Source organism: Camellia sinensis, chromosome 4, assembly GCF_055761805.1.
Source record: "Camellia sinensis isolate YWXY chromosome 4, ASM5576180v1, whole genome shotgun sequence".
Taxonomy (NCBI): Eukaryota; Viridiplantae; Streptophyta; class Magnoliopsida; order Ericales; family Theaceae; genus Camellia; species Camellia sinensis.
Genome location: NC_138964.1, coordinates 12589914 through 12662002, shown reverse-complemented (window position 1 = coordinate 12662002; position 72089 = coordinate 12589914). Strand labels below are relative to the sequence as shown.

The 72089-nt window shown below is 37.3% G+C and overlaps 2 protein-coding genes and 1 long non-coding RNA gene across 6 annotated transcripts; 2 read left to right on the top strand and 1 right to left on the bottom strand.

Annotated features, from left to right (window-relative positions):
* The first annotated feature begins 1584 nt into the window (after positions 1-1584).
* Positions 1585-12181, top strand: PRHA (pathogenesis related homeodomain protein A). Of its 2 annotated transcripts, XM_028195823.2 has the most exons (11): positions 1585-1936; positions 3260-3813; positions 5046-5211; positions 5492-5615; positions 5711-5823; positions 5933-6298; positions 9152-9385; positions 9500-9589; positions 10035-10085; positions 10463-10696; positions 11692-12181. In XM_028195823.2, the coding sequence occupies exons 2-11, from the start codon at positions 3275-3277 to the stop codon at positions 11962-11964; spliced, it is 2190 nt and encodes a 729-aa protein (XP_028051624.2). In that variant the 5' UTR covers positions 1585-1936; positions 3260-3274; the 3' UTR covers positions 11965-12181. The 2 variants fall into 2 exon arrangements, with proteins under 2 accessions (XP_028051624.2, XP_028051626.2); XM_028195825.2 differs by lacking the exon at positions 9500-9589.
* Positions 12182-14895: 2714 nt separating this feature from the next.
* LOC114281478 (uncharacterized) lies at positions 14896-35835 on the bottom strand. Of its 3 annotated transcripts, none has more exons than XR_014366024.1 (7): positions 35586-35835; positions 30209-31548; positions 29855-29915; positions 29640-29758; positions 27166-27316; positions 19751-19798; positions 14896-15423 (listed from the first exon to the last, which is right to left on the bottom strand). XR_014366024.1 is itself a non-coding variant. In XM_082924240.1 (7 exons), the coding sequence occupies exons 2-7, from the start codon at positions 31384-31386 to the stop codon at positions 15319-15321; spliced, it is 1602 nt and encodes a 533-aa protein (XP_082780366.1). In that variant the 5' UTR covers positions 31387-31548; positions 35586-35835; the 3' UTR covers positions 14896-15318. The 3 variants fall into 3 exon arrangements, 2 of the variants coding, with proteins under 2 accessions (XP_082780366.1, XP_082780367.1); XM_082924240.1 differs by having other exon boundaries at positions 27166-27256; XM_082924241.1 differs by lacking the exon at positions 27166-27316.
* Positions 35836-41857: 6022 nt separating this feature from the next.
* LOC114281476 (uncharacterized) lies at positions 41858-43149 on the top strand. The gene is made up of 2 exons (XR_003635915.2): positions 41858-42456; positions 42852-43149. It is a non-coding gene; the product is annotated as an uncharacterized LOC114281476 (long non-coding RNA).
* The last annotated feature ends 28940 nt before the right edge of the window (positions 43150-72089 follow it).

Below are 72089 nucleotides of genomic sequence, written 5' to 3'. Positions count from 1 at the left end.
AGGGGAATCCGGGCAACGAAGGGGGTAAAGTCTAGTATGTGTTGGTTTTTTGCAATCAGGTATGAAAATCGCACCATCCCAAATGCCCAAGGTTTGTTTGTCTTCCAAGGGTCGTTAGTGTGGAGGGAATTAGGAAACCTAACAGGTAAATACCCTAACCCTTTCAAATTCCCCACTTTCCAAACCCTTCGTCTCCACCAAACGTTTCAAAATCCCTATCAACGGCTCACATCACCCCACATAGACAATCGCGGTTATCTCCGCACATTTAATCACTCATTTCCTTTCCCCACGCCAGTTTCACGTCACATCATCATGTACGTTCTCGTACCTCGAGCCCCATGCCCCATCAATGCAATCTACCCGTCCCCCTTCCAAGTCAGCCATCCCTACTCGGTTATTCTTGGTTGGCTATTTCGCCAGGTTGTCCCTTTCAAGTTGTCCATCCTTGCTTGGCCACTCTTGGTCGGCTGTTTCGCCAAGGTATCCTCCCTTTTAGGTTGGCCATCCTTGCTCAGCCACTCTTGATCAGTCATTTTGCCAGGTCGTCTCCCTTTCAAGCCGGCCATCCTTGCTTGACGACTCTTGGTCGGCCGTTTTGCCAGGTTATCCCTTTTTCAGATCGGCCATTCCTGCTTGACGACTCTTGGTCGGTCGTTTCCCCAGGTCATCCCCTTTTTCAGGTCGGCCATCCTTACTCGGCCACTCTTGGTCGGCCGTTTCACCAGGTCGTCCCCTTTTCAAGTCGGCCTTTCTTGGTCGGCCGCCTTCCCTAATCATCCACCTTTAAGTCGACTTAGGGGACGACTTTCTCTTGTTTTATTCCTTTCGCTGAACAAAAGTTGTGTTCAGGAATGAGGGACTACTGATGGGCACAGCCCAAAGGGGACGTTTTGGATTACCCAAACAGTCACTTACCTGAAGCCCGTCAAGATCAGGCCCAATACTAAGCCCATTAAAGAACTCACAATGATTAGGCCCAGGTACCAGCAAGCCATGTGTCAAATAGGGAGTTGGCCATATGGCAGACAAAGATTTAAGGGAGTTATCAAGCCCACGTGCCAAGTATTAAATGAGACTGCCAAAGCATTAAATGTAACAAGACCTTTCACTCTGAGGCGTGGGAAAACTACCATGGCCGACGGCAAGCAAACGACAAGCTTTCGGCTAATGGGACAGCATGAATGGACAGGGAAATGATTAGTGAACGATATAAGGAAGCCTTCAATGGACGTGGTTGGTAAGAAGAAATCTTTCTCTCTCTCTCTCTCTCTCTCTAGACTGTTTTTCGATACCATTCCAATACCATTCAACTTAATCATCGGAGGGTCCATGGGAGGAAACCACCCTATATCGGAACCTTCCCATTGGACTCGTTGTAGGTGTGTCTGGAAGGACGGAGCAGAGACGACCCGTGGAGCTCCTAGATCAGTCCGACCCAATCTTATTCTGACAAAATTGCATTATCAAAAGATAATATAATGAATCCTTCAAACCTAACAAATAAAAAAAAAATAAAAATTAGTCCCATAGTTTTTGACAACAAAGATAATATAATGAATTCTTTTTTTCTTTTTTTTTCCTACTCAATTTCTCACAGTTTTTGACAACCATATGGTTTCTCTAAAGGGTAAATTAGGTAGAAGAATTTTGTTAGAGAGAGACCTGACCGTTGGCTGGCCGGGAAGGGGAAGAGACCCAAAAGGCAGCCAAAGAGTACAACGCCGAAGCTACAAAAACTCAATTCAATTTGAACACTACTCCCATAGAAGAACCCAATACCAACCCAATTTTCAAATTTGAAATCTGGGTTCTTTATCTCATTTCAATCAATCAATCAATTAGTCTTCAATGTGTGTATATATTTATACATATACATGGCATTAGTCCAAGCCTACCTCAAGACTTAGATCTTTCATTCTCTCTCTTTCATCAGGTGACTTAGCCTAGCTGTTTCTCTTATGTTTTTCATTTTGTTTCTTGTTTATTTATGCCTCTTGTGATTGTAACATACAAAAATTTCAAGTCCTAATTGGGGTTTCCAAAGAAATTTTCCTTGAATCTCGTCTGGGTATTTGCTGAATTTTGCTTCTGTTGATCATAGATGGCATGTTCTTCAGGTCATTGTCAATGTGTCGTTGCTCTCTCAGCTGTGTCTTTAAAGTCCTAATTGGATTTTTTTCAGACAAATCTTTTTTGAATCTCTTCTGGGTATTTGCTGAATTTCGATTCTTTTGATCGCAGATTGCATGTGTTTCAGATCATTGTCAATGTGTTGTTGTTTTCTCAGCTGCGTGTTTGATTTCTTGAAACTTACGATAAGCAAACTTTTTGGGCTTCCCATGAGTTGTCTTGCTGTTTACCCTTTTTTTTTTCTTTATTTGGTTTTGCATTCTACTATATGTGAGCTGATAAATAAATTCTAGAAAATTTTGCAAATTAGTATTGTAGGGTGCTGTGAACTTTACTCCTGTGGGTTTACCTAGATTATAGGGTTCTGATCAATAAGTTCTGACGATGAGAATTTACCCTCATTTTCAGGTTTTGTGTGTACATAGATGTTGGTTTTTGACCTTATAGTATGCTGCTCTTTTTGATTCTTCTCCTTAGTATGCACAAGCGATTCTTCTTCTTATGGTTAGGTTTTTGTTTGCATTCTGTTTATCGTAATGTTAAGATACTTGGGTTTATTTCATGGTTGGTTAGAGCATCTCCAATCCCTTTATCAAATTTTTCATCAAATTCAAATTTTCTGAAAAAATGGCTAAAAATATGCTCCAACCATTTCATCAAGCTTTCAACCAAATTTTCCATATCAGATCAAGGATTAGAGTTTTTCATATCAAATCAAGTTTTTTTTACCAAATTTTCACTCAAATTTGATGGGAAAAAAAGAAGAAGAGAAATATTAGGGACACACCATATTCTATCTACAGCATATACTACCACTTATTCACAATGGGTGTGTCGGTACACACCATAATGATGTGTGGGCCCCACTCCTATTGTGAGTGGTAGTAAATTTTGTGTCCGTAGCTGGACTAAAAAAGAGAGTAAGGATTGGAGAGGCTTTTACGAGCACAGAGATAACAAATGTTAGTGTTAGTTACTGGGATTCTTATTCATAATGATAGCCTGCATCTTTCTTTGTAATATAAGTGAACCCATGTTTATGCACTTCAATTTTATCCCGATAATATTGTCCTTTGAAAGTCATTAATGGTTGATCTTTTTTTTTTCTTTTGGCCTGATTTTTCAGTTCTAAGCAATCGACATGCGTGGAGGTGGAAAGAAGCTAACACACAATGATTTTGGGAAGCATTATTCAAACAAGGCAGGAAGTGTGTCTAAGCAGAGTGCACCATTGAAGATAGAAAATGGTACCGAGAGATTGCACATGAAGAGACACAAACCAAAACTGAAGTCGCATGGAAATTCCAATGGTTCAACTGTTTTGAAGAAAAAAGTTGTCAAGTCTGTAAGCAATGGGATGAGAAACAATTCCTCAGGTAAAAATGTGAATAGTACAACAGATCTGCACAAAACAAAGTCCAACAAGAAACAGCATTCCTCAAGCCTTGAAGGTGAAGACATTTTACTTGACAATTCTAAGGAAATTGGAAAACAAGCCAATGGAGACGATGTTAAATCTAAAAAGTTGAAGAAGAGGAGGAAGCGTAGGAGACAAAGGGATAATACAGAGTTAGATGAAGCTTCGCGCTTGAAAAGGAGGGCAAGATACCTATTAATAAAAGTGAAGTTGGAGCTAAACCTTATTGAAGCTTATTCAGGGGAAGGTTGGAAAGGCCAGAGGTATGGAATATTTGTCTAGTTTGTACATCCTATTGTTCTTCAATACAACAGTGCTAGGTTCACAGAAGTAAAACACAAAAAATGCACAGAGAGCACATTGCGTGGTTGAGATTTATTTCAATTGTGGCCCACACTATACCCAAAATGAATTTTAACCACAAAGTACATTTTGTGTTCTATTTCTGAGCTCGTAGCATTATTGTTCTTCAATGTTTTGTTAAGATTTCTCAAGGTTGAACTAGTTTTTCTAAAGACAAATTATAGACACCTACCTGACCAATACCTAATCCATACTCTAATCCATCACTTGATGAAGCTAAATGGCCTTTTGGCTCCTTGTGAAGTATATGACTCACTCCAAAACCATCTTACTAGGCAAGAAAACTCAATAGTACCTTATTTCTTTAAATTAATCATAAAAGGTACCTTGTTTCTTTAAAGCACTTGTTGGATACACCCTGCAAATTACAATTATGAAGTCAGACTAATTGGTATTATTATTTGGTTAATAATTAGTTCTAGAATACCTAATTTCTTATAAAATGAGCAAAAAAATTAATTTTGGGATAATCTAAATCCTACCTTCATGATTTTTCATATATGAGTGCATGGTCTTTGGATTTTTTTTTTTTTTTGGGGGGGGGGGGGGGGGGGGGGGTCTAAGGGTGTGTTTCTCTGACGTCTTAAATGGGCTAGTAAAACAAGGACATGAAAATGAATTTTTGAATCAGGAAAGAGTTGATGTGATGATGACAATGATGACATTATAATGATCTGCAACATTAACTCGGAAGTCTCACATGCAGACTTGTGCTTGACTTTCTTGTAAGGGTCAACTAGAAAGCAGAGACTAATGCTGTGTTTTGATCATGAATTTTGGTAGGGATTTAGAAATGGAAAGGAAAAAGGTGGCTTTCCAAATCTCTATCCAAATCCATGAACCAAGCAGCCTAATAGTAAAATCAGTAAATTGTTATACTCTGTGATATGTATAGCTTTGTTTAATAGACAAATTAGCCAAAGAAGAGATTTGCTCATAGATGAATCTGTATTGGGGCTGTGACATTTGCATGATGCTAAAGCGAACAGTAAAACTTTGAATTTTATCATTATGTCTGCAATTAAGCAATTTGAGGGAGAATTGATGTTGATGGGTAGTTTTTCCTTTGTCGAAAACATTTTACACGTATCTAAGCCTTTTTTTTCATTACTATTGTTATTTTTTCTCCCAGTCGAGAAAAGATCAAGCCGGAAAATGAACTTCAAAGAGCCAAGAAGCAGATTTTAAAGTGTAAACTTGGAATCCGTGATGCCATTCACCAACTGGATTTGCTTAGCTCTGTAGGGTGTATTGAAGGCTCTGCAATTGCACCAGATGGATCCGTATACCATGAACATGTAAACTTTTCTCCCCCCCTCAAATAACCAATCTTACCAACTGAAGGGGCTGTTTATTTCCCAAATCCATCTATTTTCGCAAACAGATTTGCTTTTTAGCCTCACTTCCGAGGCAAATGGCCCTGCTGAGGCTTGAAAGAAACTCAACATTTAAACTATTCTGTATTTACGTTGTTTTTTAACTTCTCATAGAGGTTTCTTCGAGGATGCTAGCTACTGCGATTGTGTTATTTCTCATTTTAGACAAAATTATTCTTGATTTGATGTCTGTTATTCCTAGATAATCTGTGCAAAGTGCAAGTTGCGGGAAGCTTTCCCTGATAATGATATTATACTTTGTGATGGGACATGCAATTGTGCTTTTCACCAAAAATGTCTTGATCCTCCTCTGTTGACTGAAAATAGTGAGTTCTACTCAAATTGCTATTATTATTTTCTGAATTTTATACTATAGTATGAGATTTCTTCATTAAACGTAGTGTAATCAATAATTTTTCAGTTCCTCCAGAAGATCAAGGATGGTTTTGCAAATTTTGCGAGTGTAAGATGGAAATATTGGATGCAATGAATGCTCATCTTGGGACTCACTTTTCTGCCGACAGTCATTGGCAGGTTGTTTACATCAGAAACATTTCATGCTCTCTTATGGTTTTATTTTTCTCTCCCATTTTTTTTTTCAAAAAAATAAAAATAAAAACTTATTTCTATGGGATCAAAATAGGAAATCTTCAAGGAAGAAGCTGCTTTACCTGATGGTGGAGGTGCTTTCCTAGATCCGGAACAAGAATGGCCTTCTGATGATTCAGAAGATGATGACTATGATCCAGAAAAAATTGAAAATAGCTGCAGTTACAGCAGGGCTGGCTCTGAAGCTGATGATTTAGATGATGCAAGCAGTTCCAGCAGTTTATGGTCACTTGAAGAGGAAGTGTTTTCTGAGTCAGGGAGGCCATCCAAGAAGCACAAGGACGGTCAGAATGCCTCTTTCGAATCATCTATTGGTGTAGATTCGGATGAGACAACTGATTGTGAGGTTTTAAGTGGCCCCAGGCTGCGGAAAGCTGTTGATTATAAGAAGTTATATGATGTGAGTATTTAAAGACTGAACTTAGAGCAACTCCAATGGCGAAAGCCATAATTGTTACATGGTCTGGGATAGAACTCAACCCCAAAAGCTAGCTATTGAGGTGAGGGTGTCCTCACACTTTTATACTTAACATTGCTTTAGTACCTAGGCGATGTGAGACTTCGTTTCACACCCTCCCTCACACCTAGCATGCTCACTTGGCAGCACTTGCGGCTTGCATGCGAGGGACACGCACACTACCCATTGCTGGTACTCCGGCTGTGATACCATCTATGAAGCATGGACACTCCAAAAATGGTGCCGTGGCAGTGTCCGACACGCGGACACGCCGGGGACACGGGGACACGCCGGGGACACGTACGGGACACGCCAGATGGCGTGTCCCTTTAATTTAATAATTTTTTTGGAAGGGGACACAGAAGGGACACGGCGGGGACACGCGTGTCCATATCTGGACACGCCAAGGGACACGGCGGGGTTCTTTTTTAAATTTTCTATATTTATTTGGGGTCAAAGTATAATATTTAACAAGTTAAAAAAAAAAAAAAAAAAAAAAAAAAAAAAAAAGAAAAACACTAACGGGCAAAGCCCTAATCGAACAACTGAGGTAAGAAATACTAAAATCAGACCTCTCAGTCGAAGTCGAAGCTCTCCTCTCTCTCAGTCGAAGTCGAAGCTCTCCGAAGCTCTCAGTCGAAGCCCTCCGAAGTCGAACGAAGCTATCTCTCTCAGTCGCAGCCCTCCGACGTCTATCGAAGCCCTCCGAAGTCGATCGTAGACCTTCGATCCACTCGTCTGTGTCTCAGTTTCAGTCGATCCAGCGTCTTCGACCTTCGATCTGTTCGTCTTCGAAGGTAAGCCCCTCTCTTGCCTGTCTCTTTCTCTTTCGCTCTCTCTCTCTCTCTCTCTGCTCTGCTTCGGTTACTGAACTGTCTTCATTTTTTTTTTTTTTTCTTTTTTTTTTTTTATACGTTCGACCAGACTTGTTTTTTTTTTTTGTTTTTTTTATTTTTATTTGTTTATACATTTACATATATAAGACCTTTTTTTTGTTTAATTATATGAAAAAAAAATTGTATTTAAAACTGTAAGATTTTTATGAGTATATATTAAAAACTGTAAAAAAAATTTTTATACAATATGTAAACTCTTTTTTTTATTTTTTATATATAAAATTGTATTTAAAAAATAATAATTATAGGTTTATATATATACATATATACAGTATGTGAACTCTTTTTTTTTATTTTTTATATATAAAATTGTATTTAAAAAATAATAATTATAGGTTTATATATATACATATATACAGTATGTAAACTCTTTTGCCTCTCTTATATTTATTGAATTAATGGTTACTATGTTAGTGTTTGTTAATTTACATAACACATACAAATATATATATTAAAAAAAAAAAAAAATTCGCCGTGTCCCCCGCCGTGTCCGTGTCCCCCTTTTTTGAAAATTGCCGTGTCCCGTGTCCGTATCCGTGTCCGTGTCCGTGTCCGTGTCCGTGTCCGTGCTTCATAGGATACCATGTTTCACGGTCTTGGGTAGAACTCAACCACAAAAGCTAGCTATTGAGGTGAGGGTGTCCTCAAGCTTTTATACCTAAAATTACTTTAGTACCCAAGCGATGTGGGACTTCGCTTCACATAGCTTTGCCAAAACCATTTTTTGACTTGCTACAATGCAAAAGGTCATTTTTTAGTTATGCCTCTCCAATGGCTTCATGTTATTTCAACACAATCAACTCCCATATCAATTTTTGACCATTGGATCTATTTCTCAAAAAGCATCTAGTGATCGAGATTACCCTTTGCTGGCACTAGATTTGGCACAGCCAAATTTTGGCTCAGCCAAATTTTGGCTCCAGATTTGGCAAACCATTGGAGGGTGTTTTCTATGAAGCTATATCTAAAAATGGCTTTGGTTCAAGGATTTGGCACACCATTGGAGTTTCTCTATCTATATTTGATTTTTCAGGTGCGGTAAATAGGTGTGAAAACAACTCCATTGATGAACGAGATAGGATCGTTTTACAATTGGTGTAAAACTTTACAGTCGCAGATCCCTTCGCAATTTCTTTTACTAGATTCATATTCCACCAACGTGATTGTTGGATTACATGTTCCTCCTACGTTAATCATGCATGGCAAATTTCATGTCAATCAAAAATCAAAAGGTCTCTTATCAGCCTAATCATCCAAACCAGAGTTGGTCTATGGGTGAGATAGTATTCGTATTCTTTGATGGGCTTGAAAGTTGGTATGCATGATTGTTATTGGAGGAATATAGACATGATCGTATGACAAAATGTTATGAAGGGGTGTTGGACTAGAAACTTTTCACTGAGTGTAAGTTGATCCTAATTGATGAGTAACTTTTATGGACTTCAAATCAAACTACCTACTTCTGAAACTGCTCTAAGGAATCAAATGAGGGTGAGATTGTAATTCTAAAGCATGTATCGTGGACATGTTTCTCAACCCTCGAACTGACCTTTTAACAACATCTTTCAGTTGATGGGGAGAAATAGTGCCACAACTCTAATTTAACGTTATGTTGTTCTTGCTTCCAAATACAGCCCATGCATTCTGTGATTTAAATCTAGTTACTACATTCTACATTTGTCATTTTAAAGTATGGTTGCATTGCCAAGGATATGGTGGCGTAAATAATGAGAAATTCAACACTATTGCACTCAATGAATAAATAAAGTTCACTCTTACGCGGAATTTTTTTTATATGTTTTTTTTTTTTTTTCCTGAAATATGAACACTTGTTTTTCTTAGAGAGGTGATTCATCTCAAAAAAAATAATTTCATATGATTATTTGTCATTTTTGAATAGGAAATGTTTGGAAAGGATGCTCTTGTGAGTGAACAATTTAGTGAAGATGAAGATTGGGGCCCTGCTAAAAGAAAAAGGAGAGAAAAGGAGTCTGATGCAGCCACCACCCTTATGACTCTATCTGAAAGTGAGAAGAAATTTCCAAATGTGAATACTGTGGAAGACCAAGAGAAACTTCCTCACAGTGGGAAAACTAAACGATCATTTTTCAGAATCCCTCCCAATGCTGTTGAGGTGATTGGGATTCTTTTTCACAAATGAAGCATTGATCGAGCATGTGTTCTTGTCTTTGATGTATTTTTTCTTTGCCATGCATATTGGATGTTCATTTCTTGTGTTATGTACCAGAAGCTTCGCATTGCATTTGCTGAGAATGAACTTCCATCTAAAGCTGTGAAGGATAACCTTTCCCAGCAACTAGGAATTGAATCTGAGAAGGTAAAGCTGTTAGATTGAAGTGTGAAAAAAGTAGATATGCAAAAATGCCTTGAACTATATGTTACCACTCTCCAAAATCAGCAAATTACTTCATTTATTTATTTTTTCTACATTGGTCTATTCTAAGACAAATAGCTATAGAAGAATAACACAATTTTGAAACGGCTTTTGCAATTTTAAGCTCTTTGGTAACAAATGTAACCTGGCCAAGAGTTAATTTAGTGGAATTAAGTCAACACAATAGACCGTTTAGGGATCTGGATGTGCTTCAATTGTTTTTAGTGGCAATTGCAAGGAAGGAAAAAGGCAAAAGAATATGAATCCATGATTGGTGAGGTTTTAGCATTAGGGACTTGATATTGCAGATCCCTCATGAAAATTGTTATTTTGTTGCCCTGTTTTTTCTTCTTATACATCGATTTCTTATTCCTTTTCTATTTTCTAGGTTAACAAATGGTTCAAAAACGCACGTTACATAGCTCTTAAAGCCAGAAAGGTAAGCTAGTATTCTGTTGATTTCTTGAAGTGCCTATATCTTCAATTTTCTAACTATATTGTTCCTTTTATTTTCCGTCTTTGTGTTCAGTTTTGCATCTTGGACTCAAGTCAATACTCATATATATTTTTTTTTCATACATTGCCGTTAAGTTGACCTATTTTTTTAGAAAATTATGGCCGAATTTTTTTTTTTATATAATTATTTTATTATTGGATATTCCTACTTCTTGATTTATCATACCTCGTTGTGTGAACTTTATAAAAGCCCAAAGCCCTTGAAATCACAGTGCAAAATGCATCTCATTTTTCATTTTATTGGTCCTCCTTTATTGTTTTTCTGAATCTTAACATGGATTACAATCTCCTTGCTTGCAGACAGAGAGAGCAAAAAAAATTCTCTGTGGTAGTCCAAAATTCACCAAGGAATCGAGATCCAAAATTGGAAAGGATAAAACCGCTGATCCATTGGCATCAAAGGATATATCATCAACAACTGCAGTCCATTCACCTAGGCATTTGAAGAAAGCTAGCGGGAAAAAGAACGTGCAATATATTACTTATGCTTTAAAGAAAAAGCACCACAAAAGAGCTTTGTATAATAGCAATAAGGTATGTTTGCCTGAAATTCGTGCCACATTTCTGCTTGGTTGAGCATAACTAGTAAATTGCAGTCAACCTCTATAAAGAATTCGTGAGGGCCTTTAGGTAGTGTTTGGTTGAATGGAATGAAGGTGGAATGGAATGATCATTCCATTAGAATGCTCATTCTCATGTTTGGTTCACTAAAATAATGCTGAAAAATGTATTGCAAATAGAATCATTATGCACTTTATTCCAGTTAACCAAATGCAACATTAGAGTTTTATATGCAATGTTATTTACGTTGGAAGTGATTCCAGCAAAAATAAGATGCCAGCCGCATTTTTCTTGAAATTTGAAGTGCAGTGTGGTTAAAAAACACTGTACATCATCGTGCAGTGTGGTTAAAAAACACTTCTGTAAAGAAGTAATGTAAAACTCGTATGTTCATTGCTAGAGTTTATTTGTAAATTTGTATCCTTTTAAAGATACTTTTGAAGGTCGTGGACTATTTTGAACTTGGGTTTCAAGTCGAACCCATTCTGGCTGAAGGATTGAGTATGCTAAAGATGCATCTCAACGAAATATAGGATAAATCCAGTTGATATCAATTGTTTGCTGCCCATATATGGTATAAATCCAGTTGATTCAAGAGTAGGTCACCTTTTATGTCAACAAACCTATGAAGCACAGATATTTTTATAAGGGAGTCGTATTTGTATTGTACCTATATCAGATACCGATGCTGCTCAGGTACTTGTGGATACGTTATCTGATACTTCCTAAATATATTCAATATTTGATGTTAATTATGAGAAGTATGAGATACTTTTTGAATACTCTAGGTCACGTATCCAAACAATAATGAAATTGAAATTGTAATAATTTTTTTTATACATATTATTAGGGTGTAATTGTTAGAATAAATACAAGGACAGTTCTTCAATATTTTCTCATTTCTTATTGAAGAAGAAAATAGTGAAATTATTTCATTATATATATGTCTTGAAATGTCTAATTTTCAGGCTAACATGGAGTTTGGTGATGATGTGAGCCTCAAGATTTTGAAAGCTTTCGCGAAGAAAAAGAAGAAGAGAGTAAACTTGGTGGGTGGAGGTGGAGTAGAAGAAGCAGAGGCTGAGTTGGAGAGGCTCTGTAAAATCAAGGGTAAGGTAGAAAAACTCCAAAAGGTTTTATTGGGACTTCCAAATCACATATCCATTATCAAAACCACCACCACGACAGATGACCATTCTGTTGTATATGTCCCTGTAGCAGAGCTAAGGGAGAAAAGATGATGCTCTCTCTCTCTCTCCCTCTCTCTCTCTCTCTCTCTCTCTCAAGAGTTTTGCACGCAAGTGTACTTCTGTTTCTTCAGCTGTTAAAGAAACAGACTTTTTTGGGGGTATATATGCAAAATATTTAGTGCTTTACTTTTTCAAAATGTCTTGGACCCATTGTAAATATAAAACAAAGAGTTATATATGAGAAAAACGATTGTAGAAATTGCACTTATTTCTTTGTCGTCTCTATATCCTGTTTTAGCAAGAGCCTCGTGCACAAGATTTCCCTCTTTTTATTTTTTTGTTTACCAGTTTCCTTTAAGAATATTTTTGTGAAATTTTGTCTACTTGTTAATTTTTTTAAAAATATTTTTATTGATTGAAAATAGAAGTATGTAAGGCATGGTGTACTTGTGAGTGTTAGTAGCTGAATTAAGTTTATTTTTGGATCTTAGATTTGTAGAGGAATATGTGGAGAAGGAAAATAAAAGGGAAAATATAACAAGATGAAGGAAGTCAAGGACGTTAAAAGTTTTTTTGTTTTGTTTTTTTTTTTTTTCATAAACAACTCTATTGCATCTCTCAAAAAGTGAATTGTCATAAAACAAAAGTCAAAAACCAGAAGAGAGTAAAGGGAAAATTCATCCTACAAATTTTAGATTCCTTGCATTTGTAAATAATTTTGAAGTTACATTTTTATTGTAATTCCTATATCTTCTCACTGAATTGTAAAGAGAGCTGCTATTAGCACTCATGAATTATTTTGGACTCCTGAATTTTTTGTGTTTTTTTTATTACAATAATAACCTCAAATAAAATTATTAAAAAAGGATATTATTAATTTTGAGATATCTCATCTCACAATTAAACTCATACACCATTACATCATGAATTAGGGTTTATGAGAGCACTCACCTCCATCACCACCCATCCATCTTTTCCAAATCTTATATTCAAAACTTACCCACCCTCAAAACTTTGAAAACCCTTTGGCGGTAATATTGCAGCGACAACGGTAGCGACCATTTGATTACCCACACTTTCTGGCAATGATAATGAGTGGAAGTTTTTTCGACAACTACAGCTCCATGAGAGGAGAGGAGTACAACAATAAAAGTTTAGAGAAAGTTATAGCTTTGATGGTATTGTTAACTCAGAGGAGATTGGCCTTTTAAAGGTAAGTTTTTTTTTGAAAAAAATGGCAAAAATAATAAAATATGTTCATCATTTTTTCGAGATTGAACTCCCGAACATATGACCGAAATTTAGGAACACAGGCCCGAACATTGTTTATTTGTTTGGGAACTGGTAACCGAACATTAATCACCGAAGAATAGGATGAGGTGGAAGAGAGAGAGAGAGAGAGCAAAGACAGTAATCACACTTGACTCTTCTTTTTCTTCCTGTTTTGTTAGGATTTTTGGAAGAGAGTTCTTTTGAGGTTTTGGGGGTGTGCATTCAATTGAATGGGTAGAATATTTTCACAAAGATAATTTTGGTATTATTTAGGGGGAGAAAAGAAATTTTAAGAGTTCTAAAATTTATAAGTGAGAGTCCAAAAAAATAAGAGATCCAAAATAATAGATATGGTGCTAATAGCACTACTCATTGTAAATTATTGCCTCAAAGGTACCAATACATAATTTTCCTTAATTTAATCTTATGATGTTTATTTGGTCTCACTAACGTGGGTGCAAATCGCTAACTATCTATTGGGATGTATGCTCGTCAAAATATTTACATCTATTTATATTTTAGCTATCGCTATTACAACATATTAAAAATAAGTAATAAGAGAAGGTAAATTTATAACACGTGACGTGTGATAGGCAATGACTGTATAATTTTAAAAATCTTTAAAAAGTTTTTTGTAATTATCAATACTTTAGAAGAAATTTGTATAGTTAGGCCTAATTTAATATAATACTTTAGCATAATATATAAAGTGTTAAATTTAATTCATCCTAAAAAAAGTATTAAATTTAACATGGCAAATAGGGCATTGCTAGAATATATTTTTTGTAACAATCATATCAAATTATAACCCTATCACAATACATAACTTTCACGTGGGTTGGAGTCTTGGACTTGTGCAAACCCAAAAATAAATAAATAACATTTTTTTTAAATTCCCATAGCTTCTTGTTAAATTAAAATGTAATAGTGATCAATTAAGTTCTTTAAAGCAACAAAAACCACTCAAAAAGCAAAAAACCTAATAATAATAATAATTATTATTATTATTTGAGAAATTCAGTCAAAATTTATCCATTAGACCCTTATTTAGTAAAAATAAGGGCTCGATTCATTTTACTTTATAAACCCCTTAAGGAAAAAACGCATAATTAAGTAAGGACAATATAAAATATATATATATATATATATATATATTTTTTTTTTTTTTTTTTTGAATAATATTGCTAGAGTAACATGCTACTGTCAAATAGAGTAACATGTTACTTTTTATATCAATTTCGGCGATAGTAATTTATTTATTTATTTATTTACTTTTAAGAATTTCATAATCAACATAAATATTATTTAATAGATCTTGATGAGAGAATTTTAAAAATATTAATTTTATTAAAAACTGACATTTAAATCAAAAGTTATATTATTTTAAATTTTAATATTTTAATAATAGTGACACGTGTTATAATTTTTTAAAAAAACATAATGTACTTGTTTTTAATATATAAAAATTTTATTACGAGAGTTTTTTTGACCAAATCCCTCAAATTTTATTGGCACTAATGGTTATAGAGCATGTTGCTATAAGAAAACAGCAAAAAAAATAAAAAGAAAGGGGCAATAATACCCAAAGGACAACAAAAAAATCCACACAAACAAAAATGGTGAGTCCAGTGGCTGAGTACCCTTTGGTTTCAATCCACACTTGTATCTTCTCCAAAATAATAAAAATAAAAATAATAATAATAATAATAATAAACAAAGGAAAAATAAATAAAATTGATGAGATGTATACAAAATTGAAATGCTGAATGGAAACATCAACAGCTCGAAAATGGAAAATATTAGTAAGCATACATTAATACTCTCCTTTCTGCAGCTATTATACCAAAAATTTCCAATTCAATCGTCCCCAAGAAACCCTAGATTGGGGGCCAATAAGCAGATAACGGCAAAACTAGTTAGAAATGAAGACATCACAAATCAACAAACAAAGATGAAAACCAGGTGAAGCACGAAGTCAGAGGCCAGCAGCTCAATCTTTTTCAACTATATATTTTGCTTCGATAATTTTGCCGACTATCACAATACTAGCCTCTACAGTGTTTGTACATTTTAGACTTTTTTCGAACTTGTAGTATGCTCTCAAATAAACAAAGATACAGAGCAAGAAGTGAACTATGGAGTTCTTGTATTTCTCATATCCTTGGTAAGATCATGTGAACCAACATCGTTCTTGGCTCTATCCAATTTGCGCCTTTTAGCAGCAAGCCTAGGCCTCAACTATACAGAGCATATATATCAACTTATTAGTGCCAAGATTTGTGATAATAAAAATATAATGCAGAATAAGCATATGAAGAACATATAGAACTTTGGAGAGAACACCATAGCATAGCACACAAACACCAGAAGTTGCAGATAAACCGAGTACATGATATGAATATATGCAACAAAATATCAATGATAAATTGTTCCTAATGTATTGTGTTCCCACTAACCATCTATCATAGCCTATTCTCATACTCGTTTATTGTAGTTACAAGGTCATCACTTTGCAAATCCATGTGTCTGCAACACACAAAAAAAAAAAACAAACCAACTTGTATCGAGGTTTGGCAATGCTATAATCTGTCATCTCAGAAAAACCCATCTTGTATCCACTTTACCTCGTAAAACGACAATATTCTCACCTCTCAACTGGATTTCACACCCAAGAACATGAGTACGAAAAATAATGTTAACTTCAAAACATTACAATTATCACAACTCATTTCAAACTGATTTCCCAACCAAGAACAGAAATTTTAACCCAACAAATGTTATAAAATAATTAACATAAATATTAAATAAATAAATAAAAACCGAATTCACAACCAAGAATATAAATTTAACCCAACAAATATAAAAAAATGTAATATAAATATCATACAAAATAAAATAAAAAATTGATATCAAGAGCTGCAAATACTCTATTTTCAGGTATTTGTCCTGTACCCCAACCCAACTGACTCCAACCCTATGCACATGTTACACAAATTCCACCAATTGGGATGGAATTAATAACAGTAGGGAGGTAAAATGAAAAATGGTCAAAACCACGATAAGGGTCTTTTAAACGTGTGTGTTGTGAAGTGTTCTGGAATCATACCATAAAGGTGGTCAAATGAATTTTACCCATATATATATATATATATATATTCAATTAAATTGACAAACTTTGAAAATCCATATCCATCCATTAGCATCTAGATTAAGTTTAGCATGCAAACTAAAATTTTAGACCAAACCAAGCCTTAAGTCTCATCAAATGGGATCGGCTACATGAATCCTTCTTCACCACGCGGTCCTATCAAAGGCCATTTCGTTAGTCAAATTTAGTAGATCCATATCGCTATTTATAACGCTAATTAACGTTAATGTAGGCCTACCCCGTCCCCTAACATTTTCATCTACTGTTATAGCATCGCATCTCTTCACTACTGCCTCTATTGGTCTCCGTTGAATATGACCAAACCATCTCAGTAGATTCTATCTCAACTTATCTTCTATCGGTGCTAATCTTACCCATTCCCGAATACACTCATTCCTAATTCTGTCTTGTCTAGTCTTGCCACATATCCACCTTAACATCCTCATCTCAGCCACACTCATTTTATCTACATGTTTCTTGGTTACCCAACACTCCGTCTCATACAACATCGTTAGTCTAATAGTCGTTTTATAGAACTTACCTTTTAGTCCAGTGGGTATTCGTTTATCGTACAATACCCCAGACGCACTTCTCCACTTACACCATCCTGTCTTAATCCTATGAGCCACATCCGCATTAATCTCTCCCGCTATTGTGATAATCGACCCTAAATAACAAAAATGTTCACTCTTAGGTAGTTCTTGGTTTTCAATCTTCACTTCTCCTCTGTTTTCATTGTTACTGTTACTAAATTTACACTCCATGTACTCTGTCTTAATTCTACTTATCCGGAATCCTATAAATTCAAGAGTTTTTCTCCAAATCTCTAATTTTGTGTTTACTCCTTCTTTAGTCTCATCCACTAACACGATATCGTCTGCAAAAAGCATACACCATGACACGTCATCCTGAATATTTCTTGTCAGCTCATTTATAACTAAAGCAAAAAGATAAGGACTTAAGGTAGATCCTTAATGTAACCCTACAGTGATGGGAAATTCATCTGTCTCTCCAACAGGCGATCTAATAGTGTTCACCACCCCTTTATACATGTCCTTAATCAAATCAATGTAACCTTTTGTCGCCCCTTTCTTCTCTAACACCCACCATATGATATCCCGGGGCACTCTATCATATGCTTTCTCAAGGTCGATAAGGATTTAAGGTAGATCCTTCATGTAACCCTACAGTTATGGGAAATTCATCTGTCTCTCCAACAAGCGATCTAATAGTGGTCACCAGCCCTTTATGCATATCCCTAATTACATCAATGTAACATTCTGTCACCTCTTTCTTCTCTAACACCCACCATATGATATCCCGAGGCACTCTATCATATGCTTTCTCAAGGTCGATAAATACCATATGAATGTCTCTTTTCTTTTCTTTAAACTTTTCTATTACTCTCCTCAAAAGATAGATCACTTCCATTGTTGACCTGCCAGGCATAAACCCAAAGTGATTCTCTAACACTTCTGTTACATCTCGCAATCGGCGTTCCATCACCCTCTCCCACACTTTCATTATATGACACATTAGCTTGATTCCTCTATAGTTGTTGCAATTCTAGACATCTCCTTTATTCTTATAGATTGACACTAAAATACTCTTCCTCCACTCATCTGGCATGTTCCTAGTCAACAAAATTTTACTAAACAACCTAGTCAACCAAGCAACCCCTTTTTTACCTGACCACTTCCAAGCTTCAATATGGATATCATCGAGTCCTAAAACCTTATTTGATTTCATCTTCTTAAATGCAATCTCCACTTCAAAGTTCCTAATCCTGCGATAAAACCTATAGTCTTGGTTTATCGCATTACTAGCTATTTCTTCCCCTATTGCCGTACCTCCTTGTTCCTCATTTAATAGTTTCTCAAAATAGTTCTTCCATCTTTCCTTAATCTCTTCATACTTCACCAATACCTTAGAATCTTCACTCTTGATGCACTTAACTTGATTAAAATCTCTTGTTTTCCTCTCCCATATCTTAGCAAATTTGTATACCCTCTTCTCTCCCTCCTTACTATCTAGTCTAGTGTATAGGTCATCATAAGCTTTCAACTTAGTCTCTCTCACTACTTTCTTGACCTCCTTATTAGCCAATCTATAGCTCTCAAGATTTTGCTCAGTTCTATCATTCTTCCACTTTTTAAAGCACTCTTTTTTGCCTTAACTAACACTTGAACCTCTTCCCCCCACCACTAAGTTTCCCTAGAGCTGGGTCCCGTTCCTTTCGACTCTCCAAGCACTTCCCTTGAGATTCTCCTCATACAATTGGCCATTGAGTTCCACATAATGTTAGCATCATCTTCTAAATGCCAAGTACCTTCTTCATCCATTCTATTCTTAAATATTTCTAGTTTATCCCCTTTTAGGTCCCACTATCTCGTCTTATGACGCCCACCATCCTTCCTAGCTTGGTATTGCCCTCTAAAACATAAATCTAGTACGAAAATCCTATGTTGAGAGGTCAGGCTCTCTCCAGGAATCACCTTACAATCATTACATTTTAAGCGGTCCACTTTTCTCACTAAGAAATAATCTATTTGACTCTTAATTGACCCACTCTTAAAAGTTATCAAATGCTCCTCCCTCTTCTGATACAGTGTTAGCCACCACCAAGTCAAAAGCCAATGCAAAATCTAAAATACTCTCTCCAGCCTTATTTCTGTCACCAAAACCGTATATGAAACCAAAGTATAACTTCACATAATTTGATCATGATCAATACACAGTAGTCACCGTTTACATCTCTCTTTTCAAATAACAAGGAAGAAGAAAATTGCAGATTCTTGGTGTGGGTATTTCTATGACCATCGCCATGTGGCACGCCACATTGGCACCACATCGTCGCAATTTGAACAAAGGGATCTCAAAACTCTCAATTGGGGTTATGGGCCTATAATAAGCAGGGGCACATAGAGACCAAGTGCAGCAACATGGCCAACCAATGTGCTAGGCGCCTTTGTTTCGAGCCATGGTGCTACCGAGTGGAGAGTCAGTAGGGGAGGGGAAACAAGAAGGAGAAAGAAAACGAAAACATTAACAACAAATGGTTACATGTTCAAACTTGCCACCAATGATAGTAATAAAATTGGCTCATAAATGCAATGGTACTAAGAGATGGGTGAAGGATGCTGGTAATGTTATTAAAACCTCGCAACTATACCAACTTACAACATGGTGACCCGGTGCATGAGGCCCCTGCTAAAGAAGGGACTAGGGAGGGAAACATGTATGGGGCCTTGCCCCATTTCTAAAAAGGTTATTTATGTGACTTGAACCCATGCCACTAGGACGCTCACGGAAAGCCTTTGTCGTTAGGCCAAGCCGCCCTTCACATATACCAACTCACAACAATATATAACTATTTACAAATGTTGAGGGCCTTGAAATAAGAATGCCAATACATACCATCTCTATGTACTTTAAATGCTTCAAAACTTGATCTGTATCCAGTTCCTAAAACAGACAAACAAAAAGCAAATGAATAAGACTGGGTTAAAAATAGCAGATTTAGGAAGAGCAAAGTCATCAAGATATAGTGACAAGAAAGCCACAAAAACAACTAGAGAATTTAACAATGAATCAAAGGTATCCATACATCTATGTCTCTAAAAAAGGCACACCAAGGCAAACACATAACAACATTAGACAAAGAAAGATAATGTCATTGTAGTATGTTAAACTGATTTCCAGCATCCATATAGCTTTGTTTCATGCCGCAACTTTTGTGCTTTATATGCACAGATACATTCATAACAGATATATCATTATCAACTTACCACAAGCCTTTAATCACACAAGTATGTTATATCAAGCCACATGAATTGAAAATTTCTGTACTTAAGCACAATATTTGGACCAAGGATGCAAGGGTATGGCCCAAGTCCAATCATCCTGATTAATATCCAAGTATTGTAAACCACTCCAAAAAAATGCATTGTAATTTCCAACTTGATGCCAATACAGCAAGAAGAGGAACTAATGCAATTAACAAGTACATTATGTACAGATGCAAAAATAAGACAAAAACTGGCTCTGTAACTAGAAGAGGCATGTATAAGTTTTTTTTCGATCAGAAAACCATATATTCTTGAGAACTTAAAAAAATTTAAGAATCAACAAACAAGTTTCGAAAGCTTTTCTGTGCAATTAAATTTCCAATTATTCAGAACAATTCCAAATAAATAAAAAAACAACATTCAAACACAGAAAATTTATCTATTGAACCTGGAGAGTTCACCTCACAAATTTCAAACCAGATAGAAAACCAGTACACACAAACCAAGAAGGTTAATCGCATAGGAAAAATAATCGACCAGGGTTCCAAATAGAATCAATAAACTCCCAGGGACTTCATTTATAACTAAATAAGATAATCTGGGATAATTAAAAGTTTAAATTGGCCAGGTCCTTACACTGAGAACTAGAGATCCAAACAAATACAAATTTTAGTAATTAAAGAGAGCACTTTCGTAGTATGACATACTGCTAGTAAACCAAAGGTGAAAGCTTCAGCAAATATCCCAACAGTGTACACCTTTGTTGTATCAACTGCTATTCAACACAAGTCCACCATAACATAGAACCCTCATCACTCAAAGAAAGCGAATAATATTAAATGACAAAAGGCATGTACATGTAATTGTAATTGTAATTGTGTCCTAAGATTATCACATGGTTAGGCATGTTTGAAGTCTTTAGATGCAACAGCATGGACTTAGGTATATTATTAATAAACTCTCGCTACATTCCATCACCTTTCATTTCTCGTACATTGGACTACAATTAAGATGTACACCCAAATGCTATGGTCCTTGAATAAATTGAAAAAAATAAAAAAGAAAAAGGAGAAGGGGGAAGGAGAAAATATCTCTCCAGATTTGGCATTGATATGTATATAAAAAGACAAATTTCCAGTTAAAACTGTAAACCCAAGATATTACTGCCACTTGTTCTCTCTGTAGATATCCCCTAAACTCAGCATGTGTTATGTACACATGGATGATAATGTGAACATTACCATCAGTTGAAGAACAACCCACTTGTGCCAGCCTTCAAGGATACATGTCTACATCACATCTTCAGTGTCCAAACCAAATGGCATTAGAGAACTCGCTAGCATTGGCTATGCACCCAAGTCCTACTGACGAGTTTAACACTGCATGCTTGAAGTACTGCAATAGTCCAACCGTGGACCTTAACACTTGACAAGGGCAAATAACATCATCGTTGCAGTTGTTTACCGTGCCATTTCTAAATACCTAGGCCAAGAGGGGCTTAGTTATGCTGAAGTCTTCAACATGTACCGCAGGACTCTGGTCTTGTGGCTTGTTGGCTAGAAGCAAAGATTTCTTACTCCACAGGTGTCACCACCTTAGGCCTACCCCACTGAGAGAGAGAGAGAGAGAGAGAGAGAGAGAGAGAGAGAGAGAGAGAGACTCTGGCATTGGGCTTATATATGAATATTGAGGATCAAGACAAATTCTAACGGAATGATATGCTCTAAAATATTCTAACAAAATTCTAAAATATCGAAGAAGTTTGTTACAGGTGACATAACCAACCTTCTATAAATATAAGGCAGTACCCTCAGACCACAAGCTTTTATAGGCATCATCTCTTGAGAGGTCATTCCTAAGCACTGGATTGAGAGCCTTGTGCTACATACTGGTGCTCCATTGCCCCTCACTTCTCTCTCTGTTGGGCCACTCTGTCTCTCACCTAAACATTCCCCTTTGTCCCTGGTAATCGTGAGTCTACAATGAACCCCTGACCTCCTGCCAGTACTTCCTGTCCTACACTCTCCTCAGCCCCAGTTTGCAGCCTAGCCTCTATTTTTTTGACGCATGTGATTGTAAATTCAATAAACATCTTGACCTCAACCATTCTTTTGATGAAGATCCTTGTCAAAATTACTAATATTTCATTTTCTGTTTCGTATTTCAATATTGATACTCAACAAAAAGAGGTGAATTACAAAAAAGTGAAAACTCCTCAAAATAATTGCAACTTTCATGGAGGTACATGTGAATGTGTTTGATGCAAGTGAAAGTTGTGGAACGGGATAAAACCCTCACTTGCACCCACATTTACTTCCATAAAAATGCTACTATTTTGAGTTGTTTCCACTCTTTTTACAATTCCTTGCAAAAGATATGCAATTTTAGATTCTTTCAAGGTGCATCCAGCTACAGAATTCAGAGTTGGCTTTAAGGGAAGGATCTTTGTGCCTTCAAATTCAAATTTTCAATTTGGGTGCAATCCTTTAAATTGATTCGGCAATCCACCCAAAATCCAATATGTTAAAATCCACCTACTCTCCACCTACTTCACCCACTTAAACCTACTCCACTAAACCTAACCCACTACACCACTACCACCTCACCTACTCCACTAAACTTAACCCACTACACCACTACCACCTCCACTTCACCTACTCCTTACCTACTACACACTCACCCTCTTCTATATATAGGAATCATGAATCATTGTAATAGATATCAATATATCAATCAATAATACATAAATTTTTACATGGTATCAGAGCAAGGTTAAGACCTTAGTATTTCTCGCTTCACCGGCGGGCGGCAATCTCGTCTTGGCCGTCCGCCGGACCTCAACCTAGTCCGCTAAAATTCTCTACACAACCCTCACTTCTTCTCTCTCCTCCAAACCCAAGACCCAAAATTGGATCTGACCAAGACCTCTTTCTTGGACCAGTCTCTCTTGGGGTCAAATGACTTCTTCTCAATCCCCTTCCCATGACTTGCACCTTGCAAGAAAAGGAGACCTCCCAGAAGATCATTATCCAAAATTTACTGAAATGATACACAGCAACACCACATCATCATCAAGCATAGAAGATTTGCACTTACAACAACAGGCGACAAGCTACGCGACAAATGAGCAGAGAGATTTGAATGATCTCAGTGAGAAGCTCTTGCTCAGAAACTCTTCAGGTTGTCAGATCAATGGGATTCAACTTCCAGCCGGAGAATTCTACTCCGGTGGTGGCGGTGGGGCGACTGTAGCACCACCTAGTAGAGGGAACTTCAGCCAGATTTTTCCCACCATAAATATTTCAACTTGAATCGACCGTCTTCGGCGATTTCAAGCTCCATGGACATGCAAATGCAGGCTTTGGATCTCTTCACTTCTGGTAGATTTTCAGGTGCAGAAGAAGTGCCCCGAAAAAGGCTTTCTCCCTTGGTTCAAGTTCATTTATAGTCAGGAGGAAATCCGTCAGTTAAATATGAAACCATTCATAGAGGAAGCCGTGCTACAGGTTTGCCATTGGAGTTTCAAACTGTTTACATCAGGTTTCTCATGATAATCTTGGACTTTACAAAGACAGCCCACACTCACACACACACCCACGGGATTTGACAGACACACATGCACCCACTCCACTTTCTCTTATTTTAATATATCTATATATATATATATATATATATATCTATGTTTATTTTATATATATATACATCTCCCTTTCTTTATTTTTTTTCATTCTTTCCACACACTCATGTTCCCCACTCAATTTTTTTACTCCATCATTCCACCGCCCACTTCATACCTATTTATTATTATTATTATTATTATTATTATTATTATTATTATTATTATTATTGTTTATTCTACTTTTTGACAGGTTATTATTGACACTACCAACCCATCATTCCACCGCCCACTCCATACCTATTTATTATTATTATTATTATTATTATTATTATTATTATTCTTCTTCTTATTAAAAAAAAAAAAAAAAAAAACCATTGCAAACAATTTACAAATTTGCACCACCACTCATATTTTATTCATCTCAGGGCACAACCCCGATCACACTTTTACACAAAAAAAAAAAAAAAAAAAAAACAACCACATCCACCGGCGGGATTTTTTCTTCTCTACTCTGCCGCAGGTCTCTTCTTCTTTCCTCCATCCTGGGCGGCCCTTGACGGTGCTGCCTCCGTGTTGCTTCCTAGACCACCAAGCAAGTTGCCTCCTCCCTGCTCCTCCACTCCAGCATATGGTGGACCTCCAAATCGGAACATCACGGTGGCCTTCCGCTTCAGCTCCTTGTTTTCTGCCTTTAGCACACTCATCTCTGCTCGCGCATCCTTATACATGCGTTGGAGCAGAGCCAGTCGGGCGTTTAACTGCTGCACCTCATTTGTCCTACTCTGCAGCCGGTTCGACAAATTTGTGACCGCCGTCATGGTTTCCACACATGACTTCAAAGTATACTGATTGGCCTCCACATCCGACTGCACTGCCATTCTTTGCTCCACCGACCGCATCGGAAAGTTCAACGGAGCAAACTCCGGGGCGCTTGGTTGAGGTTCCAGTGCCACCGCACCAGTTCTCTCTCTTGTTGACTCGTTGAGGTCGGGAAAGAGGGTGAGCAGCCCGCGGGAAGACGAAGCCATTTTTCTGGGCTACAAAGTGTTCCACAGTTTCTCTCTCCGCAGAGGCAGAGTTTTTTCAGAGAAGGGTTGGTTTCAGAGGTTTCAGAATGGTATGCCTCAGCCTCAGCCTTCGTCTTGGTTAAATAACCAAGGCAGCCACGCGTATCGCGCGCCACTTGACGCCAGCCGACCAACGGGCGCGCAAGCCAAGGCGCCCACGTGCCTCGCCATCATGTCCGGCACATCTTTTTATGACTTGGGCTCGCCTTTTTATGGATTAGGCACGCCTTTTTATGGATTAGGCACGCCTTTTGATGGCACGCCTTTTTATGGATTGGGCACGCCTTTTTATGGCACGCCTTTTGATAGATTGGGCACACCTTTTGAGGGTGCGACTTTTTAAGGGTCCGACAAGACTCAGTAAACTGTCCCGACATTGATTCCGGTTAGCTCCTTCATGGGTCCGACAAGACTCTGTAAACTGTCCCGACATTGATTCCGGTTAGTTTCTACAAGGGTCCAGCAAGACTCCGTAAACTGTCACCACAACTGTCACAACATTGTCTGCTACAACGGTCCGACATGACCCCATAAACTGTCTTTTACATCGGTCTGACACCGCCATCCAGTGTCCTCTACACCGTTATGACACCACCATACAGTGTCCTCTACATGGTTATGACACCCCCATACAGTGTCCTCTACAACGTTATGACACCACCATCCAGTGTCTTCACCAATGGTCTGACACGACCATACAGTGTCTCTTATCCTCTTTTATTTTTATGTATTTTCTTGTTTTGTTACTCTCTCCAAACTCAAGTTGGTTAGTTCCTATCCCCCTTGAGTTTGCGGGGGGCTGTTAAAATCCACCTACTCTCCACCTACTTCACCCACTTAAACCTACTCCACTAAACCTAACCCACTACACCACTACCACCTCACCTACTCCACTAAACCTAACCCACTACACCACTACCACCTCCACTTCACCTACTCCTTACCTACTACACACTCACCCTCTTCTATATATAGGAATCATGAATCATTGTAATAGATATCAATATATCAATCAATACTCCACTAAACCTAACCCACTACACCACTACCACCTCACCTACTCCACTAAACCTAACCCACTACACCACTACCACCTCCACTTCACCTACTCCTTACCTACTACACACTCACCCTCTTCTATATATAGGAATCATGAATCATTGTAATAGATATCAATATATCAATCAATAATACATAAATTTTTACACAATATATTTACTTTGGTTATGAAGAGGAATGAGTTTTAATCACAAATCTCAAAACTAAAATTGGAGCACGAGTTCAAAAGGTCCATGACAGCTATCATCCAAGAAAGGTTATCAAGTGCACATATGAAACATTGAAATTCATAAGCCAAAATGATCATAAATACTTAATCAAGTCTTGTCAGAACCATAAGCAATGGTTTGAGACTAGGGCAACAAAGGATTAGGGAATAGGGTGTTAAAGGAATTTTCAAATCTTTGGTTAAACAAACTGCAGATATCCACAATTTTCTTTTTTTATTTTTTAAATTAAAAATAAAAGGGATGAGTAGTTTTATAGAAGGCAATTCAGCAAGGCTACCAAAGCAGCATTAACAAGAAAGTAAATGTTTTTTGGTTACATTCTGCCATCCAGAAGAAAGGAAAACTAGCATTTTCTGAAAAAAGACTTGATAGGCACAAGGATGGGGGAAACTGAAGGTGCTATTCTTTATTGTAACTACCCAAGGAAGAGGAATCCAAAAAATATTTTAAGTTTATTCGTAGTTGAACTTTTTCTTGTACAATTCAAAGGAAGATGTGAATGCTTCTGGACAGACATTTTTGCCATGTCACAGAAAAGTGGACTGAGTTTAGAATTAGAAAGCCAAAAATATGAAGCACATAAATAAACACCATCACTAACATGTAAAAAATGTTTCGTTTCAGAATACAAACCAAAACACCTGTAATAAAATCTATTAAAATAACCTACTATGCTCACATAGTGTTCCCAAAGAAAAAAGAGAAGGCAGAGGTTAACTACAAACTACTCCCACCCTAATATCCAATACATGAGCATTAAAACTTCTTAATGCTAATGAATCAGATACTTTTCCATCTCACTTGTATTATGTAGTAAAAAATGTAACAGGATATGTTTTTGATTCATCAACTATTACAGGAAAAAACCTCAGCAACCTTGGAGATATATTACTAAAATCCATTTGAGGTGAACCAGAAACTAATAAAAAAATAAATGCTTCCTAATCCTAACTATCAACACCAAGTAAATAGTAATACTTATTTTACAAATTCAATTATATTAAAAAAAGACAGCTGAACAGACCAAAAGAAAAATAAATCAAAAAAAGAAAAAGAAAAAATAAAGCACCTGGGGTACAGCACAATCAGCATGAGCTGGATCCCAAAGGACAGCGCGGAAACACTCCCAGTTATCAGTTTGAACTTCAAAAAGAGGAGCCCTATGATATCAACAACTACATTAAGCATCTTGAGCTTCATAAAGATTCACTTGTAACCATCTTGAAAAAGTGTGAAAGGCAAAATTATCAGAAGGCAAAAAGAAAAATGAAAATGAAAAGATAGCAATGCATTACACATGATCATTCTTAAAGCTGCAGTAGAAGATTTTTCTTTTTTTTATTACGAAAATAACCTTTTCAGTACTAACTTAATGGTATGAAGCTTGGCAATATGGTAAAATCAGCACAACTGACAGCTGATTAAACCAACAGAATTATTGCTTATGTTTCTCACGGTAAATTGATTTCCCAGGCAGATGCAGATAAGAAAATAATACCAAATCAAATATTATAAGCCAACAAATGTAATCAGGTAACATCTGCATGTAGCATGGCCAACTGCTAAAATATTCTCACATCACATTTACTTGAGCTCTATACTATACTTCAGAGAACATGAATTAGACCTAGACCTACAATTCAAGAATGAACATAGTTTTTTGGCACAAAAGATGCTACACGGTAATTAATTTATTTCATGTTTGTGTTTAAGATTTCAGTCAAGGTAGCAAAATCTATTGAAAAGTTAACAAGGGATTTTCCATGGGAAGGGAAAGATGAAGGAAGGAAGGATCATTTGGTGAACTGGGAAACGGTATCCTTATCTAAGGAGAAGAGGGGTTTGGCCACTGGTAATATAGTGGCTAGAAACATGGCTCTGCTGGGCAAGTGGTTAAGGCGATTCCCTAATGAGTGTGGTTCATTATGGCATGCGGTTATTAAAAGTAAATATGGGATTCAGGTTAATGGTAGGGACTCTCAGGTGGTCTCGAGGGATAACTGGCGTGCTCTTTGGAAGTCCATTTCTCAGATTTATCCAATTTGTCCCGATTCATTTTTGTAAGGGTGAGTAATGGGGAAAAGGTCAAATTTTGGGAGGATGTTTGGGTAGGCTCGACATCCTTGGCTGAGTCCTATCCACTTCTGTATGGCATTTCTCAGTCTCATAATTGTTCTGTTGCGTCTGTGGCGGGTTCTTTGGTGGCTCCTTTATCTTGGAATTTTAATTTCCGCCGAAATCTTCATAAGAGGGAAGTTCCGGAATTGGTTTCTCTTTTGTCAAGGCTCGAAAATATTTCTCTGTCTCCAAATTTGGAGGATAGGTTGGTTTGGAATATTCATTCGTCGGATTCTTTTACTTGTAAATCCTTTCTTGATAAAATCATTAATACTTATCATATACCTCAGTTTCTATTTCATAACAAGATTTGAAAGGCGTGTACTCCTCTTAAGGTGAAAGTGTTCATGTGGATCTTGGTTCATGGGGGCACTCTGACAAATGATTCATTGCAAAAGAGGAGACCTTTGTGGTATCTTAATCCTCAATGATGCATCATGTGTTGTAAAAGTGGAGAATCTCTAAATCATCTCTTTTGGCATTGCTCGGTGGCTAGGTGGTTATGGCATAGGGTGGTTGGATTGGGTAGTGTTATGTGAGTGGCCCCAAAAGGATGTGCTCAAATGCTGTTATTTGATTTTCAAGTTTTTGGAAGGTCGAAGAGGGCTAAAGTGCTTTGGAGTGGTGTCGTCTTTGCAATTTTCTGGGTTGTTTGGTTGGAAAGAAATGCCCGTGTTTTCGAAGAAGTTGCCCAGGATATAGACTATTTATGGGAGAGGGTGAGATACTTGGCGTCTTTTTGGGCCTCGGCAAGCTCAGTATTTCAAGGGATTCCGTTTTTTTGCTTGCTACCAATTGGATGTCAGTTTGTTCTGTGTAGTAGTTTTGAGTTTGGTATTTTTGTATTTTCTTTTCTCTTTTTGATTTTTTCCATCTCTCTTGTAAGAAGATGCCTTATCCTCTTTTTTCTTGGCCTTGAGCCTTAATATATCTTTGTTTGTTGCTGATCAAAAAAAAAAATGATCTCATATTTATTACTTTCGACTGTATAGTGTAATGCCAGTCAACAATACTACAACCATGTACTTTTCACAAAGGTATATTTATGCATCATACAAGAAAAGAACGAAGATTCTCTACTCTTAAGTGGTGAAGAAAGATTGGAAATCCTCAACATGAATACAGACTTATTCTTAGAAATTTAAACCATTTGCTTCAATCTCTTTCATAATCCATGCAAATATAATCCCACAGTAATAGTTAAAATGTAAATGATCTTTAGAAACTATTCAAGATTTTGTTGTTTCCTGCATTTTCTTTAACATGCAAAGAATTTGTTTTTATTAAAAAGGTGATCCCAAAAGCACAATAGCTTCTAAATGAAACACACAAAAAAGAGAATATTATAACACGTAGGTTTTTTATGGACAAGAGATATCATGGCTCATAATTATACAAATGAAGATGCAGACAGTTTCAGATCACCTGCGCCACTTTCCACAGATGTTTCCATCAACACCTTCTCCTATTCCTTCTATAACTTCTTGGCATTGAAGCCAATTACCAATAGAGCTGAGTCTAGAAGGCTTGCAGGAATTCCAACCCTACAGGTAAATAAAATATAGTCCTTTTCTCTTTAGTACTCCTGTAATCTACTGCCAATTGAAATGAGACAGTCTACACACAAATACAAGCCTCACATGCAAGCTAATACACTCTGAAGGATCGATTTCCGATGGTTCAGCAACAGTATCAATGTCACTGCACCAAATCAAAGCAGCAACAATAAGTTAAAGGGGTGTATTACAGCACAAATGGATGTCAATAACAAGTCAAGTGGTGAACAATTTAATTCAACAATCCATCAATGAAGCATAATGCACAAAAAACATTGGACACACAATCTACATCCAATATCCGCCCATCCCACCTACAGTACATAAAACTTAATTCTTTATGTCTTTTTTCCCTAAACCTAACCCCAGAAATCCACATAATCAACAGAAACTAGCAGAACCATGAAGAGTAATATAAGGATAGTTGATAGAACATACTCAACAGATGGACCAGACCAGTCAGGAACTTCTGCTTGAAAATCATGACCAATTCGAACACGGGTTGTATATGGCTCCGATTCTTTCAACATGGATGCAATAGGACTTAATTCACCCTTAAATTTTGCATTTCTACAATTGCTCCTTTCACTGCTGATATTCAATGCTTTACTGGCAGTTGTTTCCTTCAAAATTTTATGCTTCTTTTTCAAACAAGAGTGACAGAACCATTCATCAACTGGTATCTTCTTGATGAGGGGGTTGCAGCAAGAGACATGAAATGCCTCTTCACATTGATCACAAATTAGCATTTTCAGTGTAATCTCTGACCGATCACAAACTTTGCATAACCGCATATAGCTGCTATCAGTACTTCTACCAGGGACTTCAACAGAAGTGCAAATCCTAATAGGCCAAACTCGATCAAGAAGTCCATGGCTTTTAAGAATAGAGAAGCATATATCCTTTTCTGATAGATCATCCTGAAAACCCTCCACACCCAATGCACTAGAAGAGGAGCACTCTCCAGTGTCATCCACTTCAGTCCTCAAGGTCACTGAACCAAGTTCCACATTTGACTTTGATGACGAAGAACAATCATTTACACAGCAGAAATCTAAAGCTCTGTGGATATCATTTTTAGGGGCTTCTTTGGAACCAGGCTCTTCCCCAACCAAACTGCCATTAATGGATTCTGAATTCAAAACGAGGGCCTTTCTATTGCATTCAGCAGGAGGCATTACAGGGGCTCTAACAGCTTCACTTTCAAGATCAACAACAGAAACTATGAGTCCCTCCTTTGCTGCCACCGAAGGGGCTTCGGAACTGATGGAAAGACAACTATCACTCAGCTTTGCTGATGCCTCAGCTGGAAAAATACCAACAGAATTCCTTCTGAGCTTCCTTCGCCGGTATACAAAAGCAGGTGTAGAACTCTCAGATATAGTACTGACAGTTGATAGCTGGGAACAACTACTTGCAAAATTTAAGGAGCAGGAACCATCAATATTCCTTTTCCCCTCCATAGCCGGAACAACTTCTTCACAACCATCTTGAGGATCACTATTAGGATACTTCAGCCAAGTTTCAGCACCAGGCACCCAGTTTTCTTTCCCATGGTCAGATACGAAAGAAAGAGCAGCTTCAATTGAACCAGAATGCGAACTCTGAATCAACATCTTCACCTGAATGATGTTTACTAATATCAAGAGTTTTTTTTTTTTTTTTACTTCAGAAAGAAGCAACTAAACTGGCCCCCTTTACATTTGACACATCAGAATGAAAGCCAATGTATTGAACCAGCTTCATTATTCTCCCATCCATTGACTTCATACTGCCACCTGATCATTTAGCAAAGTAATTAAATGAATGAAACAAATGAGTAACAAGGCCAATGTAGAGTAGGCACACAGGCCTGTTATATTCATTTCAAATGAAAAATAAATAAAAGAAAAGAAATCATCACTGATTCTATAAAAATAAAAAATAACAAAAACCGGAAATCAGTGACCCAAAAATGAAAGAGGACGGTTAAAAGATCATAAGAGTCATGAATACCGGTGACACCACAGACTGCATCAATATTAATATAGGACCACTAAGAAACTTCAAGTAGAGCAGCTTCCAAGTAGTAAACCCAAAATTAATACAATGCAGCAGAAAGAAAGAAAAAAGGCTGTTAGGGTCTTTATATAACAACAAGAGGTTAAAATTTAGGGAACGAGAAGATAAGGTTTTAGAGTCTGTTTGTAAGCTTTTTCTAAACCCCATGAACAATAACTAAAGTGGGCAGGTTTTGTGTCATTCTAGATGCCGGGGTTGATTGATAGGAGAGTGAAAAGTCACAGCACATAAAAACAATGGATTGTTTATCTACTGAAATTGAATAAAATCAAAAGGAAAGAGAAGAAGAGTATTCTAGGCAACACACCCAAATTCCAAGGGCATCATTCAGCCTCTTACAGTTAGAATTGCATCACACAATCCCATGAGAGCTTCATAAGTTTCATAAAATTGTATAAAGCTGTATTTTTTTGGTTAATTAGTTATTTATATTTAGTATATGATTATTTTAGTCATTAGGGTTAATTAAGGTTTTGTTCTAGTTTACTTAGTGTAAACCAATTTTGTAAGAAATGATTATCGGGTATTAACGTAATAATAATGTCTTTATGTTCTTCTAAGCTTACATGGTGTTAGAGCTACCTTTGCAAGTTATCAGAATACATCATCAGAGAAATCTCTGTCGCAGTTGTTTTCTCCTCGTACTCTTTATATGTTCTCTCTCTTAGTTGCGCCTCATTGTGCATCAGCCAATTGCAACACAGTCGCAGCCCTCTCTCTAGTCAAAACTTCTTCGCAATGCAATTGCAACCTCCTTCTGTTTTTTTTTTTTTTTTTGATAAACTGCAATCGCAACCTTCTTCTCAAACTGCAGTCTTCTTCGATTGCAATCCTCTGCTTCATCTCTTGTTCTCTCTCTCTCTCTCTCTGTTTTCGTTGCAACCTCAATGACCAACAATTGCTTCACAATCCTATTTCAATTCTTTTTAGCCTTGTGACTTTGTCTCCAACTTCCATCAACCCAAGCTTTTCAACCTTTGCATTCTCCCTCACGTTGCATTCTCTCCCTGCTTTCATCGCATCATGAACCCAAGCTATCACTTATGCTCACATCTCAATCACACTATGACCATTGTTACAATTGCAAATCCTTTTTGCATTCTCCCAATCACAAATCATCATTGAAGAAGACCCATAGACCTAACCCATCTCTCTAAGCTTGAAACTTCATTGTCTATTGGTCTTTTAACAACAAACCTCTTTGATCCAAAAACCAAGCCACTGTGAACCAATTTATTTCCACTAGCTCTGATACTCCACCTACTATTGACATTGATCATCTTCAACGATGCTATCCCCATCATGCTCGTACTTCACCAGTAAGATTTGATTACTTAATTTTCTGCCTCTTACTGTGCTTTCCTGTCTTCTATCCGTGCTTACTTTGAGCCTCATTATCACTTGTTTTGATTTTATTGTAATTTTTTAGGTGGAAACAATTGATACTCTATCTATATACAATTTGTGAAAGATACAGGAAATTAATTCTTTCTCAACACTTGTTTTTATCTCATCTAGTAAAGTGGTTCTTGCCAAGAAACAAAATTTCAATTCTTTCCATCGAAATGGCTAAAATGGTCCGTTTCCTAGATAATCAAAACGAAACATTAGTAGGATACCAAATTCTAATGTTCCACCAAAACACACCAAAACTCTACAAAACAAGCCAAAACAATAAGTTGTTTTGACACCTATTAAAAAATATTTAACATTGCTCTTTTTTATTTGCCTCTTTTTATCAAAAGAAAATCAACATCCAATTTTTTGAATGGTTGTCTTGAAACCTTGATAGTAACCGAATGTTTGACTGGATGAAAACTAACTTGTCAACTCTTGAAGTATATCTTCTTTTTATCAAAAGAAAATTTTGAGAGTAAGGAGAAGTATTTAAGTTATTATAGAATGTGAGAAGCTACGTAGAAGAAGATATGCTTCAAGAGTTGACAAGTTAGTTTTCATCCATTCAAACATTCGGTTACTATCAAGGTTTCAAGACAACCATTCAAAAAATTGGATGTTGATCCAAAGGATGCAATAATTGATGATTCCCAAGTGAGATTAGAAGAAATGTTATGGCAATGTTTGGAGGATAACAAAGACCATTCACAATCATATGAAAGAACCAAAGATCAACATACCTAGCATGGTTCAAGATTTCATGGCTGACGTTCAACGTCATTAACTAATTCTTCTAGTCCAATGCCTCATATGAGATCTCAACAATCACAAATTTCTAGCTTCATTAGACGAGGAGGTGTTGGAGCATCATCATCATCCAAGGATAAAGGGAAAAGATGGCATGATTTTTTAACAAGATGGGCCCTATAATCCTTTCCCCTTGATGGGCTAATTTCGAATCGGAAAGGAGTGATGGGCCACTAAAAACCACTCTCTTCTTAACTAATGAACCCACATCACTCTGGCCTTTTCCACCCTCTATAGGCCTAGCCTTCTCTTTCCCATCAATTAACACATGATTTAAATTCAAATTGTGGGATTTAATTGATGGTAAGTATTAAATTTTTGTTTTGATAACCGGGGAACCGTGTCTTAGGAAGGGTCTTTTAGGCCCATCCTAGGAGCATAAACCTAAGGATCAAGCAACACCCCCAACTTGCATGATCCAGGCAAACAAGAGGAGCTGGCAAGAGTAGAACCTGAGTTGGGCATATGAGAAGTAAACCCATTACCAACTAAGCTACCACTTAGGGGTAATGGTAAGTATTAATTACATATGCCCCTTAATTACCCTAATCCATAGCACCTTCATAAGGTGAAACTAAACAACTAATAAAATGACGTGTTTCAATGGTAGCATCCCTATAACTATTATTACCCTTAGTGGCATGAAAATCTCTATCCTTCGCCACCCATCTTCTCCCACATGAAAAATGACTAGGTCCCCCAGCATCTTCAACCTCTAGTCAATTGTATGGAATATCTGTGCTGCCATTTCTACTATTCCAATCGCAATCACAAATACCCCTTTTGATTGGCCTTGAAAAGGTCCTTAACCGTACGTTGACAGCCTTTCCATAGTCCAAAAACCAGTTGATGCCGGAATGAAACCATAATCAAATCCTCTGACTTCAATTTGTGCTTTAACAAATTATCGATCGATATCCACTAAACCCCCACATAAATACTAAATTTCGCAAAATATTTCAAGATTCCAATAAGTATATGGAAGTTCCTCAATAGCAATCCATCCACCATAAGAAGCGATCACCTCCGATATCATATTACCTTCACTCTTCTTTCTAGCAAATGATTCATTTGTTATCAAAGAGACGAAACGTTCCACTGTAATTCATTGTCTTCAAACTCAATATCATCGTGTGTGCGCTCAACTTCTAGTGTTCTTAAATTGTTCATAAATCTTGTTATGTTATACCAAAGACATAAGATGTTACTAAAATTAATTATTCTCCATAAAAGGAAACACAAAATCCATCAAAACAAGCACAAATCTACATACAAGAACCAATAAACCAATAGTAAACCATTAAGCCACAATTGCTAACTTCTACTTCTCTATTCCAAACCTAGAAATTTCAGGAAAGCAATAAATTAACCACAAATTTTGATAAAACCTAAAATATTATATCTCAAAATTAAAGATAATTACTAGAAATAGAGATCATATGATAGGGCCTAATAATGAATCAGAGAATCTAAGACAAGATTTAGATCACAAACACAATGTATCAAAACAAATACAAATATAGTGCATGTGGGTTGTGTATATCTATACCAAATCATTAACAATGGAAGAAGCCAAACCAAGTCCCCTTTATTTTCTTCCGCACAACTTTCCCGGAATCGAAAAGAAAACTAGATTTCTCTCTTCATCACTGGAAACACATGGAATCGCAGTGTTCTCTCAAAAAGCTCAATCCTTTTGGGCTGAAACGTTCGTTCCCAAACTGGAATTGGCTTCGCAACCCAAAAACAATATTGAATGAGGAAAAAAGGATTCACATGGGGGCACAATGCTTTGTTTGTTTTGGTTTAGTTATTATTATTATTTATAATTAAAAAAATGAAAATTAAAGAAAAACTTATTTAATATTTATTTTTTATTTTAAAGATTATAAAGGGTTTACAGAATTTATTAAATTTTCAAAAATATTGATTTATATTTTTGAGAAAAAAATTATTTAGTTTAACTCAATTTTATGAAAATTAAGTTTTTTATTTTATGGATTTTTTTGAATGTTTTACACAAATTTTTTATTTTGTGGATACATCTAATCTTGATACACTTAAAAAGTATAATATTTATGAAAAAAAATTTAAAAAAATTCACCAAATACAAATATTACAAAAAGAAAAAAGAAAAAAATAATATTTTATCGTATTTAATAAATATTTTAAAGATTTTTGTTCAAATTTTATACTTTTAAATATATCAAAATTAAGCGGATCTAAAATTATTTTTGAAAATTCCAAACCAAACACCTTTCTTCCACTCCATGCAACTTTCACCCGCTGCTCACCAACATCGACAATCATTGTCGATAATCTCTTCTAATAACCCAGTAGCGGCAACTCCATGTTGTCTAAAATCATCTTCAACTAACCTCTAGCAAGAAACAACCACTTCCAGCCACCATTTCTTATTATTGGCAATCACCTTCAACTACCATCTCTTAGTAGCCACCTCTTTCACTTGTTTTTTAAATAAGATTTTAAAATACATATGTATACCAAGCATATTTTGTATTGTCATTTTGATTAAAAATAAACATAAGCATATTTGTACAATAGCATGGATGTGTTTGCAATTTTACAATTAAAATTGTTCTCTTAGTAACTACTCCTTTCACTTGTTTTTTAAATAAGATTTAAAAATACATATGTGTACCAAACATATTTTTTATTGCCGTTTTGATTAAAAATAAACATAAGCATATTTGTACAATTTACCAAATAGCATTGATGTGTATGCAATTTTACAGTTAAAATTTTTGTATGGTTTGATGAACAAGGAAACTATTTAGCAATTTTGAACAAGTTAATGAATAAGAAAAAATCACTTAGCAGTTATTGAATGCGATAATTATTAGATGTGAAACACAAGCTTAGAAAAAATTAATGTAAAAGAATTCACACCAAATCAACTGTACATCTAATAAAACTGGTCTAAAACACTTAACCAAGCTTATGCAATGATGATACTTGGATATGAAAGTTGTACTTGATGTAGCAATGGAGATTACACCAACTTGATTGTGCCAATGGAGGATTAAAGAATTTGCATTTTGAAAATCTAGTCCAAGTGGATGTTGAGTCAAATGACTCAAAGTCTAACACCAAGTCTAAGTATTGAATTTGTGTCATCCAATTATAATAATCTAAATTCATCCAAGTATACTGAATCTGAATTTAGTAAGTTTGTTGAGTATGAATTTGAGTGAATAGTAAAACTTATGGCTAGCTATTCTTTTGAATTTGATTTTTTTTTGTAATAGAAGGTTTCAATAATTTGATTTTACTTATTGTTGTACCTGAGATAGAGTCTGTGGATACTAGTAGTCAAAATGAAATTGATTATAAAATGGCCCAACTACAGAAGAAATGATAACAATAAATTTAAGTAACGAAAAAATCCTTGACTGGCCCATATTGGCTCTACCTTGTATTATGAACAATAGTTTTGGTAAAAGAAAATAAAAATATTTTAGCATGATTCTACAAAAATATATATGGATTTATCAGGAGATCGTCTAACGTCGTTTTGTGTGGATTGGCTTCTCAAGATGAAAGAGGAAATTACCAAGCAGTTCAATGTTGGGTTTCTAATGGTTGTAGAGTATCCACAATGGATAACGAATATAGTGTCAATTTTGAAGAAAGGTGGAAGGATCAAAGTACTTGTGGATTCGAAGGTCTCAAGAAGGCTCATCCGAACGATAACTTTCCACTCCCTCACATAGATATATTAGTTGATAACGTTGTTGGACACACATTGTTGTCATTTCTGGATGGATTCTCGGAATACAATCATATCAATTATGGCACCAGAAGATAGAGAAAATACTACATTTATCCCTAAGTGGGGAAGCTATTGCTACCTGTCATGCCATTTAGATTGAAAAATACCGTAGCCACGTACTTGAGGGCAACTACCAGAAGTCAAAATGGTATGCATTTAGACTTTTCAAATTACACTTTATAGTCCATAACTCAGGGTTACTTGATGGGTTTGTGTTGTTTCATGTGTTTTCAAGTAGATTGGGTGCTTACACTAAAATGACATAACTGGGAAACTTTTTAAGCTTAAATGGATAATTGGAAGACTTCGATTCAAATTCGTGAGTTAAAGGCTTGAAGTGAATAGAACAATTAAAACATAATTTATGAGGTTTGGAGAATAAAAGATTGGATTTTGTACAATCTTGCTATAAGAGCTACTTTGCACAACCTTAGTATTTTGATGATATATGTCTCATCTGATATCGAATCGAGGTACATCAAGTGGTGTTGTAAAAAAAGACTTAAAGAGATACAATTTTGTGTGAAATACAAATTTTCTAATTCAGATGTTTACTATGTCAAAATGGGTCAACAAAAATCTATTGCTACCAAACTTTGCACGTATAAACGAAATGGGTCACACGTGTGGCCATCACCAATAATTTATTTTTAGCTATTGTCTGAGTCTACACGTGTGGTGGAATTGCGCCACACATGCGACATCACCTCAAAAAATGCATTCTATACCTATTTTGGTTAGGATTGACCCAAACCTTATAGGAGTTTTCTTAAGTGTGCAAGTGCACACCATGTGCCACTTACACAAAAAGTGTAAGTGTAAGGTGTAAGTATAAGTATAAGGTGTAAGTGTAAGGTGTAAGGTGTAAGTGGGTTGCACATGGTGTGCAACCTCAAAAAAGGTGTAAGTGTAATGTTTAATTTTTTACAAAAGGTGTAAGTGTAAGGTGTAAATGTAAGGTATAAAGTGTAAGGTGTAAGTTGCACACCATAACCAAACCCAACCTTATAAATAGAACTTCTAAACTCGAAACAACGGATCTTGTTTGGCGTTTGGAATTTTTTCTTGGGTTTAAGAGCTGTTTTTCAAATCAAAACATACAAATTGAAAACTTGAAAATTTGTTTTTGAAAACTCTAAAACTAAACAGATTATTTCATGCAATTTTGAGTATGTATAAGTAAATTAGCATTTTGGCCACCTGAAACTTTTAAAAATCTCATTATTTCAATGCAATTTTGAGTGTTTATATAATATAAATTCATATTGTGGCCCTCCTAATCATATATATTATTAAAAGTAGTGTTTTTCTCATATTTAGGTCGCACGTTATAAAGACTTACTTTTTTCTAAAAGAGTCACGTCAACATGTATTTTCTTAATTACGTATAGAGTTGTAGACAAATTCAAACTTAATTTAAATTATACTAACTTTACCTATTTTATATGGACTCTATTTGACAAATATTTCTTTTCCATATAGTTTTTATGGTAAATTGAGATAATCACAAACTCAATACCAATTTTGTGTGTCACATTTTTCTTCTTAATTCTTTCAAGAGTATTAAGATTTTTTTTTAATGTTAAATTATTTTTTTTCTTTTCTTTTTTCCGTGTATTATTCTATACCTAATACCAATTATATATTATTATATATTATGAATTTGTCGTTTAAATTTTATAATGATTCTATATACGAAATTATATTTTCTTTCCTATATTATTTTATATAATCACAACTCACAAAAAAAAAAAAAAACTGCACAATATAATACTCCGAAGTAACCTTTAAAATTTAGATTTACTACTTGAATTACTTTTTCAATTGTTAAATAATAAGTTCTTTTGTGTTTTGATATCATATTACAGATGATTAATCACTTCACACACTGAGATGTATCTATCACTTGGATGTTTTAATTATTTTTTCTTTTGGGTTTATATGTTGTTATGTGATTATTTCTTAATTAGTTGTTGTTGAATTTCTTTTATATAATTGATATTTTAATTTAATTAAGAATGTTTATTTTACAATCTTATAATTATATATATGAAAAATGTGTTGTAGCTCGAAACCTATTGTCCGGAATGGCTCCATTTTCCGAAACGACGACGTTTCAACTTTTTCTTCTTTTTTTTTCTCTTTTTCTCTTTTCCTCCTTTCCCTTCCACTTCTCGTTTCTTTTTCAAAAGTTGAACCAAACCCAAACAAACAGAGTGAAAAAGAGAAATAGCAGAGGAAGAGAGGAAATAGAGGAGGAGGAAGAGAGGAAGATGAGGAGATGAGGAGAAGAAATTGCTGTTTTGGTATTGTTTTTGCTCAAATTGCTACTGTTTTGCTGTTGTTTTAGTATTGTTTTGATGCTGAAATTGGTGCTTTTTGGTGATGAAATTGGGGCTATTTTTGTACTAAAATTGGGGCTTTTCTGTGCTGAAATTGGAGCTGTTTTTTGCTGAAATTAGTGTTATTTTTCTTCATCTTCTTTTTCTTTTCTTTTTTTCTGCTGAATTTGCTATTGAAATTGGTTTTGATTTTAGATTTAAATTTTGATTTTGGGTTTGATTTTTTTGGGCTCCTTCTTCTTCTTCCTTCTCTAATTTTTTAGATTGCCCAAGGGAAAGGAAGAAAAGGAAGCAAAAAGGGGGGAGGAGGAAATTGGTTTTGATTTTGATTTTTTTTTTTTCCTCAAATTAGATTTTGGGACTATTTGATTTTTTTGGGCTCTTCTTCTTCTTCTTCTTCTTTAATTTTTTAGATTGCCCAGGGAAAGGAAGAATAGGAAGCAAAAGGGAAAGGAAAAAAAAGAAAAAGGTCAAAACGATGTGTTTCCCACAATCGAGCCATTCGGGGCAATCACTTTTCGAGCTACCCAGCAACTCCATATATATATATATATATACATGGGTTCTTTTTGGATAAATTCTCTTTCTAAATGTTTTATTTCATCTAACTCATATTTTTTTTTTAGTATTTCATTAAGTCATGTTCAATGTAAAATGACCAAATCATCCTTTCTAATTTTTTTTACATGTTTTTATTTTGAAATTAATACATAACAATAGTTTCTCATTTTATAGAGAAAATCGCTCATTCATTCTAAAAAGAAAATCTTTTCCTTATCCTATAGAGAAATTCTCTCTCTTATTCTAATAAGGAGAAAATATTTCCTGCATTTTATGGAGAAAATTTCAAATTGTGAATTTTAAGTTTTTTTATAATTTGAAAATTTAAAAATAACCCAACAAAAAATTTAAATGAAAATCAAAATACAATGTAAATATTTACAGTAAACAATAAACATACAACTAACTTTTGAAAAAATAAACACTACAACAAAACTGAGTTTTTATGGCTCCACATTAACGACACACAGTAAATGCAAGCCGTGGTTTCTTACTTTTACGACATATTTTTTTTACATGTCGTAAATAATTTTCCAATCACGACGTGTCTAATACGTAGGCCGTGAATACTAATAATGATGATTTTTTTACAGCTTGCAATGTTAACCGTAAATAATAAAACTTTATACAACGTGTATATGACATGCTGTTAATATATCAACTATACACGACACACGTACACCAACCATTAAAAATATTAAACATTTTATGATGTACAAAAAGCCAGCCGTTCAAAATATAATATTTTTTTATGAAACACAAAAAGTTAGTTGTTAAAAAATACATTTTCCACGACACACATATGCTAATCGTTAAAAATATTTTATTTTTCACAACACTTAGGCCAAGTTTGGCATCTTCAAAAAAATCTAAAAAGTCAAAAAGTCACTATCCTATTTAAGTCACATCATCTCATTTAAGTCACACCACCTCTCTAACACATCACTTCAAATCCAAAGTCAAAAAATACACTTATTTAATCTTCCAAAACTTAGTCTTAATTTCTATCTTTGAATAGTATCACCAAACCAAAAATATGTGCCAAAATAAAAATTTTGAGCGCCAAACACTCAAAAAAAAAAAAAAAATTTAAATAAAAAATAAAAAATCCCAACTCTTCAGCCCAAAACCAGAAACCCTAACCTCCTACTCATCATCATCAACAGATCAAACCTCCACAGACTCCTCCATGCTCGTTCCAATCTTCCACATCATATACGGTCCAAACCATACACGGTTACACTTCCTCTCTCTCTTCCATCTCCTCTCTCTCTCTCTCTCTCTCTCTCTCTCTCCTCTTCTGCCTCCGACGCCACCTTCACCGCCACTGTGACTATCGTGCCGCCGCCATCACCTCTACTACCGCCCCCTCTCTCTCTCTTCTCGGCCTATTGCTTCAGGACATCGATTTGTTTCCGGCAGCTTACTTCTCTCTACATTTTTTTCTCTCCCCATCTTCTCTTTTCCTCACCAGATCGGCGACGATCTCCCCGCCCTTTACTCCTCTTCCATGGCCGCCGCCGTCTTCACCCTCACATCCACCGCACACCACCACCACCACCACCACCGTCTTCACCATATTCGTGCCATTCTCGGACGACGGCGATATGAGATATGAAGGCTTCAAATCTGCAGGCATTGTTTCTGGAAGTTTTGATTCAAGTTTTTTCATCGAAATTGGGGATAATGGAGTTTCTCAATCATCGGCGCTGAGATCATTTCTGGTATTTCATCTGGATTATAACTATTTATTTTCTTAAATTTTCAAATTAATGATTTTATGATTTCAATGATAATTATAGGCTCATCTCGATTATTCTCGAATATTCAAAAAATTTCATAGTTCAATAAATGTGTAAACTGATGATCTGTATGGGATTTAAATTAAAAAACCTGAAGTTTATAAATGTCTGACAATGAATTTGTGTAACGATTTCATAACTATCTTGTTGGAGAGTAATTCCTGATTGAAAAATAGTCGAAATCTAGAGGAGGCCCTTCTACAAAAATTTCCAGTCTCAAATTCTCTTGATCCTTGTTTGTTTTCATTTTCCCCAAGGAATGGCCACAAATTTGGGATTTCTGGTTCTAATACTATCTGTAATATTTGTATGCGAAGCTGTGATATTTCATCCCATCTCGGAATCTCACCGATTTGCTGCATTAAAGCTCTTCACGCCACTCCATGCATGGATCTTTTGGAAGGTCAAACTAAACCCTAATTAAACCCAACTTTCTTTTTCCCCCTTTATATTTTCATTTGATTTACTTGTGCTCCTTCATTATTTTATTTATTTCTGTAATTGAAAATTTTGATAATCTCCGTTTGTTTCTTGAGAAAATGCACCATTAGAAAATGAATCAATAATTATTGTTGATCTGCCAAAAAGAAATAGTTAGTAGATTCTTTGGATGTTTGGATGTTAGAAAAACACAACCATAAATGATTAATGTTATATATTTAAGATTAAAATCTGATGATAGTTGCAGCTGTTCTTCATTTGTTGGTTTATCTAGAGGTTGATGTTTTTCAATCTGCTTTATGCAAAGGTTATCAGTTAGAAAATCTGGATTTGGTCCACACACAGTATCAGTTTAGAAAATCTGGATCTGCAGAGGTACTTTCTGTTCTTTACGTTAGTTCCTGCTTCTTTTTTTTAATTTATTTATTTTTTCATCCGAGTTACAAAGTGATTTGAATCATAGTTGTCAAATATTGAATCAAAATCTCCTTTTTGTTGAATTGTGAATCGATTTGGGTTGCAAACCGTAAAGATTCTGTTTTAATTTTTGATACATAAAAATATATCTAAACATATAGATATTAAAGATACACTATAAATACGATATAAATAAATGAATTGCTTCTTTTAAATGATGGACATGGGTGTAATAGGGAAGATGCTTCTGTCTATGTTTAGTTTCATATATTACGAAAAACAATCTTTTTAAATTAATAACAATCTTGCTAAGAACTATTTTTCTATTTAGTTCACTATCCATAGAAAATCCTAAATGGTTGAGAAGTGTTGTGTTGGGTTATGTTTAATTTGATATTTTTCTTATGATCAGTAACAATTAATTTGATCTGCCTCTTCCTGTAGGCTTCACAATGAAAAAAAAAAAGTCTTATGACCCCGTTTGCTTTCTGCTATCTGCCATGCTGTCTGTCAAGTCTGTAGACATTTTTTTGGACATCACATACTTAGCTATGTGGCACGTAATCTAGAGCAACTAGATGTAGTAAGCTCATTCTTTATAGGATACGTGCAACATGGCTAGGATTGCTTGAGAGAATGTAGATTTGTCCATATGGAACCAAAGTTTTCTTGATTCACCATCACAGCAACACCTAACTAAGTCAACTAATTTGTTAATGTTATTCTATTTTTTGTTTTGTTTTTTTGTTTTAATTTATATTTAAGAGGCAAGTGCTGAATTGTGTGTTAGTGATGTAAATCAAAATCAAAATATCTCAGTAAGCTACATTTGGTGTTGAAATTCAAAAAAGAAAAGAAAAAACATATCATAGTATCTAATAAGGGTTTACCCATGTTTGGTTGCTCAGAAAATTGGCCAAATTCTTTTGAATTATGCTTATTATAGTAGTAATCTATATATACCTTTGTTTGGGTTATGAGAAAATGGGCTGAAATATGAAAACACGAACTTGATTATAAATGGAACTGTTCTATCAAACTTAAGTACTTGGCTGATTTTGGAATTGAAAAACCTGTAAATGCGTCCCTTGTTTGGCTGCTGAGAAAACAGGGAAAACTTAGGGAAGTTTAATTTTGAATGAATACTATGTAGATAATAGAAAGAATACAATCGAGAAATCAATGCTTTCAAATACAAATTGTTTTCCCAAATTTTAGGACTTACATTTTGTCGGGTACCAATCGATTTATGAGTAAATTTGCAGTTTATTTATTTATTTATTTTTTTGGTGATTTGCAGTTAATTTGCTAAAACCCTTCGCTTGGTTGCTAAGTGTGGGTACTTGTATCAAGCTCAATACGTGGCAAGCCCTATAGGTGCCACATCACCAAAACCCCACCCACGTGGCAGACCAATAAGGCACCACGTCGGGCATGTCGTATGTTCACTACATGGCGAGCCCTACGGGCGTCATGTGCCAAGGCAACCAAAACTATATGCTTAGCCTAAGCGGGAGCATATATACAAGCCCAAATATATCTAGATATGAAGAGCCCTGCAACAGGCAGCACCATGGCCCCGCAGGGCCCATGGTCCTTCATACCTAGCTCCAAGGCCAAACAACAATACAATCAGCCCCCGGCTCACTTGTACTTAGATTGATAAACAATGGCTCTCCTAAACATTGAGATGGGCCTGCGGCCCATTCTCTTACTTGATCGCTCAGAAGCGAGCCCCTCTCTTTGACATTGAGCTAAGCCCGCGGCCCATTCTCCTACTTGGTCACTTGGAAGCGAGCCCTTGGCTCTCTTAAACACTAAAGTGGGCCCTGGCCCATTTATCTACTTGGATGCCTGGGTTGGGAGCAGGACCCAGGCACTACTGCTCGGGATCATCAGAGGATACTGGACTGGCGGCTGAGGTCATGGGATCGTCGAGATAGTTGTCTTCTTGCTAAGACAACTCTATCTTGACCAGGCTTGGAGAAGAGGCAACAATGACCTTACGTTCATGTCATCCAATGCATATACGAAACGTTACTTTTTGCCTGCCACGAAACGTTGCTCTCCGCCTGCCGGCAAGCCACAGACCGCAGAAGGGCTTATATCACTTCTGGCAGAGTTGAGAAGAACGAGCCACCTGTCCAACAGTTTGCTTGGGCTCCAATACTCCTGCGGCCTATATAACGTATCGTATATGCAGCGAGACACAACAACTACAATACAACCAAGTTCCATGCTAAAACACTCCCTCACACTTTATATTAGTGTTCAAAGGTCTATCACTGCCAACCTCTCCCTCTCCAAGCTTGCCTTGACCTCCTCCTCTCCACCTCCGGTGATCCCAAGCCATCGAAGTGCCCGCCATCTTCCCGGACTACCTCTAACCACACCTCTCACCCACATTATACTCTGCTGGGGAAGAGTGGTGCTCGCTTCGCATGGCACCCAAAAAGAACACTGGAACTGGAGTAGCGACGTCCCAAGGTGGCGGTAGGGAGATCCTGGCGGAGACCTCGGAACACAACTCCGGTGGCTCTCCGGAAGAACAATCCTCCCAACCGGTTATAACAAATCAGCTACGTGTATTGACTGAGAGCGTCACCTCCCTTCAACAGAACCAACAACTCTTAATGGACGCCCTGCTGGCCTTACAAAGGGCACCTACGCTCCCATCATCATCTAACCCTCCTACATCATCTCAAAATGGCGTTCTGCCATTACCCCAAAATGGCTCAGAAGCCAACCTCGCTACGCAAAACGACTCGCGAACCCAAGCGGGAGGACAAACAGCCCCCCCGCTCCCTCCATTAGCTCCCATCCAGACATCCCCACCACAAGTTGGGTCCATTAGTGGAGCTCCCATCGCGGTGGCTTCGACTGGCTTTCCAGCTCTTCCGGCAAATCAGAACCCTTCCCAGCCATTAACATTGGAGGTCGTAAAAGAGCACATACATAGCCTACTTCAGACAAACAAAGGTCACATCCCTGCCTCCCCAGAATTGGATCTCCGTCCTCCTTACCCTATTCACATCGCAAGTCTTCCATATCCGGCGGGATATACAGTACCCAAGTTTGTTCGCTTCGACGGACGAAAAGGGAACGCCAGGGAGCATGTTTCACGCTTTCTTGACGCCCTTGGAGCTCACCGAGAAGACCGAAACCTCCGCATGAGAGAATTCTCCAAATCTCTCACAGATCGAGCATTCTCGTGGTATGCTAACCTCGCTGCTGGCTCTATTTCTTCATGGGAAGACTTGGTAAAAAAGTTTTACATCAAGTTCTTCTATGTTGAAGAGAGGTTAACCACCCTTCATCTTATGAGGGAAACACAACGACTTGGGGAGGACATCCTCGTTTACGTGCGCCGTTTCAGGGAAAAAGCAGTAGACATTCAAGACCCAATGGAAGAACACCAGCTGGTATCATTGTGCATTGAAGGAATGATCACGACTTATAAACTCCAGCTGGTTAACCACCACTTCCCTGACTTTTCCGCTTTATGTGCTGCGGCCCGAAACATAAGTGAAACAGTAAGAGCAGGGGCACGAATGACAGCACCGCAACCCCACTCATGGCGACCAACAGTACCTCAACCTTCCTCATGGAGGCCTAACCGACGCAACCACGCTGTGTATGCAGCCAAGGGCTCCTCTTGGGGAAGAGAAGACCCGCAGGCAAAAAAGAGAAAGTTCGATCAAATTCCCCCACCATTACCTATCTCAGTGAATGAGGCACAGGCACTCCTCAATGCTTGGGTGGAAGATGGAAAAGTTCACCTTCCCGAGCCAAGGCAACCTGTTAACAAAAAGGATCAAGCGCGGGCAGACTATTGCATATACCATCGTTCTGTTAAACATCCTACTACGGAATGCTGGGCACTCAGATCCTTAGTTCGAAAGATGATGTCTGAAGACGCTTTGGAGTTACCTCGCCAAACAGAAGATGTCTTGAAAGATCCTCTCCCGCGCCATAAGGATAATGGCAAGACGGTCATGATGCTTTCGCATTATGACGAGATGGAAGAGCCAATGGTGTGCGAGCTCTCTGAACTCCCAGCTCCCACTTGTCCGGATTTTGAGACTAGACGTGTGATAGCACTTAAGAAATCGACAAAGTTCAAATGGTTCTTCGACCAATTCGGCCTGTCTGAAGCAACACGCTTTGAAGCCACCAAGGCCTTTTTAAGACTTGCAGAGCAGAATGGTGAAACGTGCATGAGCGTAAGCGGATCAATGAGAAAAGCATTTCGGGATAACTCCTTGGCAATAACCTTTACCGAGGCCGACAAACAAGTACCATTTCCACATAACCGTCCCCTATACGTCCCAGTATTCATCAATGGGATGGAGTTTCAAAGAGGATTCATGGATGGAGGAGCTTCACTCAATGTGATGCCTTATTCTACTTTCCAGACGACCGGGATCCCACAAAAGCACTTAGTCAGACAACCCATCTCCATCACCGGTTTTGGAAGCCAAAAAATTAAAACCATGGGTCATGTCCAGTTAGACTTAGTAGTGGGACCGATTCGCTCTACTACTAAGTTTCATGTTATAGAAGCAGAGACGACCTATCAGGCTCTCCTAGGGAGAACTTGGCTTCATAGATATGCTGCGATTCCGTCCACCTACCATCAATGTGTCAAAGCAATCTACAACAATGAAGTAGTAGCCGTAACTGGCTCTCAAAAGCCTTTTCGAGTAGATGAAGCTCACATGGCAGATGCAGTATTTTACAATCATGTCGACGAAAACGAACCTCCCCTGCCACTTCGAGGAACTCCTGTACCTGACTGGGATGACTTCTCTGAAGAAGGTTCATCACCACCTCGTAGAAAGACGTTCACCAAATCAGAGCCCTCAAGAAAGCTCCCTAGAGTCACCAGGATTCAAACAAAAGATGGTAGAGTGATATACCGTTTATGACGGTGCGAGGGGTTGGCAACTGTTACCAATGCCGACCCCCAGCTAGACGAAGTAGCAATTGTCCATCGTGAACTAAGTGGAGAAGATCACTGTTGCTACACCTTGTCTGCGCTGGCCCAACGCTCGCCAATGGAAAAGAAGAAAAAAAGTAGAGACAAGAAGAGCAGAAAGAGAAAAAAAGTTGTGGCTTTCCCAGCAACGGATAAACACTCTGACAAATCCCATTGTCCTGCGGTAACTCATTTGGATGGAGCCGAAGGCTCAAAAGTTAAACCCCTCAAGGCAGCCATTTCATCTCCTAACCAAGTCCCCGCCAAGCAAGATGGATTGCAAGAAGTCCGACCTGCTCCAGAGTGTTTACAGGATGGCCCTAGGCCCCAAAAACAAGAACTGGAAGAAATCAACATAGCCTCTGAAGGAGAACCCAGGCGTCCCATCTTCATTTGCAAAGATCTCCCAGCAGAACAGAGGGGGCCCCTCATCGAGTTGATTAGAAAATATTCGGACGTTTTCGCATGGACATATGAAGAAATGCCAGGATTAGACAAAGATGTTACCATGCACCGTCTGAACGTCATCCCCCTGGCTCGCCCAGTCAAGCAAGGAGTAAGATTTTATAAGCCCGAGGTGGAGCTCAACATCAAGGACGAAGTGGTGAAGCTGCTTGGAGCAGGGTTCATCAAACCCATCCAACATCCCACTTGGCTTTCTAGTATCGTCCCAGTTATCAAAAAGAACGGTCAAATTCGAGTGTGTGTCGATTTCAGAGATCTAAACAAATCTTGCCCCAAAGATGAGTTCCCACTCCCAAACATAGACACCTTGATTGATTCAGCGGCGGGTCATCATATGTTCTCATTCATGGATGGCTTCAGCGGCTATAACCAGATCAAGATGGCTCCAGAGGATGCCCCAAAGACAGCATTTCGCACTCCTATAGGCAACTTTTTCTATACTGTAATGCCTTTTGGGCTGAAAAATGCGGGAGCAACATACCAGAGAGCTATGACAGCCATTTTCCATGATATGTTGCACAAGTCCTTGGAATGTTACATTGATGATTTGGTGGTGAAATCCAAAGAGGAGACTAGTCACCTCAAAGACCTCCAAAGAGTTTTTGAACGTTGTAAGAAATACAGACTCAGAATGAATCCGCTTAAGTGCGCATTCGGAGTCACCGCCGGCAAGTTCCTTGGCTGTATCGTTCATCGCCATGGGATAGACCCCGACCCAGCAAAGGTCGCCGCCATCAAAAATATGCCACGGCCAACCAGTCTAAACGAGTTGAGAACCTTCCTTGGTCGGGCATCCTACTTGAGACGGTTTATCCCAGCTATGGCCGAAATAACACAACCCTTCAATTCATTACTGAAGAAGGATGTCAGGTTCATTTGGAATGAGGAACACCAACAAGCATTCGAGGGAGTGAAATCAGCCTTAACATCCCCTCTCTCCATGACTCCTCCTCAGCCGGCGAGGCCCTTACTCCTCTACATCACTTCCACGCCGAAATCAGTCGGCGCTCTGCTCGCCCAGGAAATTGACGGACTTGAACGGCCCGTGTACTACATAAGCAGAGTCATCCAAGGGGCTGAGGTCCGATATTCCCCCATTGAACGACACTGCCTCGCCCTAGTGTTCGCAGCCAAGAAGCTCCGTCATTACCTTCTTTCTTACCCCATCCATCTCATGACCAGGAGTGATCCTATCCGCTTTCTCCTCACTAGACCAGCGCTTTCCGGCAGGCCAGCTCGCTGGCTCCTATCATTAGCAGAATACGACATCACTTGCAAAGCTCCCAAGGCCATCAAGAGTCAAGCGCTTGCCGACCTCTTAGCTCACTTCCCTAGTGGAGAACATGAACCGCCTTCGGACGAATTGCCAGGTGATGAGTTCCAAGCAGCTGAAGTAAACACCGAAGGAGAATGGAGTTTGAGTTTCGATGGATCGTCCACCTCTAAAGGGGGAGGAGCTGGAATAGTCCTTGTTTCCCCAAATCAAACCGAAGTCAATTTGTCATATAAACTAGATTTTAAATGCTCTAACAACGAAGCAGAATACGAAGCCTTGATATTAGGACTTATGGCAGCACTCGACCTAGAAGTAAGTCTTTTATGTATCAAAGGCGACTCTAATTTGGTGGTCAAGCAGACCAATGGAGACTATGCTATCAAAGAGCCGCCTTTAGCTTCGTACAGAACCATTGTCCAAAGGTTGACAGACAAATTCGACAGGGTAAGGATAGAACACGCTCCTCGCTCCAACAATCGACACCCAGACGCCCTCGCTACCTTGGCTTCTAAAGTAGAATTTGCGGAAGAGTCAACTAAGATAGAAGTACTGAAGCGCTCCATGCCGTGCTCGGTAACAACTATTTTTCCTGAAAAAGAACCCGCCGACTGGAGAGCCCCAATCATCGATGAGCTTCGCGCCCCCTCAGGTAAATTACCTTTGTGCGAAATCAAACACTTCACAATTTACCAAGGAGTCCTCTACTACAGAGGGCCTGGGGGTCTGCTAGCACGATGCATCGACCTTGCCGAAGCCAAGTCTAAGCTAGAAGGGGTTCACGATCGTTCTTGCGGAACAGGAGACGTGAGCCTCTATAGGAGGCTACAACGACAGGGATATTATTGGCCTACTATGGCCAAAGAAGCAAACGACCTTCAGGGAAAATGCACCAAATGCCAGGAATTCCCTCCAAAAGCTGAATGCAATTTCGCAGAAATCACCTCCGATTGGCGTCAGGTGTATATAGATTACCTCAAAGAAGCATCATTGCCGCCAGATCGCTCTGCAGCTGCAATAATCAAGAAGCGAGCCTCGAAATTCTTTTTGCAAGAAGGGCAACTTTTCAGGCATGGATTTGACGGGAAGCCTTTACGTTGCTTATCGGGAGCAGAAATCCATAAAGTTTTAGAACTTGCTCATGGGCCGGAGCACCAAGGCGGAGCCAAGCTATTCCAACATCTTTTGCATATAGGTTATTATTGGCCTACCATGGAAGCAGACGCCAAAATATATGCCAAACGCTGCAAACCCTGTCAACTCCATGGTAACCTTATTCATGCACCAGCCACCGATCTGCATAGTTCGAGCTCACCATGGCCTTTCCACACATGGGCTATGGATCTTATTGGCCCCATCTCTCCACCGTCAAAGGGACACATATGGATCGTAGCGGCCACGGAGACTTACACTAAGTGGGTAGAAGCCATCCCCCTGAAGAAGGCAACAGGAGCCGCCGTCTCCAATTTCATTCGAGAATTCATTATATGTCGTTTTGGTATTCCTAGAGTAATCCTGTCAGATAACGGGACCCCTTTTGTCAACTGCCAAGTGGGGAAACTCTTAGTCTCCTACGACATCACACACCACAAATCAACGCCTTACTACCCCCAGGGCAATGGACAAGCTGAAGCAACCAACAAAACACTCCTTAGAATCCTTTCAAGGACTCTCAAGGATTATCAAAGGGACTGGGCACATGTGCTTCCAATGGCGCTCTGGGCGTACAGAACATCCAAAAGAAGACCAACTCAAATGACCCCATTTTCGTTGGTATATGGCACGGAAGCCATCCTTCCAGTGGAAATTACCATACCATCAGCTCGCATGGCCCTCCGAAGCGGAATTAGCCCGTACTCCAGGCCGTCAGAACTGGAAGTCCTTGATGAAAGAAGGGACAAGGCCCAAACTAATCTTAGAGTTTACCAGAGCCGTATAGCTAAAGCTTATGATACTCTGGTACGACCAAGACAGTTCCAAGAAGGTGATTTAGTGTTGCGGGCTGCACCTCACGTCATGAGGGGAACATCAACTCACAAGTTCACACCCAAGTGGCAAGGTCCTTTTATAGTAAGGGAAGCCAATGAAAATGGCTATTACAGAATTTCCGAGCCTGATTCTCAAACCCTCTTAAGCCCCATCAATGCGAAATGGTTGAAGGCTTACTATCCTTAGAAATTACCCATATAATGTACTACACCAAGATGTATTATTTGGGCTTCTTCAATGAATATCGTCCTTTTTCACACTTATTCTAACTATAATCACAAATAATAAAAGATGACGCTTTAACTCGAAAGTCAGCTCCATTAAGTAGTCGAAGATTTTCAATTACAAAAAAAAGGGAGGCCCAAATCTCCAACATACAAAAAAAAGTTTTAGGCTATAAAGCTATCATATGCTACAAAGCTATGATCCAACTAAATCAAGACTCTGGAAGCTTGATCTTCTTCATCTTCACCCGCCAATCTTGCTTCAAGAATCGCTTTCTTTTCTGTTAAGCTAGAAGTCGCCAATTCTGCTTCATTCAAAGCTCTCTTACGTTCCTCCTCCACTCGTATAGCAGCAGCCAAAGCCTTATCTACCTCGCCTAGCTCAGCCTCAATCATCCTCCTCCTGACCTTGGATTCAAGAAGAGATAACCAATCATCTAACCAACCCACCTCCAATCTGTTAATCCGGCATCTCGAAATTCGCCCAAAACAACACGTTGGGCCAACACCTCATCAAGAGAAGCTGTCTCCGGGGATAACTTGTAAAGCTCCTTAAGGAATTCTCCAAAACCAGCAACACAAAACTTACAAATCAAAAAAGGGCATTCACCATTAAAGTGCATTTTTCAAAAAAAAAAAAAAAAAACCTCCCCTCGCTAAGGCACTATTTGAGTTAGGCCTTTCCCTCGCATGAAGTGACCCTTCCCTCGCATGAAGTGACCCTTCCCTCGCCTTCCAGGTATGTTTCTATTCCTCGCCTAAATTTATGTTTCTATTCCTTGCCTAAATTTCTAACCCTTCCCAAAAAAAATAAAATAATAATAATAATAATAAAATAATAATAACAATAATAATAAAAAAATAAAAAAATAAAAAATAAAAAAAAAATATTTTGAGTTAGGCCTCTTCCCCTCGCTAGGCCTCTATCCCTCGCTCGAAGTACGCCTTTGCTCCAATTTCCCTTTCCCTCGCTTTCCACATATGTTTCTATCCCTCGCAAATTTTCTAACTATATCCACTGAAGTTTTTAAAAAAAAAAAAAAAAAAAAAAAAAAAAAATTGAGTTAGGCCTCTTCCCCTCGCTAGGCCTCTATCCCTCGCTCGAAGTACGCCTTTGCTCCAATTCCCCTTTCCCTCGCTTTCCACATATGTTTCTATCCCTCGCAAATTTTCTAACTATTTCCACCGAAGTTAAAAAAAAAAATAAAATAAAAAAATAAAATAAAAAAATAAATAAATAAAATTTGGAGTTAGGCCTCTTCCCCTTGCTAGGCCTCTATCCCTCGCAGCTCCCCCCATCCCTCGCATTAATCTTTACTTCCCCTCGCACCACTTCTCCCTCGCTTCATTTTTCTTTATTTCACCAAATTCTTTTGTTAAAAAAAAAAAAATCATATTTTTAGCTAGCCCCTTTCCCTTGCACAACCAAGCCCATCCCTCGCAACTCTCCTCACCCCTCGCATGTAACCTTTCCCACCGAAGTTTAAAAAAAAAAAAAAAAAAAAAAAAAAAAAAAAAAAAAGCTGCACCCCCCTACCCCTCGCACTCATCTTCATTTCCCTCACACAACATAATCCATCCCTCGCATAGCCCCTTCCCCTTGCATAACCCTTCCCACCACAAAAAAAAAAAAAAGAAAAAAAAAAAAAGAAAACCTCTTTCCCTCGCTAAGGCTAAGGCACTATTTTGAGAGAGCCCCTTTCTCTCACATAACAAAACCCATATGTTGTTTAGCCCCTTCCCCTCGCATAACTTTTCTATAAAGAAAAAAAAAAAAAAAAAAAAAAATTCATATTTTGAGTTAGGCTCTCTCCCTCGCATAACCAAACCCACATGTTGGTTAGCCCCTTCCCCTCGCATAACTTCTCCATCAAAAAAAAAAAAAAAAAAAAAAAAAACAACTTTTGAGATAGCCTCTCTCCCTCGCATAACAAAACCCATATGTTGTTTAGCCCCTTCCCCTCGCATAACTTTTCTATAAAAAAAAAAAAAAAAAAAAAAAAAAAAAAAAAAAAAATCATATTTTGAGTTAGGCTCTCTCCCTCGCATAACCAAACCCACATGTTGGTTAGCCCCTTCCCCTCGCATAACTTCTCCATCAAAAAAAAAAAAAAAAAAAAAAAAAAAAAAACAACTTTTGAGATAGCCTCTCTCCCTCGCATAACAAAACCCATATGTTGTTTAGCTCCTTCCCCTCGCATAACTTTTCCATCAAAAAAAAAAAAAAATTCATATTTTGAGATAGGCTCTCTCCCTCGCATAACCAAAACCCATATGTTGTTTAGCCCCTTCCCCTCGCATAACTTTTCCATCAAAAAAAAAAAAAAAAAAAAAAAAAAAAATTCATATTTTGAGATAGGCTCTCTCCCTCACATAACCAAACCCACATGTTGGTTAGCTCCTTCCCCTCGCATAACTTCTCCATCAAAAAAAAAAAAAAAAAAAAAAAAAAAAAAAAACATATTTTGAGATAGGCTCTCTCCCTCGCATAACCAAACCCACATGTTGGTTAGCCCTTTCCCCTCGCATAACTTCTCCATCAAAAAAAAAAAAAAAAAAACAACTTTTGAGATAGCCTCTCCCCCTCGCATAACAAAACCCATATGTTGTTTAGCTCCTTCCCCTCGCATAACTTTTCCATCAAAAAAAAAAAAAAAAAAAAAAAAAAATTCATATTTTGAGATAGCCTCTCTCCCTCGCATAACAAAACCCATATGTTGTTTAGTCCCTTCCCCTCGCATAACTTTTCCATATAAAAAAAAAAAAAAAAAAAAAATCATATTTTGAGATAGGCTCTCTCCCTCGCATAACCAAAACCCATATGTTGTTTAGCCCCTTTCCCTCGCATAACTTTTCCATCAAAAAAAAAAAAAAAAAAAAAAATTCATATTTTGAGATAGTCTCTCTCCCTCGCATAACCAAACCCACATGTTGGTTAGCCCCTTCCCCTCGCATAACTTTTTCATCAAAAAAAAAAAAAAAAAAAAAAAAAAAATTCATATTTTGAGATAGTCTCTCTCCCTCGCATAACCAAACCCACATGTTGGTTAGCCCCTTTCCCTCGCATAACTTCTCCATCAAAAAAAAAAAAAAAAAAAAAAAAAGAAAAAATCATTTAATTACCGTTTTTTTTTTTTTTTTTTTTTTTTTCTTTCCTCCCTCGCCTCATTTTCTTATACTACCCGAATTTGTTTCATGGGCTTCATCTTTATAGCTCCCTTTTATTTACAGTCCTCTATTACCTCATCAATTTAAAAATAAAATAACATAAAATAAAATACAATAAAATAAAATTATATTAAATCGCCCCTTCATTATTTCATTTGTTTACCTTATTTTTATATTTCTCCAAATTCTTTTAGAGCTTCCCTCGGTTCAGCTTTTCTGTTTACAACCTATAAATTATAAAACAATAAAACTCCTTAACTCGCAATACAATACTAAATTTGGCCAAAAAGCTCTCCGATATTTATTCCGACAGTTCTTTTTATTCAGCATACACTTCTCCATTATTCGTTATTAATTACTTTCCAACATTTTCTCTTTTTACCTAATTAACAATTTCATTATAGACCTCTCCACTTCTCCATAATACAACCCTCTTTTATTGATCTGCCTCTTGCTCCAAAAAAAAAAAAAAAAAAAAAAAAAACAACAACAACAAACAAAAAAACAAAAAATTTATATACATTTTTAAATAAAATATATATATATATATTTTAAAAAAAAAAAAAACAAAAAAAACAAAAAAAAAAATTATTTCGGGGCTTATATATGAATCTATACATGAAAACATAATTCAATTCAACTATGCACAGACCCATACCTTTACAACATTAGGAAGCCCCAATCGCGACGAGCGTCTGCCGTCCTTCTTCCCTCCCCTTCCCGCAGCTCTTCTTTTTCCCCTTCCTGGTTCGTTTCCTGGTTCGTTGCTCCTCTCAGAATCCACCCATAGCAATAACCTTTAGAAACCCAACTTTACCGAATCAAACAGATCGAAACCCAACCCTTGTTGCTGATGGCTCACGCACGGGTCCTTCGATCAAGACCCAAACAGAACCCAGCCCTAGTAACCGAACCAGAATCACAATTCAACTCCCAACAGCCCAATCGACCGCCCCACAGCACCCCCGCGGCTCACCTAACAGCACCTTCTGTGACTCGCAGCATTCTTTTTCCCTCCTTTCTCTCTCTGCCTAACTCGTCTCTCTCCTCCTTTCGCGACTTCGAGGTTCGATTCCCCACCCTCAAACAAACAACACAAAAATCTAGCCCCTCACCATTCGATCCCGTAACAACAGTGTGAGAAAAGCTGTGATGCCTTCGTACCACACAGGCGCTGTCGGGTCTCACTTTGGAGCTCGCCGGCGGCAACCCTTTCCCTCCTTCGTAGCTGTCAACCTTCCTCTCCCAACTATATTCTGGATTCTATAGTCTTTCCCACTAAGTTGAATTCTAGGTCTTTAGAAAGAGAACAGAAAAGTCTATCCAAACACAAACTTGCCTAGCCCCTCCCTTAATGGTATAAGAAACCCAGCTACGGGTAACCAAATCCATCACACACCCTTCTGTACAATGGGTAAAAGGAACAACCAGAGATCCTGATTCAAAAAAAAAAAAAAAATAATAATAATAATAATAATAACAATAATAAAAAAATAAAAAAATAAAAATGTATATATATCTATATATATCTGTATATGTAGAGTCCTTATCTCATTTTTCGAGAATGGTTCCAACAAGTTCAAGATTATTTTTCTAAAACGGCAAGCTCATTTTTTTGAGAATGGTTCCAACAAGTTCAAGATATACCCAAAATATACACAATCTTTTTACGTGGCAATAATGCAACGTTCAAGCAGGGCAAGAGTTTTAAAATAAAAATAAAAAAATAATAATAATAAAAAAATAAAAAAATTTATATACATACTAAGGTCGTACCTTCCCAAGGAAAATCTTTAAACCAATCAAAAATTCTCTTTGCCTGTTACAAATATTAAAAGCAAACTGCAACAACCTTAGACTCTTCAAACAAATCGCTCAAGCTATCACACACTACCAAGCAGCTCCAAATCAGCTACTATTAGTAGTCTGCTCTAAACCTATAAGTCCAATTGATGGGTCGTCTTCTCCATAGATCGCTCTTCCCAACAAAAAGCTGCAAAAAGTCAATGAATTCACACCTCTTCCCCGTCTTTATAAGAGAGCACAAATGCAGGACAAAATTCATATCCAATTACTAACACTCTCCTTTCAACCCATCCTCTCTAAATGGCTTCCGGCGGCCAGCGGCACCGAGATAACACCGTTTGGCGGCCGGTGAACAAGGCTCTAAACCCAAGAGGTCCAAGCTATAGAGCTTCATGCTCTAGCTCTAAAGTTTGGAGCTCCACTCCTACTCACCGCCGCCCTGTGTGTGAGTTTTTTTTCGAAAAATGCTCTCTATGCCTCCATGGCAATTCCAAGATCAACTATTCGAATCCTAAGTTTGGAGCTCCACTCCTACTCACCGCCGCCCTGTGTGTGAGTTTTTTTTCGAAAAATGCTCTCTATGCCTCCATGGCAATTCCAAGATCAACTATTCGAATCCCCTTGGATCCAACACCCAATATCTGCTCATACAGTAGTAGAGGTGCCAGAAGAATTCCAGGGTAAAATAAGAGGATGGTACAAGGCACTAACCATTCCAGAACTTTACACAATACCACTGTCCCATACTTGGTTTTTGCTAAACCAAGAAATCAACCTCACTCTCCAGGGATCCACCTGCCAGGCAAATCAGGTGTTAGTCCCACATTTCGAGAGGATCCGTATCAACATCCTCTCACAAAGACCAACAGAAAGAGATCTAGACCACCACATCTCTATCATGTCAGCGCCATTGGTAAACCCAAATGAAGATTTGGGACTTGGATGGGACATAGAGAGCCTTGCAGATCTCAACATAGGAGAAGAGAGCGTTTCCCGTAGTGCCCAGCCAAACATCCCGCTCAACATTTCACTTAACATCCTCTTCTTCAACACTGAGGGTGTTGCTCGCCCCAACTTCCTCCAACACTACATGCACCTACACTCTAGCAGACGCTTCCACCTCGTCATCATCACAAACACGAAAAAAGAAGGAAGCGAGGCCCAGTTCATGAGCCAAATCATGGGCTTTCCTAACACCAAGACCATTGCCCCCCCTCCTAGCGGTATGGAAAGGGTGAGAGGCGGAATCTGGTGCCTATGGAATGAAGCCGAAATCTCCTGTGAAGTAGTGGAAATTCCCCGGAATCAAGCCATCGCCCAACAAGCCCACATCTTTATCCGGCCGGCTCGCACCGGATGAAATTTAAGATGTAAACTCTCCATAAGCAATCCAAATGCCCCTATTATATCAAAAGCTTAATTTTAGACATCTCTATCTGAATACTTGTCTGCATGAGTTAATATTTTCCAAAACTTTTTAACATAGTCATGCACAAATACTCTCATCAGCTATAAGAGTATCTGTACAGGGGGGCATTATTGTGGGTACTTGTATCAAGCTCAATACGTGGCAAGCCCTATAGGTGCCACATCACCAAAACCCCACCCACGTGGCAGACCAATAAGGCACCACGTCGGGCATGTCGTATGTTCACTACATGGCGAGCCCTACGGGCGTCATGTGCCAAGGCAACCAAAACTATATGCTTAGCCTAAGCGGGAGCATATATACAAGCCCAAATATATCTAGATATGAAGAGCCCTGCAACAGGCAGCACCATGGCCCCGCAGGGCCCATGGTCCTTCATACCTAGCTCCAAGGCCAAACAACAATACAATCAGCCCCCGGCTCACTTGTACTTAGATTGATAAACAATGGCTCTCCTAAACATTGAGATGGGCCTGCGGCCCATTCTCTTACTTGATCGCTCAGAAGCGAGCCCCTCTCTTTGACATTGAGCTAAGCCCGCGGCCCATTCTCCTACTTGGTCACTTGGAAGCGAGCCCTTGGCTCTCTTAAACACTAAAGTGGGCCCTGGCCCATTTATCTACTTGGATGCCTGGGTTGGGAGCAGGACCCAGGCACTACTGCTCGGGATCATCAGAGGATACTGGACTGGCGGCTGAGGTCATGGGATCGTCGAGATAGTTGTCTTCTTGCTAAGACAACTCTATCTTGACCAGGCTTGGAGAAGAGGCAACAATGACCTTACGTTCATGTCATCCAATGCATATACGAAACGTTACTTTCTGCCTGCCACGAAACGTTGCTCTCCGCCTGCCGGCAAGCCACAGACCGCAGAAGGGCTTATATCACTTCTGGCAGAGTTGAGAAGAACGAGCCACCTGTCCAACAGTTTGCTTGGGCTCCAATACTCCTGCGGCCTATATAACGTATCGTATATGCAGCGAGACACAACAACTACAATACAACCAAGTTCCATGCTAAAACACTCCCTCACACTTTATATTAGTGTTCAAAGGTCTATCACTGCCAACCTCTCCCTCTCCAAGCTTGCCTTGACCTCCTCCTCTCCACCTCCGGTGATCCCAAGCCATCGAAGTGCCCGCCATCTTCCCGGACTACCTCTAACCACACCTCTCACCCACACTAAGAAATGGGTGAAATAATAAAAAACAAATGAGTTGTTGAACTATGAAAAACAGAACTTGACATCAAGTGCAGCAATTCTATTGAAACAAATGAGTTGCTGAACTATGAAAAACAGAACTTGACATCAAGTGCAAGTTCTCATTTGTAACCCTTAGTGTTTGGGTTTGCTTGTTTTTGCTCTTTTTATGATGGCTGTGTTTTACTTTCATCATGTTCCTTTTCTCTGTATGAGGATTTCTTGTCCTCCTTTCTTTCTTCTTTAATAAAATAAATTTCGTTGTTGTTTCAAAAAAAAAAAAAAGAACTTGACATCCAGTGCAGCAATTCTATTGAAGTTCACTTGGTTGCAAGAAGATATCTATATATCTGACAGCCGTATTTGAAAGTAACAGTTTAGAGAGAGTCTAGAGATTTTTATTACCTATTTACTTATGGATGGAAACTTATTACATTTTCTTTAATGACAGCATAAGAAAATAATTTACATTCTTGAAAGTTTATTTGGCTTGGATTGAGATCTTCATCATATGCGTTTTAATCTATTATTTGTTAAATATGTAAATCTTAATTAAGATTATATTGTAAGCATAGGATTTTTTTTATCACTCAAACACTCTAGTGCCTCTAAATTTCCTTTGACATGCAGAGTTCAAAAAATTTTGCTATTTTGTTTCTGATATTTCTATATTGGTACTTTTGAAGCAAATGATGACGATGCATTGCTATTCTTTGCTTCTGCTATTGATGGATTAACTTTAACTCTAGGGATGCTACTTTAACATACAAGGCTGAGGCTTTGGAATTGCAGAGACAGCCTAGGCAAACTACAGACTCAGTATGATATGCTCTCTGGTCAGGCTTCAACTTTGATCCAAGGAAGAAGGGCACAAGTTGCGGCAACATCTAGTGTGCTTAAGAATACCAATGTCAGACTTACAGACACTGTTAATCAAGTGATTGAGCTAGTATTTTCTACAGATTTGAATCAATTTGTGTTCCAGGGGTGGGATGGGGGTAGGAAATTTCTATCTATATTCAGTTGTGCTTTGTTGTAGACCCTTTACCGGATTTGATGGAGAGTTTTTCTTTTGTTCTAGCAAAGGTCCAGTCGAAATTTCTTTATTGATATTATACTGTTGTGCGTAATTCTTGGGATTGCTGCTTATCTGTACAAGTTCCACTCTCTCTCAATGGAAAGTAGACACTTCATCACATTTTGTTAGTATTTGACATGCTTAATGGACTGTAGAAAACAATTTCATGCATAGAAGGGTGAACTTGTAATTAGACACATAGAATTGTACTTGTAAACTAAACTGAGTGCATAGTTAATTTGGTTGGATTTTCATGCAGACAAGAAATGAATCAGGGTTAGTTGCTTCAGCTATTGCCGCGGGTTTAGGTGTCTAAACACAAATATTGGGCACCCTCGTCCTGATAGGAGCAAGTGAATTTGCTACAGCTGTAGGAACTGCTGTCGGTAATTTTAGATAATCTCTTAATAGTTGTCGATATGTTTAAAAAGTTATATATGCATAGTTTTAGATGGTCTAAATTTTTTGTACAGTTTAGAACTTATGGATTTAGTTTTCAAATGTTTGGAATGTATAGACAATTGTTAAATATTTATAATTTAATGATATAGCTTCTTTTTTATGTTTCAAATAATATTTTGATGATTGATTGATATTTTGTGATGCTTGTTTGTAATATTTGTTATATTGTACAAAATTGGTCAAATAGAACCTGTTGAATTTGAAGGGGGAAAAAAAAAATGCGTGTTCTACGACAGGCATAATAAGTCGTCGTATTACATATTTTACGACACACAATTAGCGTCGTTATTGGTCTCACCAATTAACGGCGTGCAAAAGTAGTCGTAGAAAAAGTAATAACGACGCACGAAATCTGCCGTTAAATAGTTTTTAACGGCGTACTATACTATGTCGTAGAAAAAGTAACGATGATGCACAAAATTTGCCGTTAAATAGTTTTTAACAGCGTATGAAGTATGTCGTTGAAAGTAAATGGCTTTCCATGACTGGTCATAATATGACGCGCATTGCATGTCGTAGAAGGGTTTTTACGGCGTGCATTGTGTGTCGTAAACATCCTTTTTTGTTGTAGTGAAAATATATATTAAAATACAATGTGAATGCTCACAATAAACAACATACCACTAACCTTTTAAAAAATAAAATTCATATCAAAATACAATATGAATGTTCACAATTTATAATTAACATACAATTAGCCTTAAAAAAATAACTCATACTAATGTAAACATTTACACTGCAATGTGAAAATATAAAATAAAATTAAAAAAAATGAAAATCGACTATTTTAATTGTTCAATGGTAACAAAAATGATTATTCAACTAACAAGTATGGTAACAAAAACAACAAACACACAATTAAATTTCGAAAAAACAAAACTTATACCAAAATATAATGTAAATGTTTACAATTTACAATTAATATACAACTAGTTTTAAAAAAAAATAAACTCATACCAATGTGAACATTCACACTACAATGTAAAAACATAAAATAAAATTGAAAAAAGTGAAAATCAACTATTTCAATTGCTCAATGGTAACAAAAATGATTATTCAACTAACAAGCATAGTAAAAAAATAACAAAATACAACTAACTTTTGAAAAAAATTTTAAAAAAAATTCATACCAAAATACAATGTGAATGTTCACAATTTACAATTAACATACAACTAATCTTAGAAAAACTAAATTCATATCAATGTAAATATTCACACTGCAACATGAAACAAAATTGGAAAAAAAAAGAAGACTATTTCAATTGTTTAATGGTAACAAAAAATGATTATTCAAACAACAAGTATATTAACAAATAACTAATGATATGTGAGCATTCACATTCTGCAAAATATATAATTATGTCCATATTTATATTCAAACACTTACTTCTCAGACTTTCAAACAATGTGAAATGTGAACATTTACAATGATTGACAAAAAAATAAAAATAATGGTAACAATAGAATTAGAAATCAAAAAAAAAAAAAAAAAAACTCAATTGCTTTAAAAACAAAAAAATATCACCCACATTCTCATCTTCATCATCATCTTTATCATTATCACTATCATTAACAATATATGCAATTTCATCATTCCACCAATTTGAATCGAACAAAACCCACATTTGAAGAATATGTTTGTAACAAAATTGATTGAATATAAACAGAGTTTCGACTTACAACAATGAAAAAACATAGAGTTTCGAACACAGAACAACAATGGACGAACACAAAATTTCAAATACAAAGTGACAATGGAATAACACAAAACTTCACCACAACAATAGAGGAACATAATATTATTTCACTACTATGTGTAAATTAGAGTTTCTAAACCCTACCAAATGGAGAGTTTCAAACCCTAGCATAATGAAACAATACCACAAATGTGAATGGTACTAATCAAAAAGAAAAACGTAAATAATAGTAACTACCAAAATAGAGGTACCAACAAAAAAGAAACGTGTATATCATTTTTCTATATAATACATATCAACCATAGATATAAATGTACAATAGTCTAACAAACAATATAACTCGGAAAAAAAAAAAAAAAAAGATCTCATGAAATAAAAGTATAAATACATAGGATTAACTAGGTTATAATTTTCATTGGTGGACTTATTGAGTTAGAACACCTCGAAATGGGATTTATCAATAAAAAACACTAAAATGATTATATGATAATCCATATACAGCATATTTTATTTTATTTTTTAGTAAATTTTATATAATTTCTATTTCTACATATTTTTATTTTTCAAATGAATATAAAAGAAAATTAAATAGTTAGAATTACTTTTAATTTTATGTTACTAATTCTTCTTCTAATTTATCTATTATTTTTAATATCAAAATGAGTATTTATTTTACTATTTTATAATTTAATATATATCATACAAAATTATATGATAATTACCCTTTTATAATACGATAAAATTAAAATTATCAAAATACACAAATAATTTAACTGAAATTAATATATATAAGTATTTAATTAATAATTTTATAGAACGATAGCACCAATATTACCAAAATAAATAATTAAAATTATACTTTAATTTTAACTTTAATTTTAATTATTCTTTTATAACGCACATTGTACCATCAAATATTTTTTTGACAAATATAACACTTGCATTGCACAGGTCAACTGCTAGTAAATTGATATAATAAAGAAGGCTAATATTTTCAATGCAATTTTCCGTATTTACTTTAATCCCTCTAAGATTTAAATAGTTTTATATTATTATTTAATTTTATGGATTGAATATAAACTTTTCTTGAGGGTTATATTACAATTTTCAAAGTCTTTCAAGACGATCATGACTAGCTTAACTACATGTATATGGTTGTTAATTACAAGATTTTATTACAGGGGTTCGTAATTAGTCAAAGAAGTAGGTGTCACCTTAATATAGTTGTTGACAATATATATTCTCTCACCAAAAGAAGGTTTTTTCGGTTGATATTTAGGTTAGTTTTTGGTTTCTCAAAGACACCCTAAGTTATATCCTTCCACATAAAACAAAAAAAAATTGTTAAGCTCTCCAAGACATAGACCAAAAGGTTGATTTAAAATCAAGTCACAAAGATTGGTCAACTAGATTGTTTCAATTAAAGAGGGCACTACTGCCACCCCCTCGACTACCGTCATCTCTCAAAGTCGCCACTTCTGATCATCATGATTACCTTTCTCCCTTACGTGCTGTAACTTTTATAACTGTGATTTACTCTCCATTCCCCATTCTGCCACCGCGACTCATCTCCTCTGCCACAACATCCTTTTCGTCTCTCCACCTGCACAAATGTTGCCATACCCTCTACCATTGTGAGCGAGCGAGCAAGCGAGAGAGAGAGAGAGAGGAGTAGATCTCGGATTTTTTTGGGAGGGTTTTAGATTTAAGAATAAGAGGAAGAGGATGACGATGAAGGGTGGCAAGTTGAGGCAGAGAGGGATTGGGGGTGGCCCTAGCAGCAATGGATAGTAGTGCCAACAATAACAGTAGTGGTGGTTAGTGGAGATAGTAGTGAATGGGTTGACTAATTAAGATTAGATGTTTTAAAATTGTGTCTTTTTTGATAATTTTAGATAAAGACTATATTGTGATAAAAAAAGAAAATGGAGAGTATAATGAGATAAATGTGTAATGTAAATAGAATCACCCTTCCATGATTTATATTTGATAATTATCTTATATATATGGGACAGTGACCACATTTACTCAAAAATTAGTTTGGTGAAGCCTCGAATACCCTTTAGGGAAAAATGGTGTTTTATAAGGCTTATTTTGGGCCAACTTTGAGCCCAAAATTGAGTAGGTCCCTGTAACAACCCTCATACTATTTACCGATTAATGACTGATTGATTACCGATAACCATCGATTACCGTTAAACTGAATTGATCATGACTGATAATTGAACTGAGTAAAAGTACTGAATTGACTGACCGAAATTGAAACTGAATGGAATGAATACATCTGTTTGAATTGCATTTTATCTGTTGACTGTTTGTTTGATCTGTTCGTATTTTAGTGTTTAAACTGCTAATTGAAGGCCTTATCAGCGGCCGAATCCGAAATTGATTGATGTTTTATGATCGTCATAATTAATGAGATTTTATGGTATAATTATCTGAAAACTGATTAGGTATGCTTACATTAGATTAAATAAGCTAATTAAAGAGTTGAACTTAATTACCGTTTTGCCCTTGAGTGGGCCACTACCTCTACACCTTGAGCTCACTATACTTGAGCCAAAAACATTTTCCTCAGCCTTCTTCTTGTTCTTGCCGACCTTGAGGGAGAGAGGGAGAGAATAGAATTGTTCTTGGGGGTTTGGCTTAGTCAACTTGAAGAATTGCTTGAAATTGAAGTGTATCTGCCTATTTGAGCTCCCTCACTTCTAATTCTACACCTAAGGTAGATCATTCATCATCTTAATGGTGTCTTTGAGTTATTCTTGCATGATTCATGCTTCATTGTAGAACTAAGTCATGAATTGGTTCATTGTTGTTGAATTGAAGCTTAATTGTTGCATGCATGTACATATATTGAAGTTTTGAGGTTGTAGTTCATAATTCCTCACATGCATGTTCATAATTTTGTAATTGTCCATGTTTTCAACTTGTTTTTGGATCAATTGGCTCCCTAGAGCATCAAATTGAAGCTTTAAAATGATTTGAATTCATGCATGTTGCATGTTCATATTGTTCTTGAAATTGGGTTTGAATAAAACACCCTTGGGCTTTGATTTCTCAAATTGAGTTTTGAATCATGTTTAACTATGAGTTTACATGTGTTTTCTGGAAATTTAGCCCAAGAGGTCGAGTTTTGATGCTTTTGAACTTGGTTTTGAGCTTGGAGGTGCAATCTGGGTTTTCCAGATTTCGCACTTCCGCTCGAGCGGGGGAAATGCCGCTCAAGCGTGGAATCCGAGCATCCAGCATCTTTCTGCACTATTTTACAGTCCGCTCGAGCGGAGAACTGGGCGCTCGAGCGGAGTCATGTCTCAGGCTCGAGCGGGCGTCGAGCGGAGATTTCACCCATCCAGTACTTTTACAGTACGCTCGAGCGGGAAAGTTTACGCTCGAGCGTGTACCTTTGTTGCATGACCGCTCGAGCGGGGAAAATTGCGCTCGAGCGGGACTCTGTTTTTCTGAAAATGCTTTTAAATGTGCATCTTTGCATCCTCATCCCATTCTAGGCATTCTTAGGCCTAGTTTAAGACATCTTGTATGTAGAACACACCGAGGCATTAGGGATTAAGTTGTTATCTTTCCCAACTGTGTAGCTCAGTGTGTGTTCAACCTGTGAACTGTGTAGGGTTGGCGACTGGGGAGGCACGCTCTAGCATACTGTAGCCCAAACTCTGTGAGTAACAATTGTGTAAAGATATGTTCAAATGATTATCTTCTGAATACCAAATGATTATCTTCTGAATACCGAACTGAACTGTTTACTGAACTGATATTGTTTACTGAATGAATGTGTGTCCTATTTTCTGAACTGTATTGTGGCATCCTTAGCACCTACTGTTTACTGTTACTGTTACAGAGATCTCTGTCGGTTCCCTCGTGGGACCACTACTGTTTACTGACTGATGGCCATCATTACTGTTCGGTCTTTAAGACCTACTGTTTACTGCTATGCTAATGGATATACCACATATGACTGAATAACTGTTCTGACGAAAAGACTGAAGTATTGTTTAATATACTGATTTCATTACTGTAAGGACATTTCATTCATAACCCCTTTATGCATTATGTTATTCACTGGGCTTTAGCTCACTGTTTATATATTTATGTAGGTGCTCAGCCACCAGATCGGAGCTAGGAGCGTGGGTTAGACTCCAGTTTTGTCAAGCCAGCCTTTGTGCCTCACTGCGAGGTTCCGAGTTGCCATGCTATGGCTTTGGGGTGTCTTGTTTCCCCCCCCGTCTGTCTCCATACTGTTTGGATTACTGTATAGACTGTTAACTGCTAACCATACTGTTATCAAGGGATTAGGTCCCTGTACTGTGTGACTGTAAATTTTGTATAGACTGTACTGTTTGTATATGTGAATGCATAAAAAATCTTTTTGGCATGCAGACTATCACAGCTCAATGGACATTATTCATTTACTGTATTGGCTTCCGCCAGGCCCTGTACTCTGTTTTACTGTACTATTGTTAAGCAGGCCTTCGGTAATCTCGGATTACTGGCCGGTTACGGTACTAAACCCATAGGGCCGGGTTTGGGTCGTGACAGTCCCAAACGTCTTTTGGGATGAATCCGAAGAGGTGAAGTGTTCCTTGCCGCGTGGCAAGTCACACGGTGAAGACAGAACGTCAAAACCCTTTATGAGTGAATGGGAAGTTGACGTCGTTTTCGGGTCTAACATTAGTTTTTTAGATAAAATTCATTTGAATTTTTTCAAATAAAAATTATTGTGGGAATTTAATTTAAATTCTAAATTCAAATTTTGGATTCCTAAGTAGTTTCCTAAAGTTTGTACCTCTTCCTTTATTTATTAAACTATTTCAATAGTTTAATATATATATATTCAAATAGTTTAATTTATATAATATGGGAAGAGGGTTTTTGAATTTATAGTAGAGACAATTGTTCTACTAGGACATTTGAATGGTGAAGATTCATTTCTGGCTGAGATGGACAGTAGAGATGAGAATCTACTCTATCAACTTCCCGCCCAAGAGCACACTTCAAAAATAAACTTCCCGCTCATCTCATTCTCTCTATATACTCTCTCTCTCTCTCTCTCTCTCTCTCTCTCTCTCTCTCTCTCACTTCCCAATTTTCAAATTTCAAAACACCCTCTATCTCTCTCTCTCAGCCTTACTTCTCACCACACCACCGGTACATCTCTCTCTGACGGTGATACATGTCTTTCCGACGATTGTCTGATGAACCACCGCTGCTATGGACGGTAGTGGTGCCACCTTACAACGCCACCTCTTTCAGCGATCACCACCGCTGCTGCTCATCACCACTGTCGCTGTTTATCATCGCCGTCGCCATGGATGGATCGACAGAACGAGTGGTGGAAGATAGAGGGGAGAGAGAATGAGTTTCAATTTTTTTTTTTTGTGTGTGTTCTCTTTGTTGTTCGAAAAGAGAATGTAGACTTTGTTGTAGAATGTAGACTTTGTTGTACATTGATCTGAGAGAGAGAGATGTGGTTTGTTTTTGTGATATCTCTCAGTTTGTTTTTTATTTTTATTTTTGGCTGTATATGGTTTTTCTTGGACGGGGTACATAAAGAAAAGGCCGTAAGGGCATTCCAAGGACATTTTAAAATTTGATAAAGTCTGGTACATAAAGACTGAAGAACTTGACAAACTTGCCAAGGAGCAAGCTGAAAGGGAAACGCAGACTGAGGAACAGAGGCGAATAGAGGCAGAGAAGGCTGCAAGTGAAGCTGATAGAGCACAGGCAAGAGAAGAGGTTCATAGGAAAAAAGAAATTTTGCAGGAATTGATGAAAAAGGCCGTAAGGTTTGTTGATAAAGTCTGGTACATAGAGAATATGAGACTTTCTTCAGTCTTTATCGTCATAAATAAGCATGCAATAGAACAGGAGACTTTCAAAGATAGGCCTAAAAAAAATAAAAAATTACTTAGTAATTATCCCCTTCAAATTAAAATAATATTATGTGGAGTATTTCTTTTAATATTAAAATAATATTATCTAGACTTTCACTATTTTATTTTTTGTTGGTGAAATAAAATAGGGAAAATTGGTCTAGGGTCCCTCTCTCACTTTTCGTAATGGAAGAAATCCACAAAATTATTTTTTGATGTCTAAGGTCCCTAAACATATATCAGAGAAATTTGACTCTTTGTCTTTACTCTACTCTCTCTCTCTCTCTCTCTCTCTTCTCCTCTCACCCACTGTCTTCCAGATCCAAGGCAACAAGCTCTGCTTCTCCACCCTCCTCTATGACCTCTTTCTCAACACCTTCTCCTCCGACTCCTCCCTCCGCTCTGCCACCGTCGCAGACTTCCGCGCCGCCCGGATCCACGACCCGGCCTCATAACAGGTCGCTACTATTCTCTAAACCTGAGATTCATGCATATATATATATTTATATACGCATCTAGTTGAGTCTTGAGGTTGTAAAATTGAAGCGATAAAATATGCAGATCTAGTATTCTTCTTGGCTTCCAAGTTCTTGAAGACAATTCCTCAGGTAGTGTTTATTTATCACTCGTTGAAATTTTTGATGATATACACTTAATTTATATATCTTATTGTTAGTGTTTATAGTAGGTGCAAGTATGTTAATGAATTTGAATTTTTGTTCAGGCCGCTGTGACGACTTGCTACGTTGCTACGCATTCGAGGCTTGAAAACGTTTCTGGAAAGTACTTGGCAGACTGCAACGAAGCTTCAACATCCAAATTGGGATCTAACTCTACCAAAGCTGCAAGTAGGGGTGTGCGCGGTGCGGGTCGGTGCGGTTTGAGAGAAAAATAGAAACCGTATGGCGGGTGGCGGATTGATAAAAGTGTCACTAGAGTTTGCCATTTTCCTTATAAAAAACCGGCGGTTCAGTTGGCAAATAATGCGCGGATTTGCCTTGGCGGTTCGGGCGGATTGGCGGTTTATAAAAAATATAATTCAAATTACAAAACTTAAATCAAAGAGTAAAAAAAAGACGAGAGATATCATGATGTTAAGCATCTTACGAAGGTTTCTTCTGATGCAACAAGTGTAGCAACAACATGATAATATCAACGACTATGCCATCAGTTCATTACAAGCATCTGTGGAAGCTACAATAATCAAATACAATACATAAAATTCCCCTCGAGCAGTAATGTAATACTATATTCTAAGGTATAGAACAACAAGCAAACTTAAGTAAAAAAGAATTTTTTGAATCCTATAAAACATGATTTAATAGCGGTGCGGGTCGGTGCGGTTTGGAAGAAAAATAGAAACCGGCGGATTGATGAAAGTGTCACTAGAATTTGCCATTTTTCTTACCAAAAACCGGCGGTTCGATTGACAAATAATAACGAATTTGCCTTGGCGGTGCGGTTTGGTGCGGTTTTAGCGGTTTCGGCGGTTTCGGCGGTATTATGCACACCCCTAGCTGCAAGGTTGTGGTCTGTCTTGGAGCTCATGCCCCAAGAATTTCTCAAATTTCTCTGGATTCAACCCAGAGAAAATTCAAAGGATCAGACCAACATTCATGTTTATCCTGATTGGGCAGCCATGCAAGTTTTTCATTTGATGCATGCTCTTATGGAACACAAAAAATCAAGTTATCATGTTCCAATGAATTTTATGTTTAAGTAGTGATTCAAGATAGTTTGTTACATCTACGTTGCTACCCTGAAGTCCTCTTGGTGTGGTTTTGCATTGGAGCTTGGGGCAAGCTTTTTAATTTATATATATATATATATATATATATATATATATATATATGTTGCTATTGTTGTTTATTCACTCAATGGAATGAACTGTTGATAACTTTTATCTTGCTTTTGAATCTAACCTGACAATAATCCCAGTCATAAACAAAATTGACCAACCAACTGCTGATCCAGATCATGTTAAAGCTGAGCTAAAATCAGAGAATTTCTCTAGACCAACCCAGAGAAATTTCAGTTCAAACTAGAGAAATTTCAGTTCTAACTTGTGATGCAACTTTAATATTGATTAAGTTTACCTTCTTTTCTAGCCATGCAGCCAGAGAAATTTTGAATTTCTCTGGAGAGAAGGGTGATATTGCTTCGTCGGCATGTTAGCTGCTCGGATCATCCACCAATTGGTCTATTCATATAAAGGAGGAAAGAGAAAATAAGAAAAACTAGCAGCCCGCCAAGAATACATCCAACCATAATCAAGGTAATCTTCTTTGATGATTTTGGGTTATGTTTCTTTGGTGGCAAACTAGCCACAATCTTTTTTGGGGGATTAGGCCCAGCAAGGTTTCCATCATAGTTGCTTAATTTGAAGATCTCAGCTCCATTTAAAATGACGTTATAGTACTGAGATTTTGTTTTCGTGTTTGGGTGTAGCTCTAGCCACAGGTCTTGCTTCTCCCCATTGTTTACTTTTGGAACCAAAACAACATAGTCTCGGTACACTAGAACTGCGTACCCGTTGCTCCAAGCAATAACATCAGCTTTAACTTTGGCTGTTTCATTGTTGATGAATATGTCAAACACCCTCTGGTTTACATTTTTCATCCACTGATTCACCTCGCAAAAATGCAGCTGAACAAGGTAGAAGAAACCAGAATCAATGGGGAAAAACCAGCTCAGATTGTAAAGCATATTGACGTTGGAATATAGCCCCATAGCTCTAGCTGTCTTGTAGACCATCTCAGGTGTTGTGTATAGCAAGGAAGTGAGTTGAGGTAAGGGAATTCTTATGCTAAAAAAAAAAAGGGTAGAGAAATTTACAGTGGGAAGTTTAGGGAAGTCCAGAAAGTCCAGAGAAATTCTTCCTAGAATTTTTCTGGACCAATTTTCTCTAAACCAATTTTCTCTGGATTGATGTTGAGGGATCTTAGACATCATGAAAACATTTGATATCCTTTATACTATAAAATCATAATATCAGGGACCTTAAAAAAAATACCCCAATAAAATATAGGACTTTTT

Bases quoted from the DNA above. Each gene is read 5' to 3' on its own strand.
- PRHA (XM_028195823.2), top strand. From the start codon at position 3,275: ATGCGTGGAGGTGGAAAGAAGCTAACACACAATGATTTTGGGAAGCAT. The intron at 5,616-5,710 runs GTGAGTTCTACT...ATAATTTTTCAG, and splicing joins TCCTCTGTTGACTGAAAATA to TTCCTCCAGAAGATCAAGGA. The intron at 6,299-9,151 runs GTGAGTATTTAA...ATTTTTGAATAG, and splicing joins ATTATAAGAAGTTATATGAT to GAAATGTTTGGAAAGGATGC.
- LOC114281478 (XM_082924240.1), bottom strand. From the start codon at position 31,386: ATGTTGATTCAGAGTTCGCATTCTGGTTCAATTGAAGCTGCTCTTTCT. The intron at 29,759-29,854 runs GTGAGGCTTGTA...ATTTACCTGTAG, and splicing joins CAGAGTGTATTAGCTTGCAT to GGTTGGAATTCCTGCAAGCC. The intron at 19,799-27,165 runs GTGCTTTATTTT...TGTCTGTTTTAG, and splicing joins CTGATTGTGCTGTACCCCAG to GAACTGGATACAGATCAAGT.